Below are 72,089 nucleotides of genomic sequence, written 5' to 3' on the forward strand. Positions count from 1 at the left end.
GCCTAGTTTTTTTTTTTTTTTTTTTTTTTTTTTTAAGGTATCTATGTTCTTAGCTTCTGTCTGTATATCTTCTTTGGTTGGGGTGTCGTGTCTTATTCACACTTTGAAGAGTGGGTTGAATAGATTTCTTTTTTGTTGTTGAGTTTTAAGAATTCTTCATATGCTTTCATGTTGGTGTTTCGTGGCTGTGACAAATACCCAGAAAGAAGCAATGCAAAGGATGAAGGATTTACTGTGGATCTTCATTTCAGAGGTTTCAGTCCAAGGTCAGCTGCACCTATGGTTTTAGGCTTGATGTTGGCAGACTCTTGTAAGGTTAGGAGCATGCGGTGGGAAAGGCTACTCGCCTCGAATTTGTCAGGAAGCAGAGAGAGAGAGAGAGAGAGAGAGAGAGAGAGAGAGAGAGAGAGAGAGAGAGAGAGAGAGGAAGAAGGAGAAGGAGAAGGAGAGGAAGAGGAGGAGTAGGTAGGAAAAAAGGAAAAGGAGGAGAGGAGAGGGGAGAAGGGAGGAGGGGGACAGAGAAGAGGAAAGAAGAAAGGGGAAAGAGGATAAGGCAAGGGGAAATAGGAAAGGTGGGGAGAGATGACGGAGCCAGGGTAAGACCCAGCCCTCAAAGGCACATCCCCAGTAACCTATTTCCTCCAACCCTCCCTACCTTCTAGTTATACTATCTCCAGATAGTGCTATCAAAATATGAGTGTTTCAGTGGACTTACCCACTGATTAGGTTAGAGACCTCATGTAATAAACTGTCAAATGGATCCAAGCCATATATGATAGCATATACCTGTAATCCCAGCACTGGGGACTCTGAAGCAAGAGAATTCTGAGTTTGAGACCAGCTTAAGCTACATAGTGAGTTCCAAGCCAGCCAGGGATACTTAGTAAGAAATAACAACATTAAAAAAAAAAAAACAGATAACCAGTGGGGACCAAGGTTTCAAGGTTTTCATATCTAAACTAAAACATCTTGGATAATAAATGGTCTTCTATTTTCTTGTTGCTGGGACCAAATACCTGACAAGAAACAAGAAACTTAAGGGAAGAAGTGTTCATTTGGGCTTTCGGTTTAAAGCAATACAGTCCATCATTGTGGAAATGCATGACAGTCAGGAAGCAGGAAGCACACAGGAAGTCCAGCCAGGCTGTAAAACTTCAAGGTCTGCCCAAGACTCTACCTCCTAAAGGTTCTGTAACCTTCTCAAACAGTATCACCAGCTGGGACCAAGAGTTCAAACTCATGAGCCTATGGGGGAGTGAGGTGGGATGTCCTTTTGTACACTGCAAATACATGCTGCTTTTATTGGTTGATGAATAAAACTGCTTTGGCCTACGGCAGGGCAGAATATAGCTGGGCAGGAAATCCAAACAGAGATAGAGGGAAAAAGAAGGTGGGGTCTGGGGGACGCCATGTAGCTGCTGGAGGAGTGAGATGCCAGAGCATTACTGGTAAGACACGGCAATGAAGCTATACATAAATAAATTGAAATGGGTCAATTTAAATATAAGAGCTAGCTACTAACAGTCTGAGCCATTGGTCAAGCAATTATAGTTAATATTAAGCCTTTGAGTGATTATTTTATAAGTGGCTGTGGGACCAAGTGGGACACAAAAGGGCTTTCAGCTTCAGGGAAGGACATATTTTATGTCCAAGTCACAACACAGTTATTATATGAGAATGTTTTGCAAATATTCTCTTGCATTCTGTGTCTTGCTTTCCAACTCTCTTGATTTGTCTTCCACATTGACAGTTTTGATCCACCCATTTAGATCCGAAAGAGTCAGATGGGGAAACAAGTACAATTATTTCCCATGTAGCAACACTTCAGCCAACACGGGTGATGAAGATGAGCCCCAACATTGTATCCAACAGTGGCACAATAGCCATCTTGTTTTGATTAAGTTTACTCTATGGCGTTTTCACAATCATCAAATTGCCTAAAGACAAATTTCTTCAAATACAATTACAATGTTACGTGATAAGTGACTATACTTTAAGTTTTGAAGGAGAGATATCTTGGTCTGGAGGGTACTTTAGTAGTTAAGAAAAATTTGTTGTTCTTGCAAATGACCTGAATTTAATTCCCAGCACCCACATGGTGGTTTACAACAATCCATTGGCATACACATGGTGCACATACATACACACAGGCAAAACCCTCATACACATAAAATTAAACAAATAAGTAGTTCTAATAAAATAAACATGTTTAAAGAAAGAAATTTACCTCTTCCCTGCTGATCTAAAGTGTTTTTAAAAACTAAATCCTCATGTGCATTTGACTCAAAGTCGTTACCTGGTAGTTGCTTGAAACAAAATGAATCTCCAGACACAGTGAGTTACTCAAATTATTTCCACGCATGAGCTCACTATATCCTGGAATGTATAGTAACTGCTGTGGAACCGCATTGGACAGGAACTTTCCCAAGGGTAAAGAGCGTCCCAGAGAGCAGAGACCTGGAAGCTCTGAGCACTCCTCTTCCTTCTTAAACTGAGCATTCCTTAAGGGCAGGAAGGGTATCATATCTCTCAGAAAAAGACAGTCTTTCTCATCAGTCAAAAGGGCTTCTGTGAAGCTGGCAATCCGCTAGGGCATCACTTTCATGAATCACTGGCTACCTGCCTGAAATCTTGGCCACTCCCTCCTCTCATTGGCCCTCTCTCTACCAATTAAAACTGTTTCTGGAACTGTGGCTTTTTGTGACCATGTGTGCGATGGGCCAAGAGAGATAATGACCCCTATGTTTGGTCCAGTGCTTACATTGCTCCTGGCCAGCAGAAAACCACCTGGGGAAAGGACAGCCACACCCCACCGCCAAGCATCTCTGGAGGTTAAATATGCCTCCTGTGATGTCTCTTGCTGAGTCTGGGTGGGGAAAGTGTGTCTTTAGCTTGACTCTCCCTGCCTGCTACATTCATCTTTTTCTGGACTGCCTTGCTTTTTCCACCTTTACCAGCTGCCTTTTTCTTTCTTTCTTTCTTTCTTTCTTTCTTTCTTTCTTTCTTTCTTTCTTTCATTCTCATCATTTGTTTTCCTTCTCACAAAATGGTATAATCATAACAACAATAATAATAATTAATAATAATAGTTTGTGGCTTTAGTCAGAAGGGCAAAGGAGAGAACCAGGCAGACTCCTAGGGATATTGGGATGTTCTGGTGGAACAGAAAAGATCATGACATAGAACCCAACATGGAAAATGGAAGTTAGGGGACTCTCGATAATACATCAACCGAACCAGTGGTCGAGTGGATGATGCATCTAGCAATGAGTCAGAAAAATGACACAAATTAAGGTTACTCAAAGGGGACCTGAGCTAAGGCCTTACATGGAGCATGGTCTGGAGAGGTCAGAGGAGAACTGGGAGGAGGTGTTCCAGAGGAATGTCTGCAAGTCCAGAGGAATGAAACAGCTGTGTGGCAGTGGACACTGCCCGTAGTGCCACTGACCTGCAGGAACCTGTGTTTGCAGGAAGGGTGGGAGGGCGGGCGGAAGAGGCAGGCGGGCACTCTGTGAGAGGCTCAGTGCCAGAGTCAGTTACTTGAACTTTCTTCTCGCTCTCCCCTCATAAGTAGGGGGGAAAGTGCAACTCACATTGATAAAAATTAACTAAATGAATTGGTTACATACCTGTGTACACGAGCTTTGTCTCAGTCTTTGTTCCAAATGGATTCTGTAGTTTCTCAACCACATGCACGGTTTGGCTAGTTTGGGACTTCTGCAGCTGCCCAACCCTTACACAAACATACCTGGTCATGTCATGCAATTGGCATGACCTGTGTGCGCACCTCAAAGGAGAGTTGTACAGACAATTTATAGGAAAAAAAATATACATCACCTCAAGCCTGGGACAATTCTATAGTTCAGCTAAAAGAACTAATTTCTAATTTTTCTTTGAGTTCAGAGAACACAGTCCGTGTGACCATGGTCCTCTTAAATCTAGTGTTTTGTAGCTGATAGGATCTGTATGGTGAATGTTCCATGTGGCACATAGTAAATGCTCTATATGTAAAGAATATGAATTCTTCTGGATATGTGAGAACACACCAGTAATCTCAGCACTTTGAAAGTGGAGGTAGAAGGAAAACAAGGCCAACCTCAGCTACAAAGGAAGTTCAAAAGCAGCCTGGCTTACAAGAGACACTGTCTTCAAAATGCTAAAAACAGAGTTGGCAAATTTGGGTTCAATTTTCAGAACTGCCCTCTCTATGCATGCCGTGGTGTGTACATTTACTCCCCGTGTCCTACACACAAATAAAATAAATGAAAAGGGATTTAAAAAATATTAACACAACAAAGAAAAAAGGTGCTAAGAGGCGGTGTATAAACGTCAGGACAAGTGATGGATAGTGTTGTTCAAATTTCATCTATGCTTACCAATTTCTGCCTACTTATTCTGTCACTTATTTGAGTAACAGCATTAATTACCTGACTATAATTTTAAATTTGTAATTTGTCTATTTCTCCTGAATAGCCTTACCCCCCCCCCTTTATTTTTCTGCTAACTGAACTGTACCACAATGAAAGGACTTTCTTTCAAGAATAACTTGCTGATATTCTTTGCTATGAAGTCTATTTTATTTCATTTTAACCTATCCAAGACAGGTTTAACTGCTGTTAATACGGCATATGTGGTGGTTTGAATGAAAATGGCCCCATAGGCTCATAGGGAGTGGAGTGGCATTATTAGGAGATGTGGCCTTGTTGGAAGAAGTGTGTCACTAGGGATGGGCTTAGAGGCTTCAAATACTCAAGCCAGACCCAGTGCCTCTCTTCCTGCTTCCTGCTGACCCAGATGTGGAACTCTCAGCTACTCTCCAGCACCATGTCTGCCTGAGTGCTGCCATTCTCCCCATCATGATGATAATGAACGAAACCTCTGAGCTGTGAGCAAGCCCCAGTTAAATGGTTTTCTTCATAAGAGTTGCCATGGTCATGGCATGTCTTTACAACAATAGCATGTTGACTAAGACAGAAACTGGTAACAGGAGTGGGGTATTGCTGTGATAGGCCTGACTATACTTCTTAATAAAATGTGAACTTTCAGACTTTGAATAAGAAAAATAGTTGAACACTTTAAGTGAGACTTAATGAGCCTTACTAGGAGGAGCAGGGAAGACAGTGGTGCTGAGAACAATGTACCTTACGGTAGCCCAACTCAAGAGGTTTCAGATGAAAATATTATTAGTAAATAGCCTAGAGATCATTCGTGCCATATTTTGTGGAGGAATACAGCTGCTTTCTGCCCTTGTTCAAAAATCTGCCTGAGGCTAAACTGAAGAGTTTTTGGGTTAATGCCAAAACAGCCTAGAATCGACTGTGTTGCATGGTTGTTAGTGAAGAAATAACGTTCTAGGAACTCCACTCTATTTTCCCTGATTTGCGACATTTTCCATTTTACCCGAGGTGAAAAGGCATTAGTGTTTTATCTTAACCCCAAGGACAATATAATTCTCTATCACCGACCTATTTGCCCAGCTATTAAGCCTGCTAAGAGATGATGGCCTGAGGTGGAGGCTTAAGAAGAGGAAAAGTTGCAGAACCCGTTTTTCTAAAACCCAGCCCTAGAAGGAAGCAACCTCCTGAAAAATGCAGCTGCCCTCACACTCTCCACCAAGCATTGTTTACCAAGAATGTGCCCCTGTGGCTTCTCACAGCCACCGCTGCCAAACTAGAAGCCGAGCCTCTTAAGCAATGACCCTTGACTGCGGCTGCTGACTCAGAGCTGACATTGTGCCAGGGATTGTAGGAGAAAGGAAATACTAAACATAATTTTGGTTGGGGAGCTGAAAGACAAGCTGGCACTGAGAAGCTACCGCAGACAGTCCAAGGGCGTTCCCAGCCTTTCACTTTCTCACCAGGAAAGTTCACTGGGGACCCAGCTAGAGAGTAAAGAGAACTCACCAGTGTTATTCTTTCGGTCCCTGCCCTAGCCACGCCCACTCCCATAACCTCTGACCTGCCCGTCGCCAACTTGGGACCCTTCCTCTTTCTGCTTCCTTGGCGTGCGCACGTGTTTTCACTGTCTCTCTCTTCTTTTATCTCTCCTCTCTCCTTTTATCTCTTCTTTCTTTCTTTCTTTCTCTCTTTCTTTCTTTCTTTCTTTCTTTCTTTCTTTCTTTCTCCCTCTTCCTTAATAAATACTTATGGCTATTTCCTGTGTTTACATGTCTGTAACCTATAAGGGGAGAGCAGATTCACTTCCAATTTGCCTGACACTACAAGGGGAAATGCCGAATGGATGTTTACCAGTCAGTTATCGGACCTTTTTAGCTGACGCTCCTGACCCTGCAGAACCTGATAAGAGATGGATGTGGGAGATACAGATACAGACTTTAGGTTTTGCTAAGTATAATGAAACTTTTCAAAAGGATATAAATATGCCCATCTCCTCTTGTATTCACAAATATGGGCATAAAGATCGATTTTGGGATTCCTCATTAACTAGATCTCCTATGTAGTTAACTTGTGGCTTTCCTAATGCTGCCACCAAATACAATCCAAAAGGAACCTCCTTAGAAGTTTGGGATTATTCAGCCTCTTCTGGGGATGGAAAATATAAGAAATATATTAAAAGCCATAGTAACAGATTTCATGGATATGAACCAAAAAATCTTTTAGGAGAAAAGATCAGGCGTTGGTTTTCTCCTGATTTTGTAGAACCAATTTGGGTAGCAAAAGCTCCGGATAGTAATGTCATTGTGATTCATAATGATTTGTTTAGACTTGTTGTTGCCGCCAATATGTTTTTAGAAAAGAGATCCGGCACCTCTAAAGTTCTTATGAAATTAGGGCTTATATATCATATCCTAATGCTTTGCTTTTAGGGCAGCAAATTCCTGTTAAGATCTCTCAAGTGGGTAAATCTTATCATGTAAACTGTTATTCTTGTAAACTGACTAATTGTGTTACCTCTGCTGAACCTAAGGATTTGAACGTTATGCTTATTGTTAGAAGACCTCCTTTTGCAATGTTACCTGTAGATTTGGGAGATGAACCATGGTACGATAACTCTGCATTAAGAGTATTAACTTCTTTGAATGATCTGATTCGACCAAGGAGATTTGCTGCTGCTCTCATCTTAGGAATTACAGCTTTGATTTCTATTTTAACTACCTTTGCAGTAGCTACTACTGCATTAATTCAGGAAATTCATACTGTTCATTATGTAAATGCTTTAAATAAAAATATTACTTTTGCTTTAATGGAACAAGCAAATATAAACACAAAATTAGAAGCAAAAATTAATCTGTTAAAAGAAATAATGCTGGCTTTGGGACAAGATGTAGCTAATCTTAAGACTTTACAGGAAACTAGATGCCATAGTGGATTTCAGTCAATTTGTGTTACTCCATTACCTTACAATACTTCTTTACCTTGGGATAAAATAAAGGCTCATCTTCAGGGGGTATGGAAAGATAGTGACATTACTCATGATTTGGGTGCCTTGCAGAAAGATATCTCAGCTATGAGTCAGGCTCATTTACAGATAGGAACTCTCAAATCATTGGCTAAAGAATTAGAATCTAACATGAGAGCCTTAAATCCTTTGGATTGGATCCAATATATTATTCTCATGACTGTCCTTGGTCTTTTAATAATTCTTGTCATTATCTTATTTCCTTGTCTTTTAAAATGTCTTTTCAGATCTGTTTCTACCATCAGGCAGGAAGTGTTCGAGTTTCATTTAAAAAATAAAAAACAGGGAACTGCCACATCCACGGCTGTCTCGCCTGTGTGACAAAATGCCTCTCAGGTGGTGGCCGTCTCAAAATGAGGGGCTCGTGCTTCTTGGAGCTTGGCACCCGGCGGTTCCCTGGCCTGGCAGTCTGCTCGAGTTGAGGTGCCTGATGGTTCCCTGGCAGTCTGCTCGAGTTGAGGTGCCTCATTAGCCTCAACGACCTCGTTCACTTTGTTCCTGGCGATGGTTTCTTGCATTGACTCCGCTATCCTTTCTTCTGTTCTATTTTTCTCTTGACAAAAACTTAATCTGTTCAGGGAACCAGGAAACATTCCTAACGGCTCCTTGAATACGGAGGAACTGATGCGTCAGTTCCCTCCCTTGATTCAGGCCATTAATGTTATGATTAAGACTCTGGCTCGCTCTCTGGGGGAATTTACAGATACCCTAAAACAGAAAGAGCTCATGATAGGAGATTTGGTAGAAGATGGGCAAATTATGAAGGAAAATGTATGGAATGGCATGAGTTACTGTTATTCTTAAAAAACGATTAGAGAGAGGCTACAAACGGTCCCCGGGTGGGCTGGCGGAGCCCGCCATGGGAAAGCGGCTACAGGAGGGCACGCTTCCTTGGCCCACGGTGGCGGCAGGTAACAGACACGTAAACACAGGAAAATAGCCATAAGTATTTATTAAGGAAGGGGGAGAAAGAAAGACAGAGAAAAGAGATAAAAGGAGAGAGGAGCGATAAAAGAAGAGAGAGACAGAGAAAACGTGTGCGCATGCTAAGGAAGCAGAAAGAGAGAGAGAGTCCCAAGATGGCGATGGGCGGGTCAGAGGTTATGGGAGTGGGCGTGGCTAGGGCAGGGACCCAAGAATAATATTCCCATATCTTGCTTTTGATAAAAAGCAAATTAGACACTTCAGTTTTGTTGCGGGAGGTCCTNGGGTCAGAGGTTATGGGAGTGGGCGTGGCTAGGGCAGGGACCCAAGAATAATAGTTACCATTTATGGAGAGGCTAGCCAGAATGAGAAACCCCTGGTGCATTTTAGATAGGAAAGAAAGGCAAGATATTCCTGATAACATGAAGTCAGACATTCAATATTGAAACAAACCCTGAGGGTGGAATCCTAAAGAATGATGTTTGGGTTACCTTGAGGGCAGATATGATTTAGGGCCATGAGGAACCACAGTTAAAGAATGGTGTTTGGGTTACCTTGGTTACCTTGAGGGAAGGTATGATTTAGGGCCATGAGAAAGCACAGTTAGTTAATGATATGAGACAAATTTCTAAGAAAAGCTCTGCCCACCTAGCCCTGACCACAAGACTTGTTAAAAATAATTAATTATCTGTGATCATTTTCTATGGAAACTTTTATGTCTGCCAACTTCCTTCTGTAATCTCTTAAAAGTGATGCTTGAATCTAATAAAGTGGCAGCAGATTCAAATCTCATTAGAGTTGTGTCTGTCTGTCATTCGCTGAATCCTGGGTTCTCCTGAGCCTTCACCCCTGTTCTCCCTGGTCTTCTATCTCCAAGAGTAGTCAGTCTGCGGCAAACAACTACCTGATTCTCGGCCTTTGCATCTGGAGACTAGGGGTCCACAGCCTCTACATCACTCTAATAAATCTACCTTTAATATTAGTCAGGGTCCTCTAGAGTCACAGAAATTATAGGATGAATCTCTTTCTCTTCTCCTCTCTTTTTCTTACAGGCTGAGTTGCTTGGTCCCAGGATGCTGGGTGCCATCTGGTCTTCTGTACGTGTTGGAATCCCCAAGACTCCAAGGCCAGTGAAGGGATGGACGTGCTAACAAGTCAAGGGCAAGCAGGCAAAGAAAGAACACATTCCCTTCCTTCTTCCCTTGTCCTTCTGTAGGCTTCCAGCAGAAGGTGTGGCCCCCGATTAAAGGTGTGCCTTCCAGCCTCAACGTCTGGACCCAGCCTCATGATCCATATCAAAGGATCAAAGGACTGTTGTCTTCTTACCTCGAGGTCTGGATCACAGTTGTGCCCTCTACTTCTAGACTACAGTTCATTCCAGATAAAGTCAGGCTGACAACCAAGAATAGCCCCCACAAATATATAGAGATCCATTCTATCAATTCTGTCCTTGAGAACCCTGGCTAATACAGATAGTTGCACCAGGAGTAGTTCTAGAGAAATACTTGTGGGGGAGAGAAAAGAAATGATCAAAATAGACTGTGTAAAAAAGTTCTTTTGTTTGTTTGTTTGTTTTTTGTTTTTAGAGACAGGGTTTCTCTGTGGCTTTGGAGCCTGTCTAGCTCTGTAGACCAGGCTGATCTCGAACTCACAGAGATCCGTCTGCCTCTGCCTCCAGAGTGCTGGGATTAAAGGCGTGCGCCACCATCGTCCGGCCAAAAAGTTCTTAAATAAAAAAAATGTTTGAGGTTTTCCAGGAGCTCTTGGGCATGCTTTTAGGCCCTGAGACAGAGTATTCCCCACAAGGGAAAAGTCGATTCACCATAGGAAAACTCAATCTTTGCAAGTAAAGTATTTTATCTATCTCTGCTACTCCCTCTAAATGCTTATCACCAGGGTTCAAGGCTAAGTCATTAAATGTCATTCAGTATAAGCGACACAGAGTGGCTGATGGGAAGTACCTGCTGGGAGATTAAACTGCATGAGGAAGCTTCTGCGCTGGGATTTTCCATTTGGAACTCAGATATAGGTACACACTTCTTCTACAGAACCTTCTGGGGAACCAATTCTGATGTCTCTTTCCAAAGATGTTCACGTTTTTGTAGGAACTTCAGGGTTTATTCTCAATGAGGGAGGACTATTGAGCTATCAGTGCGGACTAAGGGACGAGAGAACAGACTTTAGAGCCTGACTCCTTCAGTTTCCAGCCCAGCTCATCACTTGCAAGTTGAGTCAGTTCAATAAATCCCATAATCTCTTTGCATCTCAATTTCCTGTCTGTAAAATGGGACTTCCCTGCCTGTCACATGAGAGGAATAAAAGTATATGTCTATACAAATGCATGAACGTGAATTTATTTGTAATACCTGAATACTGCATACAGCTTAAACGGTTGCCACAAGACCAGAAATGAGCTACTGCATGAAGTAGTCTAAGAGTAATTATGAAAAGAAGCCAACACACATATGTATATGTGGTAATGTATGTATATGTGTTTGCATTCTGTGGTTTTATTTAGATGAAACTAGACAAATGTAAGTGAATATACAGTGGTTGCCTACAAGGGTTAAAAAGACTGGAAAAACTACAATGGGCAGGAGATTTGGGGATGGGGTGGAAGGGCATTGATGGATATACCACTTACTTTTATTACAGCGGTGCTTCTAATGTATACATGTAACAACTCATTAAATTATATTACTTTATGTGTGTGGTTTACTACATGTCAATTGTAAGTCGAGAAATCTTAAGACAAAGCAATCAAGGGCTAGTCATAGAAAGTGCTGTATAAATATAAAGTGCTTCAAAGAAGTGTCCCCATGGCACAGAGTGTCCAAAGGGATAATCACCCAACTATGGACAATAGTTTCCACTGAAAAGTATGATTTGGGAAAGGATACTGACAAGAAGATTTTAACTTTCTCTTCAAACCCTTCTGCATTTGAACTCACTGCTGAAAGTAAAATGAGGACTTGGGGATGTGGCTCTGTTGGCAGAGTCGTGCCTAGCATGCTTGAAGCCCTGGGGACAACAGCAGCACATAAAAACCAGGCCCGGAGTCACAGACCTGTGACCCCAGCACTTCAGAGGAGGAATCAGGGTCAGAAGTTCAAGGTCATCTTCAGATAAGTTTGAGGCCAGCCGGGAAGTCTGAAACCCCACGTCAAAAAACAAAAAGAAAGAGAGAGAGAGAGACAGAGAGAGAGAGAGAGAGAGAGAGACAGAGACAGAGACAGAGACAGAGAGAGAGAGACAGAGAGAGAGAGAGAGGAGGGAGGAGGAGGGAGGGAGGGAGGAAAGAAAGAAAGAAGAAAAGAAAGGAAGAAAGAAAAGACAAAAATGCCACATTTGGCATAAAAAAAGAAAATCTACTTTGCCTTTTGAGATGGTCTGAATGACAATGCCATAGTTTCAGGTGTCTGGATACTTGGTCCTCAGGTGGTGGCACTATGGTGAAGCCTTACTGGGGAAATACATCCTTGGGAGCAGGCTTTGACATAAAAGACATGCTCCAGTTGGCTGTCTCTGCTTCCAAGGTTCCCATTGAGGATATGAGTTCCCAGCTTCCTGTTCTGGCATTGTGCCTACAGCTGGCTGCTAGGCTTCCCCACCATGATGCACTTAGGTTTCTGGAAACCTAAACTAAAATAAACTCCTTCTTCTTTAAGTTGTTTTTGGTCATGGTGTTTTACCATAACAACAGCCTTACACAACAAAAACCCACCAGACATTTAAAACTGACGTTGCCAGCCTGCGGCTTGAAGCTTATAAGAATTCCTAAACCTACAAGAAACAAAGATAACAGGAAAAAAAAAAATAAGAAAAACAAGAGATTAGCAACATGGCATCAGTCCAACTGTGCTTCTATTGCGCCCTGCCCCAACAGTTACTAAGAACTTCCAACTATTTAGCAATTACAGTTAAAAACCAGTATTTGTCAGGAAGTTGAGGCCCTTGTTTTGAGGTACTCACCTGATTGTGAACCTTCCAGAAGCCCTTTGTGTAGAAATTGGGAAAAAACGGTAAACAGGTTCCATTCACCCAATCCTAAAGCCGACCTTCAGGAAAGCGCATAGCTTGTAGAAAGGGGCAAAGGGAGCTGTGGAAGGAAGCTGCTTAGGAGGTGTTCTAGTCACGAGAGATAAGGAAGGTTATGACAGTGGCGGCAGGCTTGGTTACCTCAGGCCTGAGTCCTCATGGACTTAGCTGTAGCGCCCCAGTGGGCAGCGCCCAATTTTAGCCAGATTGTGCCGGGTCAGAGTCTGCTTCCACAGTGGCCTCTAAGAAAGACAGAAAAGGAAACGGCAACACCGGACTTGTCACTGACCTAGGAATAGCTGTTACTGTCCAGAAATATGTCCACGGTGGAACTCGTCCGCAGCTGCAGCATTGGGAATAGCTGAATAGCTTCAGCGTGGAAATGACCCAATCGGCCATTCACTGAATATAGTTCATATATTCCCCTGCCATCAGGGTCCATGCTCAGAGCAGCTGCAGGCTACTCAGAGCAGAGGAAAAGAAGCCAAACAAGGAAACAGGCATGAAGGGGAAAGAAACAAAGTACAGTCATGCAGCATGCTGCAATTCACCTAGGCCACACATCGTATTATTTACTTAGATGGAATGTGGAATGTGCAGCCTCGGCAAAAGCAGAGGGACAGAGACTCTAGAGGAGTGGTTTGAGGGAGTAAGAGCAGAGAATGCGAGTGATTGCTAACAAATCCGTGGTGACATCGGGGTGAGGAAGCGCTCTGGAATCAGGTAGGGGAGGGTTGAACACACCAAAAACCACCAACCCACACATTTTAACAGCCACTGTTACGGGAATTGTGTCTCAACAAAATTGCTGTCGGATGGATGGAAAGAAATTGACATTGGATGCCATGCCAGACATTTTGGCATTTGCCCAGGGTTGTTACTCTTTCAGTCTGCTCTTCTCGCTTTGCCCAGTATTTTTACTTTCTGATCTAATAGATGACTATTATTTTAACAACTAAAGTTCTAAAGTCAGACTCTCCTGGATCCAAACCCAAACTCTTCCAGGAGGAACCTTGGGCAAAGCACTTTGACTGCACCTGCCCCTCCCCCAACAGCAATACTAATCAAAATAAGAAGGAAGACAATATCATTGGCACTGTTGAGATTCTTTAAATATTTTTACCCACTCAGTCCTCTGTTGTGGCACGAACACTTGCTAAGGCAATCAGATTTGTCAAGGAAGTGGTGTCACCAGGAAAGTGGCTCTGGAGAATTCCATGTGGGCTGGAACAGGTGATGGGGGGCCCGCAAATGGACAGGCAATCATGAGAAGAAAAAATAAAATTTGTTCCTTGTTGGGGACTGAGGACCACCAGACCCCGAATTTCTTGTAAACACTTCTTTTTCTCTGCTCTGAGCAGGCCCGCAGTTGCTCTGAGCACAAGACCCTGATGGCAGGGGAGTGGGTTCTGATGAGTCCTGGGAGCTGGGGCGTGGCTAGAGCCCTCTGTAAGCTGCCCCTGAGCACAATAAAGGGGCATGGTTGGCATTCTTGTCCAAAGGATGTTCCAATGGCCCCGTTTGTCTGTCTCTGTCTGTCTGTCCCTGTCTCTGTGTGTGTATGTTTTTAAATTTTCATCCTACTTCCCATAGCGCGTAGAGAGTCGAAACGGTGTAGTTTTACGGTTCCTTCTGTGTGATTAGCATATTGGTGTCTATTATATTATTTTGCCTGTTCATTTGTGCCTCGGAAATAATTACCAGTTAATAGGAATTAAAAATAACAACCATTTTCTAGAGATAAAAAACCCACTTTCCTTAGTCTTATGTATACATATAAGAAACATGTGTTGGTCAATAAAATAATTATCTTATTCCTATAGTAAACCTTCAGATTAATCTCCCTGCCCTTCACTTAAGAAACCTGGAAGTTTTTTCCCTCACGTGACTCTACCTTATTCCTCCGGTCAGGAATTCTCTGTCAGCATTCTACCACAGGAATGTTCCACAGAGCCTGGAAGGCCTTTAACCCCACCACTTAGGAGGTTTAAGGCATGCAGATGTCTGTGAGTTGGAGCCCAGCCTGAACTTTATAGGAACCCAGACCCATCAGGGTTCGTTTCACCGTGAGGCCTTGCACCCCTCCCCTGACAAAAAGTTTCGTGATGTATCTCGTTTCTCCCCTACAGATCCCAATTTAACACTAATGCTGAATGATCAGGTTTAATACTGTGCTGTTGGTGAGCATGCACGCGGGTATCTGTGCACAAGCGGTTCCAAGCATTCAGCGATTTCCGAGGCGCACACAGAAAGCCGACTGGCTAAGTCCTGAATTCACGCATTTGCAGAGTAGATCAGCAGTGACCTCGGACCGCTGGGCTCTTGGTCGCAACCGGGCTGCGCAGATAAGTCTGTCGCTGGGCCGCCTCCCGGGTTAGCGGAGCAGGTGCACCGGCGAGTCAACCCACTTCAGTCCCGCACGCGTTCCCGTCCTGCCCCGCGGCCCTTCATTGAGGAGTCCCGTGCCCCCCCACCCCCGCCCGCGATCACGTGAAAGAGGCGTGCGGGTCTCGTGACGTCACGCGGTCTCACCCAATAGAAGCTTCTGTTTATGTAAGGACGTCGGACTCCTCGGGACTCGGGCTGCGCAGTCGGGTGGAGGTCGCCGAATCGCGGACGGCGCCGGGAGGGTTCGCCGGTGGCCCTTCCGCAGCTGCGGCTCCGCCCGCTCGCCCGGCGTCCCTCTCGGCCCACGCCTCTGCCCGTGGCGGGCCGCCGGCTCCGCGTCCCGCCTCTGCGCCCGGAGGACATGCTGAAGAGAGGATGAGCCAGAGGGACACGCTGGTGCATCTGTTTGCCGGGGGGTAGGTCGGTGGGGCGCGCGGGGTGCAGGCTGCGGGCGGGACCGCGCGGGCCCACGGAGGCCACGCCGGGCCTGGGCGTGAGTCGCGGCCTAGCTTGGCGGTTGTGCGCGGGCGGCAGCTGAGGCTCACGGACCCCGGCCTCGCCTAGGAGGCTCGGCCTGGAGACAAAATGGGAGCCGCCTCGGCCGGCCTCCTCGCCCCGCGCTCCTGGGCCTCACGTCGCCCACGTTCGCGGGCGACCTTGTTTCCGGCTGCCCTGCGCGCTTGCTGCTGCTGCTGCTGCTGGTGGCGTCGCAGCCGTCGGGGAAGGCGTTGTTGTGCTCTCACCCGCGGTACCTGGAGGTTGTTTCCAGCTCTGGGAAATTTTTTTTTCCTCTAGCTTGTCCCGGTTGCGGGAGATGGTGCAAAGCGGCAGTGACTTTGAAGACCTTTCTCTTGTTATTTTTATTTATTTTGCGGGAAATCAGCCCCCCAGCACTGGCCGCTTTGGAGAAGGGCTGAGTTGAGAGAAGTCATGCACTTAGATGAATATTTAACTATATATGTGCACAGGATTAGGATGGAGCCTGAAGTCTGGTTTGCTGATCCACAGCCATTCTGCTGAGCCAACTTTCTTCCTCCATTCGAGATGTTCTTTCCCTATTATTTAGATAAATAGAACAACGTTAAGATTTTTATCAGTACGATTATAACCTTGTCATAAAAATAACTATGGTGGATTAACTTTCTAATCTACTCAGCAGAATAAAATAGTCACAAACCCCAAGGGTTTGATTTTGGATCAGTCACTTTAAGAATATCAAAGGAATACATATGCATTCTCTTCGTGGTTGTGTGCTTTGACTTAATATATGGGGATACTATTGCTGATAATGACAGTACTTTTCTTAGCACACATTTAATTCAGCAGTTATTATTCTCCCGTTTTGAACCGTTCTCTACTCTGGCGTTAAAGCAACTGCTAATTTTGGGAGAACCCGTTTGCTTTTCCTGTTTCTGAAATGTTTACTACCAGTAAGTCTCTGCTGTACCTGAACTTTGCACATGCTAAGCAAGCTCTTCCACCACAGGGCTCTATCCCTGGCCTTTAAGACATTTTAGTAAACTCTGTGTATTGAAGGGGAGGAGGTAAGGGGAAGTAAAGATGTATTCTCCTGAAGTTATTGGATTTCCACTTGTAATTAGATCTTGTAGCTACACCTGGTGCAAGGTAGAAGCCCCATAGATGTAGTTCAGGCTGGCCCTTTGAATTTGAATTAAGAATAGACAAAACTCTTTCATCTTGACCACTTCACCTATAAGGCAAAGTTGATGTCTTCTCTAAGGCAGGACCTTCTGTGGCTCCTGTGTTTAGGTTTCGTGTTTTGCAAGTTTTGTTAAAGCTAGAGCACACGTGTATATGAAATAAATGTTAGCACAAATGCATTAGTTTTTCAGCTTGTACTGGGATCATCACCTTGTGTTTGTTAATACTTAGGAATTTAGACCATTTAGGGGTCTTTTTGGTTTTGGGGGTTTTTGTTGTTGTTGTTGAGAACTGGAATGGAGGATTTTTATGGGATCCAAAAATATCAGTTTGTTCCCTCCTTCCCGAAGAAGTCTAGTATGTGCACAGTAGAATGTTAAGTGGGACAAGATACAGTGTTTTTGCTTGTAAATTCTCTCCTTTTGCATCTCATTTCGACTTCATATTTATATAGAGTGAATGTCTAAGTGATTTAGCATACTCCTCACAGAAATAGTGGAGTGATAGGTGAGACAGCAAAGGTCCTTTTGATCAAAATAGAGAAAAATATGCTAATGTAAAAAAATTCTCTTCCCTATGGTCAAACATTTTCATACAAGTAAATGAGGAATAAATAATTATAAAAGTCTTGATGATTCAATAATACATAAATTCTGTTGTGCATCATATTCTGGCAGTGTTGTGTGTGATAAACATAGAGATACGAGGCAGGCTATGTTGGAAATGTTCTTAATTAAAAATGTCCAATTTGTGTACCAAGTTTGCATGTTTTTGATAATGATTTGGTGTGTTCTTTGTAAGTGCTAAGTTTATCATTACAGGATTCTGTCCACACTAGGAGCTGTAAGATTTATTTTACCGCACAGAAGAGGTGTGTCTTTGTAGCCTATGTCTTGGCTTCCTCGCATGGTGTTCCTCGGAATGCGCTCAGCATACCTTAAAAGAACCAAGAAGAACCTTTCATGGTGACATTTATTCTTAGGCAAGGGTTTCTTCACCCAGGGGCCTGTTAGCGCCTGTCCTGGTGACTTAAAATGGTGTATGTTGTGCACTTCAGGATCCCAGAAGATTTTTACTAGGGGCTGTGCTGTTAATAGGAACATTTGAAACAGCCTGGACCTTGGTTCTGAATGACATTCTCACCTGCTTAACCCATGCTTTCTTTAAGGCACCCTTTGATCTCATTACTCGTTTTCTAGAGTTAATATTCAGGATTTGTAAGGGCATTTGTTGGGTTAATTGAGTTACAGAGACGGATCCTGGTAGCTGTGAAGAAGAGAATGTTAAGGTTTAGTTTCTACTCTACCTCAGATGCTGTGTGTCTGTTCATAGACATAAGTACTATAAAGACAACTTTCTCAAGTTACTTATTTGTTGAGTAATATTGTGATTTTTTTTTTGGTTGCGAAATTATTTCACCTGGCTCCTTGTACCTGGCTCCTTGTAAGAACAGGTCAGAAGTAGAAGTTTAATGAGGTTTATTTGTATTATACTATGCCCATAATTTTTTTACTGTTCTCATTTTCTTCCATCTTTTCTATTTTTCTGTGGAGTTTTCGGGGTTTTTTTGTGATTTTTTTTTTTTTTTTTGGTTTTTCGAGACAGGGTTTCTCTGTAGCTTTGGAGCCTGTCCTGGAACTCCCTTTGTAGACCAGGCTGGCCTCGAACTCACAGAGATCCGCCTGCCTCTGCCTCCCGAGTGCTGGGATTAAAGGCGTGCGCCACCACTGCCCGGCCTGTGATTTATTTTTGTGTGGCTGGAAAAATAGCTCAGTGGTTAAGAACACTTCTTGTTCTTGGAAAGGACCCAGATTTTGATTCTCAGCACCCATACGGGTAGCTCACAACCATCTGAAACCCTAGTTCCAGGGGATCTTACAGACACAGTACAAAACACTCACATACATGAATAAAACTTAAAATTATATACACACACACACACACACGCATGTATGTGCACCACATGTGTGCTGGAACCCATGCAGGCCAATCAAAAGAGGGCATCAGAGTACTCTAGTGATGGTGCGCACCTTTAATCCCAGCACTCTGGGGGCAGAGGCAGGCAGATCTCTGTGAGTTCAAGGCCAGCCTGGTCTACAGAGGGAGTTCCAGACAGCCAAAGCTACACAGAGAAATCCTGTCTTGACAAAAGAGAAAAAGAATAAGATGAAGAAGACAGCTTCAGATATCCTGGAACTGGAGGAACACACAGTTGTGGGTCGCTATTTAGGTGCTGGAACTGAACCCAAGTCCTCTGCAAGAGCAGCAAATGCTCTTAACCACTGAGCCATGTCCCCAGTTCCATCCTGTGTCTACTTAGACCTTTTGGGCTGCGATAACAAAATACCATAAATCAGGTGGCATCTAGAAAGTTAATATTTATTTGCTCCAGGTCTAGAGCCTTGAGAGTCCAGGTGAGCAGATTGCATGCCTGCCTAGAGAGGACCTACTTCCTCCGACTTCATTCTCAGTCTCAAATGGTGAAAGGGGCAGCACTCCTTTATGTCATAAAGCTCTGTTTCAGTACCTAGTCACTTCCCCCAAACCCAGCCCTTCTTCTCAGTGCTGTCACCTCTTAGGGGGTTGGATTTGAACCTATGAATGGGGAGGCAGATGTCTTAAACATTGAGATATACTCTCCTGTGAGAAATTCACTCTAATGGATTGGAAAACTAAGGGAAGTTACTTATTCTGTTTTGTTAGCTGTTTCCCTGTAGAGAGTTAGCTTGGCACAGCAAGGGGTAGTGTTGGAGCTGGGGCAGTAGCAACTCCTTTGAATTCCCAAGAACTCTTCTGGTGGTCCGGCCATTCTAAGTGGAGTTCACAAAAATAGTATGATGTTGTTTGCTTTCACAGATGTGTTGGCATTTGTGCTGCTAGTCTGTGTAAAGGTAGTCTGTTCATTTAGGAACAGAGTCTTTTAGGTTCGTACAGGGGCTAGGGAGTGCCTACTGTCCAAGCATGGAGACTTAAGTTCAGATCTCCAAAGTAGACGAGCCAGATGAGCCTGGTGGCGCATGCTCTTGGTCCCAGCACTCAGGAGACAGAGGCAAGCAGATCTCCGAGTTTGAGGTCAGCTGGTCTATATAATTAATGAGATCCTGTCTCAAAGAAGAAAAGAAACTAGAAGAACCAAAAAATAGGTTCTGAAACCAAGTGCAGCAAGAAAGACATACAGATTAAGCTAAAGAGCTCTTAGTCACTGGATCTGATCTGATTGGAGAATTTAGTGATTTTGATTAGTTGTTAAAAATGTGAAGGGAAGCAAATAGACTTGGTTTGTTCATTTGTTTGTTTGTTTTTCAAGACAGGGTTTCTCTGTAGCTTTGGAGCCTGTCCTGAAACTCGCTCTATTAGACCAGGCTGGCCTCGAACTCACAGCATGCTTCTGCCTCCTGAGTGCTGGGATTAAAGGCATATGCCACCACCACCTACCTGAAAATTTACTTTTTCAAAATAATCATGTTTCCTCGTGCATATTTTGTCTCCATAGTGGACTTTTTTAGTCCTTAGTCTGGTACTATATAACTTTATCTTGATCTGTGTGTTAGTGTCCAGCCACACATCTATGTTTACCTAACCAGCTGGTCAGCATTTTTCTGATTCGGGTATTATTATTATTCTTTATTTTGCTGTAGCCTTCAAAGTAAGAATAGTCTTTTTAATTTTTTCCTGAACCAGAAATATCACAAATACCCCTTTCACTTCAACAATTTATTTAGTTTTTCATGGTAATCTATCACTGTATAGGATAATCTATCACTTGATAGCCATTTTGAAAAGGTGTGTTTCTTGCCTTAAATACTAAAGATTTGATGATAATGCTCAGTCTGTAGTATTGGTTAACAAATTAAACTATAAAAGAAAAAGTTGGGGTTAAAATTCCTTAATGAAGTTTATAGGATTTTAGAGGTGACCCACATGTTTTATTATTGTTTGTTTGTTTGGTCCTTCCCCCCACCCCCAGACAGTTTCTTTGTGTAGCTTTGGATCCTGTCCTGGAACTCACTCTGTAGACCAGGCTGGTCTCAAACTCACAGAGACCTAGGATTAAAGGCATGTGCCACCACCACCCCGCTGACCCACATGTTTTAAAATACAAAAAAACCTTAAGATAAATTAACATTTTCATGAACTGTTTTTTAGTGTTGTTTCTCATGAAATGGTGTGTTACTTGGAAACAGAAAAATGGGTCAACTTGTTCATTCTGCTTTTACAAAGATAAACTGCATAAACTGCATTTGTTTGAGGAAATAGGTTTCTGTAAAGATTAAGAAAGATGAATTTCCAAGCATCTGTTAAAATGTGTACTCCAGCCAGATTTGTGGACCTACTTAGGAAATACTTTGCACACTTCCTTGCCTGTCCAACAGGTGTTGTGGCTCAGGCATGCTCGGAACCTCAGACTGAAGGCAACCTATGTCTGACAGTCAAAGTCTTGGAATCTGTTCTGTTCCATGGTCCTCCCTTTCCTTCAGCAGAATCTTGAAAGTTCTTAGGTTCCTATGTGTGCCCCCCCCACATACGCCTCAATTTGGTTAGTAAAAGTTCTTTATAGACTGTGAAACTGGTCCTAGTGATTCAGCTGTTTGAGACTATAGGACTGTATTTGAAACTGTATACGTGGCAGGTTCAAGATTCTTAGCAGCATGGTTGAAATGGATCTGCTTGCTACTTCACTGCTGTTTAGTGAAAACTTCCCCTTTGCCTCCCCCACCCCCTCACCCTCAGCTTACAGTCCTTTGTGCCCTGTGGTAAAGTTGCAAGGGAGAACACTTTGAAGCTGTCAGTCTCACAAGATGTTTGCAGTTTTTGAGTTCTGTGCTTTTTAAACAGTCTCTTGGTGCCTAGCTTACTCAGCTGTGCCAACTTACTCAAGAGGTTGGTTAAAAAAAAAAGTACTAAAGTAGTTGACCACTGGCATGCCTGAATTTTTCTTATGTACATAAGCAAATAGAAGCAACTTGTCATAGTTGGGTAAGCTTACCACACAGACAAACATAAAAGTAGAAGAGTTTTATTTGTCTTATAAAGTAGTCGAATTTAACAATGTTGAATAGTCTGTAGATCGATGCATAGAACACGACTGTCTTATTTCTCTAAGTAATCTTGGTTGTTTACCCTTTTAGTTCCTTTTCCTTCCTGGTTCATTCTTCCTTTCCTTTCTCCTACCTTTCTTCCCTCTCTCCCTCCCACTTTCTGGGTGGCAGTGTTTTGTTATGCGGGTCTGCAGTTCTTGGTCCCTTTGTCTTGGCCACAACTGTGCTAAATTATAGGTGTGGACCACTCCATTAATTGCCTATAAACTTTATTGTTTTATGTGCCTAGTGTTTTGCCTGCACTGTGTACATGTTGAGTACTGTTAGATCCTCTAGAACTGGTATTACATATTCTTGTGAACCTCCATGTGGATGCTGGGCATTGAACTCCTGTTCTCTGGAAGAATGACCAGTGCTCATAACCCCTAAGCCATTGCTCTAGCCCCTGCCTATAAACTTTTAAGATGCACATTGGTCCAGGTAGTTTGACTAAGAAGAAAAAAAATTGAGGTTACTTTGGATATATCGAACATACAATATCATATTACACATCAATACAGAAAGATGTGTAATGTAGAGATTTTTGAGGCTATAATGAATTTTTAATGTTCCTTGGTCTCAAACTGGGCTATTCTCTCCCTTCAATTGCCAGTGAAGAAAACACAGCAAATGAGTGATTGTTTTACAGAAATAACTTTAAATTGTAACTTTTAAGTAGTAAAATATTCACATTAGCAGATGAATTGGCTGCCATACTACATGGCTCTAACTTCTGGCCTGGTCACTGGGTCAGAGGAAAATAGCACCTGTAGAAGGCAGGCAACCCTAAGGGCTTGTTTCAATGCACTTGGAGTAGGTGTTGAGTAGCATGTGCACACAGCCAGAGAGTTGAAGGTAATTGATTTTTCTTTTTCATTTGTTACTTTGTGTCTTTTGTGTGTTTCCTTTGCTTTTTGAGACAAAATCTGCTATGAGCCCATGACTGGCCTGGAATTTGCTCTGTAGGCCAGACTACCTCAGAGATCCACCTGGCTCTGTTTCCAAGACCTGGGACTAAAAGTATGCACCACCATGCCTGAGTGGTGTCTTTTACCATTTCTTGTGTTTTCTGATAGTTGAGTGTCAGAAAACCTTGAATCCTTTTTATCTTTCTGGTGATTTTTAACTTCTAGAACTTTCTGCATGGGTATAGGCCTTTTAGCTTGTTTTGGTTTGAGGTACTTCATCTTAATTCTATATTCTCATGCTATTCTGCAAAGTAAACCTAGAGCCTCTGCTCCAACCTCTTTTTTAAAAATATTTATTTATTATGTATACAATATTCTGTCTGCATGTATGCCTGCAGGCCAGAAGAGGGAACCAGATCTCATTACAGATGGTTGTGAGCCATCATGTGGTTGCTGGGAATTGAACTCAGGACCTTTGGAAGACCAGGCAATGCTCTTAACCACTGAGCCATCTCTCCAGCCCTCCAACCTCTTTTTAATCTTAAGACGGGATCTCACTAAGTTGGCCTGGCTCATCTTGGAGTACGCTAGGCAGGCCTTGAGCTTATGGTCTTGCTTCTTGACTTCTTGCTATTTTTAAAAAATGTGATTATATTGGTTATGCAAATTGGTGTTTCTGAAAGGTTTAATTTACTGTCTTAACGAAAATTTAGTTTATTGATGTGAAACTGAAGGAGTGGAATAAGGCTCAAATAATATTACATAGTATTTGATTTTTGAGATAGTTCATGTAGCCTTGCTTGAGTTCACTGTGTAACTAAGGATAACCTTGAACTTCTGATTATTCTTCTGCCTCCACCTTGCTGAAACTCTAAGCCTGCATCATGGCTCTCAGACCCTTTCCTTTAATTAACTACTTGCTTAACTTATAATAATTGTACATTCACATCTTAGATGCATGTGAGCTATATACTGTATATTTAATATAGTTTGGTTGTGCTCACGCTCATTTAGACATAAAACTAAATGCATTATAGCACAGTGCTTTAATCTTGTGCACAAAGTTGATGATGCCATAAAAATGAAATCCCTTTCATGTAAGTTAAATAAGTACAGTGTTGCTGAGGACTCAGGAGGTAGAGGTAGGCCTGATCTGACTTCCAGGCCAGCTAGGGCTTTATAGAGAGACCCTGTCTCAATAAGCAATATTTTGAAAATAAATGCGCATGATAAGAACCAAACGAAGCTGCTGAACGATAATAGAACCCTACCCCTGCGATGTCTGTGTCCAACTCTAGATTTTTCTTTGTAATTTTAATTGATTTTTAAAATTTCTATATGGTATTTTGATAGTGATAATTTAGTGTACCACTTTCCATTCCTCCCTCATTTCTTTTCACTATGGTTACTTATCATCCAGTTTTTAATAAAATTAAGTCAGAGCTTATCCTTTTTCTTTTTGTTTGGCTCAATATTTACCTCTTGCTAAGTTGTTTATGCTTATGTTTCTTACATGTAGTATGAGCGGTGGGGTGCATCCCGCCACCTGGCTAGCTTTACCCGAAATAATTACACGGAAACTGTATTCTTTTAAACACTGCCTGGCCCATTAGTTATAACCTCTTATTGACTAGCTCTTACATATTGATCTAACCCATTTCTAATATCTGTATTGCCACTTGAGTGTGGCTTACCAAGACGAGTCTAATGGGCATCCATATCAGAGAGGAGAGTCATGGCGACTGCCTGGAGAGGAGAGGCATGGAGTCTGACTCACTGCCTTCTTCCTCCCAGCATTTTGTTCTGTTTACTCCGCCTACCTAATTTTCTGTCCTATTAAAGGGCCAAGGCAGTCTCTTTATTTAACCAATGAAATTAACACAAAACAGAAGACTCTCCCCCATCACTTACAGCTTTGAACTTCTGATCCTGCCTTGGCTTCCCAAGTGCTGGGGTTGTAGATGTGAGCCTCTACAATGTGAGCCTCCACACCTGGCTACTGTTCTCTGTGGTCAAATACATTAGTTTTATTAGTTCCCTTCTAGAGATTTTTGTCCTTCTTAGCTCTCATAAACCATCTGGATCGACTATTTTCTAAGTTTGGCACTTACCATTTTAATGACAAAAGATAAAATTGCGTGGGGGAAGGTATTTTGTTCCTGCATTTGGTTTCTACTGTTTTTATTTACTTCCTTTAATACTGGAGTGTTTTGTTGTTGTTGTTTTGGTTTTTTATGTGCTTGTTTTGGTTTTTTGAGACTGTAGCTTTAGAGCCTATCCTAGAACTAGCTCTTGTAGACCAGGCTGCCTTTCAACTCATAGAGATCCACCTGCCTCTGCCTCCATGAGTACTGGACTTAAGGCCTGAGCCACCACTGCCCAGAGGTAGTTTAGTTTGGTTTTGTTTAGGTTTCTGGAGGTAAATTTGTGATTATTGAGAAGTCTGACGTTGTGATGTTTTCTTTTTGTGTTATCTTTTGTTCTCGCTGGGCATGAAGTCTTTCTTGTCTGCAGTTGGAAAAATTGCAGTAATGTACCTGCATCTAGTGCCGTTTGTTAAACTTGAATGGAGATTGTTTAACTTACCCAGAAATGTAAGAATGTAGTCTGTCTGTCTGCCTCCCTCCCTCCCCCACCTCCTCCCTTTCCCTCTCCCTCTCTCTGTGTATGTGGTGGGAGCCTGTGAGCACAGGCATGCTTGTGTTCATTCTATCACTGAGTCTGAATCTGTTTTTTCAGGTAAGCTGGTTAGCCAGCAAACTCCCAGAATGTACTGATGTTCTCCACCCCACTTCTAGGACTACAGGCATGCACTCAGTATATGGCCATGTCTGGTTTTACAAGGGTGCTAGGGATTCCAACCGGGGTCCTCATACTTGTACAGCAAGTGCTTTACCCACTGAGTTATCCCCCTCCTTAACCTTCTCTCAACTTCTTGAGAGCTGGGATTACAGATGTAGACCATTGTGTCCTGCTCTTTAAAAAGAATTATTGCTTAGGTTATTACTTAAATTTTGTGAGTTTTTTTCTAACCAGTTTAAACAAAATATTTTATTAAAAGTTTTTATTTTGTTACTCTGATGATCAGTCTTTATATAAAAAGGGTTTTGTTATTGTTTTTTTTTTCACTAATTCTGCCTGTTTTACACATGTGGACATAAGAGATAGTGACTGAAACTGTTTTTTAGCAAAGTCCTTTTAAGTGTTGGGAGTACTTAAAATTAGAAATACATATGACTATCCATAAGTAATTGATCTCTGTCCTACTGCTCAGAATGATTTCTGGGGTCCTAAAGGGTTAGAAATGTGAAAAATGGGCCGGGCGGTGGTGGCACATGCCTTTAATCCCAGCACTCGGGAGGCAGAGGCAGGCAGATCTCTGTGAGCTCGAGACCAGCCTGGTCTACAAGAGCTAGTTCCAGGACAGGCTCCAAAGCTACAGAGAAACCCTGTCTCGAAAAAAAGAAAAGAAAAGAAAGAAATGTGAAAAATGGAATACATTTCAAGCACTGGTATGGATTTCATCAGCGCTATAAATCATACCTTGGCAAGAAGCACTGATCAGCTCTTTTGCCAATCATTTTAGGAACGGCCCTCGCTGGAGCTCTTCCTTTACCTAATTGTATGTAAAGTACTAAGCTAAGTGTTTGTTTCAAATTTTATTCTGATATTTGGAAACAGGGGCTACCAGTTGCAACATGCTGGGTACTTTCCATAGTTCCCTCAGTACTTTTTAGTGACTGAAAGTGTTTATTTATAGTCAAGTAAGTGAAACTTTCAAAAAAACTTAGTCTTCAGATTTTTTAATTTTAGTAAGGTTACAAAACACCTTTGGATTAGAGCACTGAGTAAAAATGTATATTCTCATTGGCTGTTAGACACCTAAATTCTGATCTTTTCATCTTTTTGTAGATGTGGTGGCACAGTGGGAGCTATTCTGACATGTCCACTGGAAGTTGTCAAGACACGGTTACAGTCATCCTCTGTGACACTCTACGTCTCTGAAGTTCAGCTGAACACCATGACCGGAGCCAGTGTCAACCGAGTAGTGTCCCCTGGGCCTCTGCACTGTCTAAAGTGAGAGCAAAGCACTCGTGCATCTTGTTGCTGCCGCTGCTTGTCTTAGTGGTTCCCACATGCCTAATTTTTTCTTACACATTTTAAAAGGATTTTTAGAAAAGCTAATGACAGAAGTTAGCATGCATCATACTTATTAGTTGTAGCAGACTATAATGGAGTAGAACAGCTATAAAGATTATATTAAATGGAGTATTTCCAAATTGTATATATTTAAACTATTTTTTCTAAATTTATCCATTGGGTTTCTTTTCTAAAGTTATTGTAGGTATTTTGCACTGAATTGATTAATTTTTGTATCATTTGTTTTCAGGCAAGGTCTCACTATATAGCCCTGACTGGTCTGGAATTCAGTATCCAGAACAGGCCTACCTCTATGCCACCATACCCAGATGGCTGTTGTTTTTAGTTTTAAAATGAAGGTAGTGTTGGTGCTGCTATTGTGTGTTTAATGTTCACATATATGCACTAGTACCTGCATCTAGTTGCTGACAATTTTCTTTTATAAAATATATAATATATATAATTTATACAGCTTCAGCTTGAAACAGTTATACCAGTTTTAAAAATCTCCGTATGTTGACATTTTCTGATGATTAGAAAAAGATTGGCCAGTTTATATTAATTAAGTTGCTTTCAAACTTATTTAACACTGGCTGTGGTGGCACACACCTTTAATCCCAGCACTTGGGAGGCAGAGGCTGGTGGATCTCTTGAGTTTGAGGCCAGTCTAGTTTACAGAGCAAGTTCCAGGACAGCAATGGCTACATAGAGAAACCCTGTCTTGAAAAGCAACACAAAACTTATTCAGATCGTTTTCTGTGTCGTTAGATTTGTATTAGCGCTCAATGCTTGTGTGTCTGGCTTATCAGTTCACTTGACTTAAATCTGTTTGAACTGAGTTCAGTACTATTTATTTTGTAGTAGCAAATGAACTCATCCAGTGTATTTACATTTGTACTAAGAGATTGCATCACGCTTTTTTCACCTTGGTTACCTAAGTACATGAATCTGTCAGCAGTTTTGAATTAAAATGTCAATTACAGAAAAGTACTGATTGGTGTGGGAAATGTATCTTTTTAAAAAGATTTATTTGCATATTTTATGTGTATATGGGTATTTTGTCCGCATATATATGCACAATAGAAGAAGACATCAGATCCCGTGGGACTCTAGTTATAGATGGTTGTGAGCTACCATGTGGGTGCTGGGAATTGAACTCAGGATCTCTATAGAAGAGCAGCTAGTGCTCATAACCAGTGAGCTATTTCTCCAGCTCCAGGAAGTGAATCTTAATTCATTTCTAAATGAATAATTTTGACATTTCCATTGATCAGATCTTTTTTAAAATTCTGCTTTAGACCCCTGAGATATACTTTGATTTGGTTTTCAGTAATTGTGGTTTTCCGTCATCATGAGAACTTTCAATTTTTTTTTATTAATTTAGATTTCTCAGGGGTTTTTGTTTGAAACAAAGCTTCAACACTTTTAGGTAACACTGGCTGACCTTGAACTCTATGTAGATTGGACAGACTTCAAACTCACAAAGATTAACCTGCTTTTGCTTCCCTGGTAATGGGATTAAGGGCGTGCACCACCACCATCACCGCCATTTCCTCAAGTTTTTTCATGCCCACCTTAACTCTTTGTAAATCATTTAATCACTGAAGCACCCAATAAGTGAATACTGTGTTGTTTTCTACCTTTGGACTTCATAGAAAAAAATCTTGCCTTCAACTTATACCTTTAATTAACTATTACATTCACCTGCCTTTTAAGAGATCTTTCTTGCGTGGGCAGTGGTCGCAGATGCCTTTAATCCCAGCACAGGAGGAAGTAATAGATACTCTGAGAGAAGCACTTGATCTACCTGTTTCTTAGTGCTAAAGTTTCCTTTGCTTTATTTTTTTTACTTTTGTTTTTGTTCCTAGTCAATTCTAATTAGACTGCCTGAACGTCTTTAGCCTCGTCCTCCCAGATGTGGGACCACAGGCACATGCCACCACACCTGGTTTCTCCATTAAAATAGTCTGCATCTCACCTCTACAGCTTCATGAAACCACTTAATCTCAGAAAGCCTCTTATGCTTTAGGCTCTCTATCTCTTTTTCTGCTGGGGATAAATGTCTTGTACAATATTTGCTTATTGTGACCTATTAAATTATTTGCATTAATATGCTTTTTTTATCAACTGTTCAGTAGAATTTTCAGTGTGAGGGCGTATATCTTTTTTTTTTTTTATCTAGTCATGAGCTCTTTATACACTAAGTTCTCCAAATACTAATTGGAAGGGAAATTTACCAAGCGTTCTAGTAACCCATGGGATGTTAGGGTGATAGACTTGCCATAGCATCTCACTGAAACTGTTGATTAACATCGTACTTCAGAACTTGAGGTAGTTTCCAGGATTGGGTAAAAACTAAAAGGATTGGGCTGCAGCTTATGGTGGAGGATTTGCCTTCTGTGTGTGAAGCTGAATCTGATCCCCAGTCCCAGGAAGAAGCTACACTTCTGCTTGTGGGATCGAATTTGCCGATTAAATGAAAAGGAGAGAGAAAGCAAGTCAGTGTCACAGTCTAGATTCTTCCTCTCCTCTGGTATTCTGAGACTTTTAACTCACTCAAACTCGGGATAATCCTCATATCTCAGCCTCCCAGTGTTGGAATTACAAGCATAAGCCTACATACCTCAGTAAAACTGTTATTTTTAAACATTTTATGCATGTGTATATAGGTACATACATGGCACAGTACACATGTAGAGGAAAGAAGGCAACTGTGTGGAGTCAATTATCCTTCCAACATTAGGTCAGTCCCAGGGATCCTCAGGGATCCTCAGGCCCAGTGTCCAGTGCCTTTACCCACTGAGCCATCTTGCCAGACATTTTAGAAAAGAATATGCACAAGTTTTATTACTAGTAAATCACTTTGATTTTTCAGTACTTTGCCTGTTCCCCCCCTCAAAGTTTTTATAGCAATGAAATTGGACTGGAAAGATATATTATAAATAGGAGAAATTGGTTTTGTTCTAGGATATTAGTAAAGGACGATAGAAGAGCATTTCTTTCTAATATTTCTTTTTCTTTTTAGAGTTATCCTGGAAAAAGAGGGTCCTCGCTCATTGTTTAGAGGATTAGGCCCCAACTTAGTGGGGGTGGCACCCTCCAGGTAAAAAAAAAAGGCTAAGTAAAATTATAGCAGTCTTTGTTTCAAGGCATCTGGATATAATCATTTGTAGACACAGTTAAATTTATATATATGACTTTTCAGTATTTGTGGGAAGGTATTTGAGAGTTTCTGGTGCTAATCAGAAGGAATCTACAAAGAAAAGCTTGATTCTGGGACTAACATTCATTGTTAGGAAATGTTTCTTGTCAGGGAAAAGGTGTAATGTTTGCTTTAAACTGTTAAAACTCACACTTGGAAAATGAATGTGGAATAAAGTAACTCTGAGTTCAAAAGTATTTGTAGACAGTTTCATATTTTAAATGGTTATGAATGGAACTGAGATTTGAGGGGAAAATACTATATTTGAAACTATAAATTAAAATAACATCTTTAAATTGGATTGACTAAGACCTAGTATATTAGTAATGCTTTTGAAATAAATCTTAATTTTCTCATAACTAATGACTTGCCTATTATGATACTATCTGAGAAAATGCTTATATTCTCTTTTGACCTTAGGAATTAGGAGAATTTTATACTTAATGGGAAGGGCCGAATATAAACTGATGTGGGATGGGTTCTTTTTTTGTGGGGGTGGGGGTCTGATCTATAAACTAGGTTGGCCTTGAAATCACAGAGATCCACCTGCCTCTACTTCCCAGAGTGTAGGGATCAAGGCTAAACTAAAGTGCTGGAAGTTATGCTTTAAATTTAACTGTAGTAACTTAAATTTTCCTAAAAATAAATAAATGTTTTTTAAAGGATTTGGTGTATGTGTGTGAGGGAGTGTTCCTGTATTTTTGTTTTGAGACAGTCTCACTTGGTAGCCCTCCTAGCCTCATTACCTGCCTCCTGCCTAAGACACCTGAGTACTAGAATTATAGAGGTTAACCTGGCTTTACGTAGGTATTTTTTTAAAATGTTTATTACGCATGAATATTCTTCCTGCATGCATGTATGTACACCATGTGTCAGAAGAAAGAATCAGATCCCCCACAACTGGATTCTTCCGTGGTAGAATGCTGTCCAGAAAAGTTCCTATTTAGAATGTATATGGACACCTAGTTCTGTACTTTAAACCACATACCTCATCCACACCTTGTTACTTACTGGGATTTCACTTCTTTCATCTTAAGAAATTTTTCAGAGCTGAGCTTGGTTGCCTACATAGTAGTTATGAGGCTGCGCAGCCTTATCTTGCATTCAAAACCAGGGCAGCCACATACTTAGGCATGCTGGCTACTGTCCATCTTTTTAATACTTACTAAATGTACTAAGTTTTATTTTGACATTTTGTCATGTTTAATTTTTTGTGTAGTTACACCCTCTTTATTATAATTTGATGTTTTATTTTTTATTTATATTTTCTGGATGTCTATTACATAACCTGTTTTTTTCATTAAGATGTCTTCTGTGATTCTTTCTTAGGAATGAGTTTATTTTCCTCCTGTTTTGGAATTATGTATCCTAAGATTGTAGGTTTGTTTGTTTGTTTTCTTTGTTATTTTCCTTATAAATGGAACATTTTTTTTTTGTATTATTAAATAGCCCCCTCTTTTTTGAAGCAGGCTTTTACTTTGTAGTTCAGATTACTCTTGAACTTAAGATCCTCTTGTCTTCCCTGCTGACTGCTAAGATTTGCAGGTGAAAGCCACGTGCCTGGCCCCTTTTTTTCTTAAACATGTGTTTTAAAAGTACAGTAGTGGAAGCTAGAGAGATGATGATTTAGTGGTTAAGAGCATTTGCTGCTCTTGCATTCTTAAGAACTGAACCTGAATTCAGTTCTCAGTACTCTCATGGAGTCTCAAAATCATCTATAACTCCGGTCCAGAGAATCTGACACCCTCTTCTGGTCTCCATGGGCTCTGCATGCACCTGGAACACTTACCTGCAGGCAGAATACTTAGACAATCAGGAAGAAAAGATGGGGTAATGAAACTCTCTCCATTACCAATTATTGGTCTACTTTGTTACTGTAAGTCAGCTTTGTTGAGAAATAATGCAATATTGATTCAGCAAGGCAATAATTCAGTACTTCAAAGGCTGAAAGAGCTCCAAGTCTAATGGAGTATTTTATACACATTGCAAAATCTAAGCTGGCCCAATGGGCCTGATCCCATTTGTTAAAATTATTTTGTCTTAAGAATACTGTGGGGCAATGCCAGGTGGTGGTGGCACATGACTTGGGAGGCAGAGGCAGGCGGATCTCTGTAAATTTGAGGCCAGCCTGGGCTATAAAAGCTAGCTCCAGGACAGGTCCAAAGCTACAGAGAAATGCTGTCTTGAAGAAAAAAAAAAAAAAAAACCAAAAAAATAAAAATACTGTGGACAAGAGGTATAAAAGGAATAAAGACTTGGATCTCCAGCATCAAAAAGTAGAATGTGTAAACCTACTCTGTATGTGTTTGTAGGGTAAAATATACTACAGATTCTCAAAACTGTCCAGCATCAGATCAATTAGATCAACTCTACCTCTAAAGTTACGACCACCTAACTCAGGTTAAGTACACTAACTCAGAAATGCAAATAGCATAGCCTCACTGGTGCACAGGACGTGATTCGCGTTGTCAGTGTTGAGCACAGCTTAGGAGCTGTGAGAGTGGGTGCTGGGAACTACACATTGGAGTTTAGCCTTTGTAAAGTATAAAACATGCTCAGTGGAAACATAGGTAAACTGATGTTATAGTGAATATGACTGAGACTTTATTAGAATTCTCTATTCTAGAATTTTAAAGATTTATGCTTTATTAATTATTTTTAGAGCAATATACTTTGCTGCTTATTCAAACTGCAAGGAAAAGTTGAATGGTGTTTTTGATCCTGATTCTACCCAAGTACACATGATTTCAGCTGCAATGGCAGGTATGAATATTTAATAGTAAAACGTCTCAAACCTGGAAATGTTAATATTATATGATGATTTTATCAAAATAAGATAGTGTGTTTTTAATAATTAAAATCTATAAAGATGATTTTGTTCGTTTGAATAAAACATTTGCTATACATAAAACCTGATATCAGTTACATCTCTGTAATTAAAGAGTTTAAGTGGCAGACAGTAGATAGTATATTTATTTTGCTGTGTATTGCCTAATATTTAATGCATTCATGCTTTAAGAGTCCAGCCATAATCCCACTGGAACTAGAGCTGCCATTTGCTCTCTTCAGTTTCCGTTAGTGCTTCCTGCTGCATGTTTTGGCTTCTGTCTGAAATGTGCCGCCAGTACTTGGTAAAGTATTCGTTGTGTCCTGTGCTTGGATGCTACAATTTTTGTGATCTTTATTATGGTCCAGTTACTATAATTTGTTATGTTTGAGAAGATGTTTATCATTCCTCATAATCTAGACTATATACTGACCTTAACTTTAGACACTGGCTTGTGTAGAAATGTTTCCAGGAACTTCTGGATCAGCACAACCCTCATAGGTCTTTCTAAGAGTAAGTGGTAGAGATTGGTTTGTCACTGGTTCTGGAGTCATTTGCTGCCATGCATGTTAAACGATGCCTTGAATTTAGTTCTTAATAGGAAATTCTTTCAATTTTCTGGGAATTATTTAATCCACCCATTTCCAAATTGTTCTATAACTTTGTAAGGAAAACTATAGTTGCTTTTATCAGCTGTTGATCAATAAATTGACTTCCCATTGTGCACTTAGTGATAAGTGCCTTAAACTGCTAATGATTTTCTCTTTAGAATAGTTTAATTTGAACCACATTTTAACCAGTTTAGCCAAGTGTAACCTGAAATACTGATTTATGAAAAGACTGATAGCCTCTGCTATATAATAAATCTAGCATATAGCTTACAAATTCTTTTCAAGACTTTTTATATTTGCAGTGATGACTAATTGACGTTTTGAAGCTGGAAGGGACAGTGCTTAAAGTCAAGATAGTGTATACTCTGATTTGCCAGTCTGGAGATCTTGATTCCTGGGAGTTTGGGGGACCTTATCCATGGAATAACTGGATTGATCTGGATAGACTGGGTTTTGAAAATTAGTTCTTAGTATAATGGTATTTGCCTAGTTACAGAATAGAATTTTTTAATTGTACTATTTATAGATGTTGGTTAAAGATATTTTTCTTTCACAGATTTGTCTGGGTATAGGTGAAAGTTGGTAAACCCAGCAACCATTACACCAGGTTAAAAATCTCTTTCTAGATTGTCGATGTTTGTTTGTGGGGCCTATTTGTCTCTAACTCCAGAAAATTAAAAAGAAATGTTTATACTTAAAAAAAAAATTTGAAATCAAGAAACTATATAAGCTGGGCAGTGGTGGCGCATGCCTTTAATCCCAGCACTTGGGAGGCAGAGGCAGGTGGATCTCTGAGTTTGAGGCCAGCCTGTTCTACAGAGCAAGTGAGTTCCAGGATAGTCAGGAATACAGAGAAACCCTGTCTCAAGAAGAAAGAAAGAAAAAAGAAAAAGAGATTAGTCACTTTAAAGTTGACAGTGTTTATTATGGATTCAATATTACACATTTAGAAGTCCAGGGTATCTAAATTCTTACAGAAACATTTTATTATATTAGAATATCTCACCAAAAATTATTATTGTTTTCATATCACATTGCAAATTAATTCAGTAAAACGTATTAAAAATTCTTTTCTTAAATGTATAATATCTTCATTAGTACTGTTTCTCAACTTGAATTCCTTCAGTCTTGGTAAATTGATAAGCATGCGTATTCAGACTTTATTACCCTTTGCATTTACCATGTAATTTGAAAGTATTTTTTCATTTGTTTGCAGTTACATTTCCTGAAAATTACGCCTTCAGCATTTCCTTGTACTATTTGTTAGCATTAACATCTAGCTTTGCAGGTTGTTATGTGTAGCTACATGGCTGGTGAAAGAGAATGGTCCAGTACAGATTGATTAAGGTAGCTTTTTGCCCCCTTTATTCTTGAAATAATCAACAGCAGATTGCTCTGGGTTTTCTTCAGGGTCATATTTTTGGACATCAAAGAATGATTTAAGAGGTACAAAATACTTAAAGATAATTATGTGAAAAAGATTTTAACTGATTGTTTAAAAAAAATGCTAACCTTGTCACCTTAGTAGCAAAACTGCATTAAAAGAGGCTGTTAGCCCCATTACCTGGAGATTTGACCACACCAGTCAACATACACAGCCTCAGGGCCTGTCTTTAGTTTCATTTTGCATGTTACCCAGATCGACTAACACATATAATTTAAATATTAGACTTAGTCAAAACTGCAGTCATAGAGAGTCTTTTTTGGCAGTGTTGTAAGTGGCCACAGCTAAAATGTAGTTTGTTTTTGTTTACTGAAACATTTTCTAGTTACAAAGATATTTAATCCAAGTAATCCTGGTTGTTTTTACCTTTACCCCTTACACATGACTGTTGTTACACTGTTTACTGTGGCTATTGGGGTATCAGCTTTGTGTCTGTCTTGTTGAAATAATCTTGAGTAGCCTTCTGATATACCGTGGCACCCGTTGGTATGCCTAAATGTATTGTTTCTTCTTTCTTTACAGTAATTCTTAATTTTTAAAAGTTTACCTGACAAGCACATATTTTTTATATGTGACATAAGTATAAAGGAAATAAATTTCTGTTTCTATTTTTATCTGTAACCATGTATTTGGTGTGAAATTCCTAATGTGTCAATAATAATCATTTTGTGTCATCAATATATCGAGTGAGTAATATATGCTTACAGAATGCATAATTATTATTTGGGATTTTTGTTTGTTTTTAAGAGCACATTTTTTTCAAGGCATCTTTTTTTTTCTGTGATTTTTTTTTTTTTTACTTCATTAATTAAATGTAACGTTAGGTGTTTTTTACTCCTTAAATATAAAGTTTACCTTACAGTAGTCAGCCAGGTGCGTGGTTGGACAGCTGCTTTGTATGCTTATTTGTGAACATTTTTCCTGTTTTCTGTTTTGTAGAACACAAGAATTAATACAAAATAATCCAAAATATTCCATAAGTATGGATGTGCAGTATTACTGTTAGAGTCAAAAGGTGACAGGTACTTTTGTTAGCACTGTGATCTTAATTAGTTACACAAAGTTCCAGACTTTAATATTCTGTTGGGCCTCAGAGTATTTCTGTTTGCTTGGTTGGTTTTTAAATCACTAGATAATCTGATTATTAAAGAACAGATAAAAGTGTCTGCAGCTCTTTTCATGGTAGATAACAGTGGTAGGAAACGGAACATAGCATCCCTTCTAAACTTTCATTAGCGTCTCCCTTGACAAGGTTAGCATTTTTTCTTTTAAGAAAAAATTGATCATCCTTTTAGGTAAGTATTTGGACTCTGAATCTGCTGAAGATGGCGGGTTGTCAGTACTCTGTGCACTTCTGTAATAAAGCACAAGGCCCTTTCTGATAGTCTTCTTACTTAAAATTTTTCAAAAAAAAAAAAGATCTCACAGTAAATATTTCTTAAATCCTTCCAGTGGGATTCAGTTTGTACACGTGTATCTGATGAGGTCACTGCTTGTTGTTATGATACAGAAAAGCCTGTGTCTATTTTAGGCATTTACTGTACATTTCTCCCGAGAAAAGAGTGAGATCGTGTCATCTCATGCTCCCCATCCGCAGGTCACTTCCTGTAGAAATATGGACTAACTTAACCTCGTGAGTACTGATCTGAGCATCTCTTGCAGCCTCTAGTATAAGAAACACACCCTGGGATTTTATAATAGCTATGGAATGAGTAGAAGGTGGGACATGGATTTGTGTGCATTATTGAGTATTTCATAAAGATTTAACTCTGGTCCCTTTGTTATCCTTCTAGAAGGAAGCATGGGGTACTCTCCAGTTACCATGTAAACATGGGGTCTTCAGCTTAGCTGTAATATAGCCTTGGCCTCCAGAATGACAACGCTATATTAATATATTAGAGAGAGCTGAAGTTGATAGTATGCTGTCTGTCCGACAACTGTTAAATAGTGATAGCTGTCTTGTCTTAGCTAACGTTTAAAATCCTAATATAGTGCTTTTCACTCTAGTCTCTTGGTATTTGAATGACCTGATTACTGCTATTTTGAAAAGACTGGTGTCTCTACTTTCTAAGAAGTACAGGCTATAGTGAATGAAGTCTTAGATGTTTTAGTGTAGTTTTAATTTTAAAAGTTTTGATATTTTTATCTTAGGTTGTATATGTTTTGCATTTTCAGATTTAATTGAAACAAGTACTAAAATGCAATACTGCAGATATCACTTAAACATTTTCAGCAAGTTTCTATGGGTGGGATTTGTTTATATTTTTAATTGGCTTATTATCAAGTGGAGTTTTATTTGGTGCATAACTTAAATTTATATATAGTTTTCTCAAAAAACATGGACACTATTAACTAAATGTATTGGCACTTTGCCTTAGTTGTTTCTGGAGCAGTACAAAGTCTTAATTATAAGTGGACTTTGTTATACTCTTCAGCTGATTTTAATGTTTTATTTGGGTGTTCTGAATACATTAACCTTTTATCAAAATGTAGCAAAACTAAAATGCAAAATAAAAAGTGATAGGCAATTTTTAAACTTTATATCGCCATGCCCAATATCTGCATGCTTGTTGTAAATGTAGGAAGAAGACATGTTTAGTGGGGATAACCACAAACTGCCTTACCACATAAATTTCGTCTTACTCCATTTGTTTCATTTCTTGTGTTAATAGGTTATACTTTTCCAGATTTAATTAGTCTAAAAATGTCTACTTGCTACTTAAACTATTTTTTGGTTAAGAGAAAGTAATACTGTGAAACTCAAAAATCAGCATTTAAAAAAATATGTATGTATATATATTTTAAAATATATATGTACATATATATGTGTGTGTGTGTATATATATATATATATACACAAAATTTTAAAGAACCAACAGCTAAAACCCTAAAGCTAATGCCTGGCTTTTTTATCCAAGCCAGCAGTAGTTTGCTGATTGGCTGGTTGTCTGTACTGAGCACAGGCACCAATTCCTCCAAGAGTTAAGTCAGAACAGCCACAGCAAGCATAGCTTCAGCAATACCAACTTCAAGATAGCGTTCTCTCACTTACCTAAATCTTAGTCATGGCCTGGTGCATACTGTGTCTGAAAGTAAATTTTAGTTGAGTGAGAAATACCTGTTTGCTTTCTGACATTGTTTATTTACAGAGTAGTTTTAAAGTTACCATTTGAGTCTTCAATTTTTATATGTATTGTTCAGATCTTAAAGTAAGGGATTTTGTGACTTGGAAAGAGATTTAGGACAGAAACTTTAACTAGAAGTTTTATTTTAAATTTAAAATTGGTGGTAATCTTTTTTTAAAAGTTAAATGAAAATTTTTAATTGAATAGTTTTATTTTTAGTTTAAAGGATTTCTACTATATTCCTCTTAAATTAAGTTTTTAAAGAAGGCACGTTGTTTTTTCTAGAAATTGAAATTATTGTGAATAATGAATAATTGTAGATTTATACTGCTCCCTGTCTTTTTACTTAAAAACTCTTAATCCTGCTGCATAGACATGTAACTACTAAAAATACTTACGAGATACAATCTTGTTTAAGAATCGTGGTCAGGGCTCCGACTTTGTAGTTAGATCACTTGCCTACCAGTGGTGAGGCCTTGATTTCAGTCTCCAGCAAGGAGTTACGTGGTGTTTTGACCTGTATTGATGCCTGATAATACATAATTTTTAAATGTTGAGTTTAACTTTCTCATTTAGAAAAATAGGAAGAATTTTCAAAGGAAGAAAATAACCGTGTAAGTTCATTCTGAGATTAAAGATGTAAGACAAACATTTAAACTAGTCAGATGGTCACATTTATTCTTTCACCGAGAATGTACTCATGAGAAGAACCCCTATTAAAAAAGATGTTCCTTAGCAATCTGTTCCACATTTATTATGTTATTACCAGCTAATGCTGCCATAGTTACTGGTCTCTTTTCTCTTTATGATGTAATATTAAAAGCACTTAAGAAAAGCAGAAACTATGTACTAGTCACAAAATTATGAAAGTTATAAGCCAAGACTTCATATATCTTGCTAAATAGGTTTAATTGGGGGACCCCCCCCTTGTGTGTCATGTGGCTACTTCAACAGTGTTAAAACATGGCATAAAACAAATAAAATTTGAGTGAGTTAATTATCTGGTATTGCAGAAGGGGAAAGAGCATTCATTATGAAACCTAGTTTGGCTTTGTAAACAATTCGGTAAAATTATTTCCCTTACGTAGCAGCTCTAAAAGCCAAGGAAAGTTTGATTGAGTCTAACTGCTCTTAAAGTAGTATTAAACATATCACAATATTTTTGTTCATATTTAAATGCGATGAATATAGTATATCTTTTTAAAAACAATCTGCTTGACTTGATAGTATTTGATAGAAGGTATTAAATAGCTAAGTTTCTTATTTCTCTTCGTGAGTTTTCAGTGAATTTAAAGGCCAGTTGAGTAAATGTAATTCTCTGAAGTTTGTATTACTGATCTTAAATGTGAAAGCAAAAGGAATACCCTGTTTTGTATAGGTGAAACATCTTTATAAATTCCTGTCATTAAGACTGCATTTTCTCTGTTGTTCTTCTAAAAGTAGGAAGACACCAAGTAAAAGATAGTGCATGGTCCAGAAAACTCACTGCCCAGAGATCCTAATTTACTGTCTTGAGCCTGAGCCACCATGGGGACTGCTCTCTACAGTAGTTACTGGATGACCTTTGAATGTTAGTGAGAGAGAGTGCCTTCTACCCCACTGACTTTCTTCACTATCTGTACCAGTGACTTTAGAGTTTTATTTAATTGGATGACAAGTAGATCCCACCTATTAACCCTAACAGAAACCTTACCTCTGTGCTAATACTTCCTTTAAAAACCAAAAACAAAAAAACACGAACTAAAAAACGGGGCCCAACAAATCTTTCCTATATTAGTGAGTGGGGCCATTTGTGTAGAAGCCCATGTGAGTGGAGTGTGCAGGTGAGGTGCCTGCCCTAGGCAGCTATTGCAGAATGCACAGAGCTGCTGTTTGTGAGCTCGGCTCACCGAGTAGAGAGCACCCTGTTGCACGTGAGTTAGAGCGACACTTGAGGGCAGATAAGATTCTTCTAGGAAGGCCAGAATGGAGAATTTATGTGGATGAACAGGTGTTCAAAGTGTAAAGCTTTACTTCAGTTAATAGTTTAAGCCTTTGTAGCCATTGTCGTTACTGTAGATTCATACAGTGTAATGATCCTTAGTGTGAATAGTGGTTCCTGTCTACTGACATTCATTTTAAATATATTTGTTTAGGTTTTACTGCAATCACTGCAACAAACCCCATTTGGCTTATAAAGACCCGGTTACAGCTTGATGCAAGGTATGTGCTTGTTTGGTTTGGTTTGGTTTGGTTTGGTTTGGTTTGGTTTGGTTTGGTTTGGTTTGGTTTGGGGATAGGGTCTTCATGTAGCCCAGGAGGAACAGAGGCTGCCCTCTTCTGGCCTCAGACTCCCAAGTGTTGTGCTTACAGGTGAGTCACCACACCCAGCTTAAGGCATATTTATTCTTGAAAGTAAAATAAGCTAACATAGATTTAAGTGTTTTTTTTTTAATATAAATTTGTATCAGTAATGCCTCAGGGCCAGGTTACCTTACCTCATTTTATCCTGTTTATACACAAACATGGAATGGCATTATGACATCTCCATACATGCCCATGATGGCATTTCTATCATTCACCCCGTTACTCTCTCCTGCCCCGTTCTCTGTGATCCTGTTCTTCTAACTAGCTCCAGTTCTGCTTTTGTCTGTTTTGAGTATGCAGCTGTGAATTTATTTAGGGTTATTTATAGGAGCCATGGGTAACAGTTTATTTACAATAAGGTAGGCTCCTTAAGATAGCTATACCACTGAAGAAATTCTCCCCTCATCAACCTTTAACTAAAACATCCAGATCTTCAGGAAAAAGTGGCATTCCATGAACCCCTTCCCCTCCCCCGACAGTCTTGACCAGCCCAGTTTTGTGGAGATCCTATGCAGGTCATCCCAGCTGCCACACTGCAGTCACTCTATGACTGGGCAGTGTTCCACACCTATTTTTATTCCTCTGGCTCTTACTTCCTTCCAGCCCTTCTTCCAGTAGTGTTTGCTGGTCCTCGGAGGGGCTTGTGTCCCATCATAGCTGAGCATTCACCAGTCGTTTGTTCTTGGCGCACTGACCAGTCTGCAGTCATGGCTCACCACTACAGAAGGAAGCTGGCATCAGCATTCTTCTGTGGACATGAGCATAGTATTTGGAAGGCGATATGACAGGGGTATTCTGCTCATTGAGGAAAACACAAGTAGCTTGCCCACTTAGCCATAGGGTTTTGACAGTTTTCAGAACCAAATATGAATCTTTGCCATGGAGCAAGCCTCACGTTCAGTCAGAAAGCAGATTGAGTATCCCCTGAAATAGACTTGCTAGTATTGTACCAGTAGGTTCATCTTGCCTAGCCAGTCAAATATTGTTGCATACAGGGTCCACAGCTGAGTAAAATCTAGTTGAAATCTTCCCAGCATCCTGAATAGCACTTTCTGGTGCTGTGAGGGCTACTGCTGAGTATTTATTGTTGCTTTAGTTTCATTTTGAAATGTGGATCTCCCCTCGGATGCAAAAAAGTTACATTAGTTGATAATGAAATAGTAAATAAGAAAACTGCCTGTATGTTAAAGAGTTTCATGTGCTTTTTATTGGGAAACAATAGGTTAACCAAGCCAGAAAGTGATATTCTACCCACCTGTATGAATTGCTTGTAAGGGCCTCCCAATAGCTAAACAAGTTACATGGTAGCTAGTCTAAAATGAAGCCCATTGCTCAAATCCAGTGACCTATGTATAAAAACCCTGAGCTAGGAGGTAGTATTTCTATGATGTATTAATAGTGTTTTTACAAGTGAATCTGTACCTTTAAGTGGTACTAAAGATTATCTTGGGAAAGATACTGAGTAAGCACCTTGTAACTATAGAGACAGAATCCACAGAATCGTTTACCAAGCTACTCACAAGGACACCACATAGGCATTACATTTGTCTGGTACGTTTTCAGGTGGACCTGGGTGAAATGGAAGAAAGTCAACCCTTGCTTTGTGATACAGTGTTCCTCAGTTGTAGTTGTGTTTTTGTTTTTTGTTTTTTTTTTTTTTTAATTTTATTGGGGACTGTTTGAGAGTTTTTTTTTTTTTTTTTTTTTTTTTTTTTTTTTTATGGTTAAGCCAAATGTACAGATGTGGACCCAAGCACCTAAGTGACTTGTGGGGTAAGGTTTGTGACGTCTGTCCTTGGAATTCAAGTCGTGGCAGACTATAATAACTGTGCACTGTATTCTGGAATTTTCTTTAACCTTGAGAAGATATAGGGACTCTTAGGTTCATTGTGTGCCCAGACAGTGCTCTACAGTGGGGGTGAGGGGATGGTGGGGTGGTGGTGGTGACATGAATCATTTGGGTCCCTAGCTGGCTCTCTCCACAGGGTCTGGGTCTGTTAGATGCAGCTGTGCTCTGGGCATGTAATGGCTTATCAGACGAATTAGAGAATGTTCACCTTCCAGACTTGTGACTATAGAACTGGCGTGCTGTAGGGCACTTCTGAGAGTTTACCCAAGTGTGTTCATTGATTCACAGATGAGGAGATGATCTATTCCCAGGCTGAGCAGCTAGAATAGAGCCGGAACAGCTAGAATAGAGCCGGAACAGCGCCGAGCCCAGGGCACTTGTCTCTATTGCTTACTGCTCNATCTCTCCAGCCCCTGTTTTTTCGCTTTTCGAGACAGGGTTTCTCTGTGGCTTTGGGGCTCTTGTAGACCAGGCTTGCCTCGAGCTCACATATATTTTGAAATTCTTAATGAGTTGACAAAGACCATTATTTAGTAGAGTGTCATATTAAAATATATATTTATATATATATATTTTTTAACTGATTAAAAAAAAACTTCCAGTAATTAATGTCAGTTGTTTTCTCTTCTTTTCCTTTCAGGAATCGTGGGGAAAAGCGAATGGGTGCATTTGAATGTGTTCGTAAAGTATATCAAACAGATGGACTGAAAGGATTTTATAGAGGCATGTCTGCCTCCTATGCTGGCATATCAGAGACAGTTATCCATTTTGTTATTTATGAAAGTATAAAGCAAAAACTGCTGGAGTGTAAGATGATGGAAAGTGATGAAGAGTCTGTGAAAGAAGCATCGGATTTTGTGAGAATGATGCTAGCTGCTGCCACCTCAAAAACCTGTGCCACAACCATAGCGTATCCACACGGTAAGAGAGTGCCTGAGCTTCTCTGTGGTCCTGGTTGTCCTGGAACTCACAGAGATCCACCTGCCTCTGCCTCCCAAGTGCTGGCATTAAAAATGTGTGCCACCACCACCTGACTCAAAATGTTGTTCTTAATAATGTTAGGTATGCCATCATTTTCAAATTGGAGACAAGAAGAAATGTAAAAATTCAGTAATTGCCCAAGGGTACATCAGAAATGGATCTCAAATTTAAAGTCTTTAAACTGCAAGGGCCCAAGCACTTTTGTTATGTTATTTTGTGTTACGTTTGTACATTAAGCATGCCTGCCAAAAATAATTCCCTATATTCATAGCTTAATTCCTATGTTCATTTCTAATTCTTATATCCATATATCTGTGGGTATTATTTATTTATCATGCTGCATATACACCCTTTTTTCTGTTTCTGCAACAGATATGTTAACTAGTGTATATGATCTGGGCTATATTAGTTTGCTGTTATGTAGTCTGACTGGTTCGGTAAGCAATGCATTGAACCACTATCCTGCATTTATAGAGTAATAGTAGGTGTATGTTCTGTATGATGAGAGTGGAAGTATAAGAGTAATGTTTCAGTAAATTGATTTTTCTTTTTTTCGTAAACAGAAGTTGTAAGAACACGACTACGAGAAGAAGGAACAAAATACAGATCTTTTTTTCAGACACTGTCTTTGATTGTTCAAGAAGAAGGTTATGGGTCTCTTTACCGTGGCCTAACAACTCATCTGGTGAGACAAATTCCAAACACAGCCATTATGATGGCCACCTATGAATTGGTGGTGTATCTACTTAATGGATAGCAGCGTGGGCTGTCATGCGACAGAGCAGGAAGACCAAAAGATCACAGTGGACCATGGAATCTTGAAGCCAGCATGATGGACAGAAGGCAGTAGTCTGGAAGCATATAACTACTATGGCTGAGTGGAAGTTTGGCTGTAGGAAGTAAAGTACCACACGACATTAGTCTTTCAGTGAACAGGCCCTGGGCCACCTCTAAGAGAATGCTTCGAAAAGCATTCGTTTCTTAAAATTGCCATTTTCTCTACCATTGTTCACAACTATGGGGTTTTTTTTAATTGATTTATGACATTCAGAGTATGGTATTAATTGTGTTCTTTCAGTCTTCTAAACAGTCATCTCTAAGTAATTATCCAAAGACAGTGGTGACAATTGCAAATGTCTAACTTGACATCTTTTGTAATACTGTAAAATAATGATAGATAGATCCTTAAGATGATTTTCCTGAGAGGGCCCTGCCTGGTACAGTGTTCTAAAATCATTTGGCATCAGTAGTCACTGTATTTGACAACCAGTGAAATGGTATCTAAATACCTTATCAGCATTAGAATGTTTTGGTTACAACTAATATATTTATTACAATGTGGACTTTTATCATATCAGATGTGCATGGTTAATGTGGGGGCTATAAAATAAGCTAGTGGATGCCAACTCAGTGACTTTATGACAAGTGCTGCGTCACATCTTCTCCAATTACATATGCATGAATAGAGCCAGATGTGATTATCACATTCTCATACCCACGTGTTATTTACACAAGGAGAGAAGTTAGTGACTTTTGAGTCTGTTCTTCTTACTTTTACAGTAAGAATTTTAACCTCTAAATTATTTCCACATCTGTATAGATTATTCTTCGTTGATAGAGAAAATGGTAATTTTTTACTTTTGCCCTTGAAGTGATGCTAATGTTTAGGACAAGATAAATATTACAAAAAGAGGTCTTCAGCTATGTGACAGCAACCGTAGTCGACCAGGAGTTTGTCCGTCAGTGTGCTGCACTGGACAGATGTTATCTGTCCTAGTTTCCCGGAATGTTCTATCATAAAGTCAGGCGAATTTCAGTTCAATGTGTTAATAAGATATAGTTTTTAAATTTTGCTATTGAGTCAGTGACACCTTTTAACAATTTAAATGTATTAAATAAGGCCATTATAAAGGTGTTTGCTGTAGTACTATAGATTTTCCAATGGATGTTGCTATACTGGTATATAAATAAAACTTCTAAATTAAACTCCACTGTGGTACTCATCGGTGTACCCTAACCTTACATTTTGTGCAATGGCTTTCTCTTCAGAATGACTATGTGAATGCACTTTGTGGCCTTTTAAGGGGGTAAGAATTCGTGTTAATTTTTTAAAATATCATTAGGTATTAGGCAGAAGCAGTGTTCATAATATTTTTTTTTGGATTTTTAGACATGTTTTGGAGATATTTTGGAGATCTTCCAGTGTTCTAAGTGTGCCGTGTACTGTGTAATGCCACACTATGGGAAAAGCCGCGTGCCATTGAAAGCTTTCGCTGCTGCCACCAATGAAGTTTAACGCCCTCCTAAATTTCTCACCTTGACTTCCTTGTAACCAATAACTGGATGTTCTTGAGGTGCTCATTTGGAATTAAAAATATTCCAGTCTATTTGGAGACCAAAGGCAAGTTCAGATAGTTACCTTTGGAATTCTTGCAGCTTTGACATTTGTTACATGGACCATACCAAAAATAAATCCTCACCTGGGGTTTAACTTAAATCTGTAGAGAAGGTCTCAGGCTATAGTGTTTGCCTCTTCAGGTGCCATTGATACTGCCTGATACAGTGCCATTTGCTCTGTGAAGATCCAGAACTCTTAGTTGTGTTGAATGTAGGACATGTTCTCCTGTGTTTAAGATGATGAAGAATGACAAGAAAACCAGCAGCTAAGGAACAGCCTGTGTAGTTGTAGCAGATCCATAATAAGTGTCCTTCGAGGATGAACATGTGCTCTGTGTTTCGTAAGAAAAACTTTCCATTAGCCTCTAGTGAGCTGTACTCAGTGTTTAAAGAGTTGTGGTGTGTGTTCTGCAAGAAAGTCTTAGTATTTACTTTGAAAGCAGTCATTGGAAAGGAGCAATGAGGTCTGTTTTGTTTTTCCCCTGAGTACTGTCTGCCATAGTTTACTTTATGACAGAGATAATTAAAAAACATATATGTGTATTATATATAGTTTGTCTCTTTAAAGATTTTCTTAAGTCCATTGTAATGTTAAAAAGCTGTGCATACTCAGAGCATTGGGTTTTTAAAAATTGTCTTCAATCAGATAATCTTGTTAAAAATGTCTTAGAGAGCTAGAGTAGACCTTGTTGTATACTTTTGTTGTGGTCCTCTCAGAAAATTGAACTTATTCAGACTAGAGCTAGGCTAGAGCAGCAGCCACTGGAAGCAAACCCTCACCCATCAGGGACTCTGCTGCTGTGGCTCAAAGGCTTGAAATTTGGGTATTCCAGTTGGTGAACCGCGGAGCTCTAGTGGGATACCATATAGTGCTTTAAATTTCCAGGGAATGCTCTACTACCAAACTATGCTTTTTGTTTTATGATAGGGTCTCTTATTATCCAAGATAACCTTGAACTCCGAATTCTTCTGCCTCTGCCTACTAAGTGCTGGTATTACAGACCCTGCCCACCATGCCCACCAGATCTGTCCCAGTTCTTATATGACTGTAGAACCAGCCTGACTCACTAGAGGGAGCTCAACTGGCTTAGAATTCTGAAACTATGACAACATCCTTAGGTCATTGAGCCCAGCCATGTCTCCTAACCCTGGATGTCTGCTGTGTGTTAGCCTTGTGAGGATGAGTGCAGTTTGGGTGTTCAAAAGAAAAAAAATGTATTTAAAGCGGCTTTTTAAAATCACCATGAAATAGCGATTTCAATTTGAAGAAGTTAAGTGGCAGGAATTAATCTCCCCTTTCTCTAAGGACCTGCTTTGAATCTCTGTTTACATGCTCTTCTGGAAACTGCTCGTGTTATAGGGACCCCTGTAGGGCTGAGACAGCTCATTTGTCCTCACTGATCATGACTTAACATTCCTAAGAAGATGGGTGTCTGCTAACAGGACCGCATTTTACCCTATGAAATCAAGTGCTTTCTGCCCCTCACATACCTTTTCTAACATTGTTTCTCCTTAACTCTACCTTGGTTTTTATGCTGCCCATTTTAGAAACTAAAAAGTCTAGTTCTGTTCAGTTATGTTAAACTTTTTTGACTGTACCCCAGTGGATGTGAATTAAATTATACCAATCACTCATAGTTCAGCCAGCTTTAAAAGAGCTGATGAGTTTTGCCCATTTATATGAGTGTTGCTATTGTTGCATTTTTGTACATGGCTGCAAATTATGTGCATTTATTCTGTATTTATGTTAACTAGCTGACTTGTACTTGAATTAAAATTCAGAAAATTAAAATGCTTTTGAAAATGTGGTTTTTAAAATATATATATTAATATTTTGTTATGGTGAAGATTTAATTGTATTGTATGTGGAACAGACTGCATTACCTTCTGAGTTAGGCATTAGGCTCCTTTGTTCATACAGCAAACAAACTTTCTACCTATTAGACCTGATAGTTGTCTGGGTATCAAAAAGTCTGGTAGTATAACTCTTTCATAGCTTGGTTTAAAAAAAAAAAAAACTATTCTTTGTGGTCTTTGTTGCTCTTTGAGTCCAGTGCTTTTCATAAAACAAAACAAATCTGATTTATAGAACATTGCACAATTAATTAGAGTATTAAATTGATGCATTCTGTCTAGGTTGTAACTTTTTTTTTTTTTTTTTTTTTTTTTTTTTTTTGGTTTTTCAAGACAGGGTTTCTCTGTAGCTTTGGAGCCTGTCCTGGAACTAGCTCTGTAGACCAGGCTGGTCTCGAACTCACAGAGATCCGCCTGCCTCTGCCTCCCGAGTGCTGGGATTAAAGGCGTGCACCACCATCGCCCGGCCTAGGTTGTAACATTTTTACATTAACTTTTTTTTGTTCTAATTGTAGATATCAGGAAAGTCAATATTTTTGGAAACCAAAGGGCTTGTAGGATAACCAGGTGAATCCATACATATTAGGTGATGTGGATAAAATAGATGCTAGTAGGCAGGCAAGATGGCTAAGCAGGTGGGTTAGATATGACCTGGATAGGTCCTTCAGCTTCACATGGTGGGGGGAAGCAAAAACCTGCAAGTTGTCCTCGCCTTGCCCATGCACACTGTGGCACTCTTGCTCCCACATACACACTAGGTGATGGTTGCTGCTTTTTAACTGAATTATGCTCCTGGTGCCTACCCACTTTACGTTTGTAATTTTCGCTGAGTCCCCATCAACAACAAGCATGACATGTTTTTACAGACATGAAAGCCAGGTCAAACTGGTGCTGTTCTGTGGCTTGTGCCTGTTGTAAAGTTGAACGGTTTGTGCTGGTAGTGGCGGTCTTCACACAAGATACACCAACAGAAGAACAGTCGAGACCGATAGGACTTAGTTCATGACCCAGTCGGGTTCTTCACACAAGATACACTGACAGGACTTAGTTCAGGGCTCATGTTAAGGGGTCGGGGTGTGGCAGGGAAAAGAATTTGGATTTATGCTTTCTCAGCCTTAGTGTCCCATTTGCACAACTTGTGAAACTCAAGGCATTTTCATTATGCAGATCTTTCCTGTCCTTTGTTAATTTTTTTTTCCAAAGTATCTCTTTAGGCTGTTGTGAATGGAATTTTTTTCTTTATTGCCCCCTCGAGTATGTTTTACTGGTATGTAAGAAGGCTGCTGGGTTTTATGTTCATTTTGTATCGCGCCATTTTGCTGAGAGTGTTCATCAGTTCTTAAAAGTTTTCTGGTGGTGTCTTATCCTCTTGTAGAATCAACCGTCCACCCGTGGAGGTGCTCGCTACTGGACCTCTTCCCTTCCTGCTGGTTTTCTTTTCGTTTGTTCTGTTGGTCTTGTGGCTTTAGTTTAAGACTACTACAATTGAATAGGAGAACAGAAAATGGACACCTTTGAATTATATTAACAAAATACAAGTTTGTCGTGTAGCCTTCATGATGGAGAGATGATACTCCTTCCATCCTGAGTGTCTTTAGGACTGTGAACATGAAGAGGATAGCATGTATTGATATATGTCTATTGAGCCATCTCTGCATGTCTGGACCCAGCTTGCTAATCGTGAATCATCTTTTTCTTGAATTCATTTGCAGATGGTTTGTTGAGAGTGTTTGTTCTATGTTCATCAGGGAGATTGATCTGAAATTTTCTTTTGTTACATTTTTGTGTGGTTTTGGTATCAGGTTAGTAGCATCAGAGAAGAGTGTGGTAATGGTCCTGCCTTTCCTGTCTTATGGAGTATTTGGAGCAGTGCTGGTTTCAGTCCTTGGAAGGTCTGATAAAATTCACCAGTGGATCCATCTGGACCTTAAATTGCTACTACATAATTGCTCATCTTCATGTTATTTTTGTAAGTCATATGTATCTATAAATCCATCATTCCTGGGGCTGGAGAGATGACTCAGTGGTGAAGAGCACTGCTTGCGCTTCCTGAGGTCCTGAGTTCAATTCCCAGCAACCACATGGTGACTCACAACCATCTGTAGTAAGATCTGGCACCCTCTCCTGACCTGTAGGCGCACATGCAGACAGAACACTGTATACATGGTAAGTCTTTTTAAAAAAATTTATTCGTTTCTAACAGCATTTCCAAATCAGTGAAATGTAAGTTTTTAAGTTAAGACTTAATGATGTTACAAATTTCATCAGTATCTCTTGTAATGTCTCTCTTTTCATCTGTTTTGTAATTCTTTTCTTGGTCCGGCTAAGGGTTTAATAACTCCATTTAGCTGTTCAAATAACCAACTTTTTGTTTCATTCTTTCTGCTATTGTTTCTATTTCATTAATTTCTTTCCTGATGTCATTTTTTCCATGTACTGATTTGAAGTTTGGCTTATTTTTGTTTTTCCAAGGCCCCAAGCTGTATCATTAAGTAATTCATTTGCAGTGTCTATAATTTCTTTGGGAACCAGTAGCTGTAAACTGTCCTCTTAGGATGTTATTTTCCATGAGTTTGGGGATGTTGTGTTTTCATATTCATTTTTTTCTAGGAATTTTTTAAAACATTTCTTGACTTCAGTTATTCATTCATCATCCAGTGTGGTGGTGTTTAGTTGCCCTAAGTTGGTGCATATCCAATAGTTTCTCTTTTTAAAAAATTACATTTTTTTGAGTGCACAACAACCAAGGAGGAAGGAAGAGAGCGGATAAGTAAAAACAACTGGACAATAGCCCCATTCCTGTCTGCAGTCATTTGTTTGCTCTTGCAATAGTTAAGAGTTTTCCAGAGTGACACCTGTGTGGACTTCTTCAATTCAGATGATTAATACTGATTTGCAGGCCAAGGTGTAGAGCCTTGTCCAATGGGTCCCACACTCCCCTTGTAGCCAAATATGAATTGTCTTGTGCCATAGAACTCAATCTAGGTGATGTGAATTGAGATGTGACCTCTGGTGGACATCAAGATATCTCTGTAAATAGGCTCTTAAGAAGGGGGTGGTGGTGCACACCTTTAATCCCAGCAGCCGGGAGGCAGAGACTGGCAGTTCAAGGCCAGCCTTGTTTACAAAGCAAGTTGCAGGGTAGGCCCTAAAGCTACAGAGAAACCTTCCCTTGGGAAAAAAAAAATAGAAATATCAGTCTGGAGAGATGGCTCAGCAGTTAAAAGCACTGACTGCCCTTGTATAGAGGGCCTGGCTTCAATTTTCCGTGCCTCTGTGGTGTCTTAGAACAGTCCAGTACCCCCTTGCCTCCACAGCAGACACATGTAGTACCTACATAAATGCAAGCCAACATGCATACACAAAACAGCTAAAAGGAATAAAAGCATATAAATGTTAAAGCTTGTTTAAATCAACACTGTCTTAGTAGAACAAAACGTGAGTAACATGAATGTTATAAGCATCGCTCAGCCAACTTGATCTAGTCAGCATTTATAGAGTGCTCTAGACGATGACAAACATCTTTTCATTGAATATGGTTGTACTTGTTTTACTCTTGACTTTTTGAGGGGTTGGTTCGCCACCCAGCTCCCAAATAAATCACACACAGGCTATTCTTAGTTATAAATGCCCGGCCTTAGCTTGTTTCTTGCCAGCTTTCCTTAAATTACCCTGTCTACCTTTTTCCTCTGGGCTTTTTCCTTTGCTTCTGTACATCTTTCACTTTTATTCGGTGGGTGACTGGCTGCTGACATCCTCCCCTGTCCCTCTCAGTTGCTCCCTTTTCTCTCCTCCCAGATGTCTTGTTTATCCTCTCTGCCTGCCAGCCCCGCCTACCCTTTCTCCTACCTTACTGTTGGCCGTTAAGCTCTCTATCAGACCACCAGGTGTCTATGTCTTCACAGAGTTAAACAGTGCCGCATAAACAAAAGCAACACATCTTTACAACATTAAACAAATGTTCTGCAACATAAACAAAAGTAATACCTTAAAATAGTATTCCCAACATATAATGTATTCACCAAGGTGAACCGTGTGTTGGGTCATAGGAAGTTTCAGTAAGTTTTTTAAGAAAATCACTTTAGAAAGGGTTATGGAAATATACCTGGAATAGCCGCCCCAGTGCTTGAAATTAAATAGCATAGTTCTCAGTAACATGTGTTGGAGAAGAAATCTGTGAGGAAACAATTTTGAAGTAAACAATAGTAAAAAACTTCAGTTTTCAGAAAATATCCCAAGGGTAGAGAATAACTTAAACTGTTAGATTAAGCGAGAGACACAGAATTAATGGTGTAAGCTGCTATCTTAAACTAGAAAAGGATCAAATTCCTAGATAGAAGAAAGGAAATAAAAGTGGTAGTAAAGCCATCGATTAAATAGAAAATGAGAAACATCTGTAACATTTTCTTAGTACCAGTGAAATAGATAAGGAGAGTAAGAGTCCAGCTGGGGAGCACTTAGGAGGCAGAGGCAGGCAGATCTTTGTGAGTTCATGAGTTCCAGGACAGCCAGGGCTACACAGAGAAAAGCTGTCTCGACAAACAAATAAAAAAATAAGTATCCAATTAGTGTGACCAGAAGCAGATAAATAGTTCAGATGCCTGAAGGGCAGTAAAAACTATAACTTAGGGAAAATTGAGGATTCTTTGGAGTGGGTCAGAGCAGTACATCTTTCTGCCCATCGGGCTCTGTTCACATCTGCTTTCCTGTGTATTTCAGAAGCAGTTCCAGACGCCAGTGTGGCTCTTCTGCAGAGAAATGAAGCTTCTGGGATGAATCCCAGCCCCCAACACTGGATGCTCACAGAGCCCCCCAACACTGGATGCTCACAGAGCCCCCCAACACTGGCTGCATTTCACTTTCTGCTGCACAGTCTAGGTTCCCCTCACTCTCGGCCCTTGGAAAGGGTTTGGTATCTGGTATAGATTCCACTCAGAACATGGGTCTCCTTTACCTGTCCAGTTATCAGCAAAATTGATCAAGAGGAAAAGTGGGTCTTTGAGACACTGTCATATCCCTACCTGTTCTTAGGAAGCAAACTCCTGACTTTCTGTGAATGATAGTCAACTCCGTTGACAAAAACTGACTCATCTTGCCTACTAGTCTCTAGACATAAAGAGCCAAATGAAGCTTATAACTTGAATCGTTCCTGTGTGTGTTTGCAGACATGCCCCTGTCTTTGGAGACCTGGGCCTCGAAAGTTGCAGACCCCGAAAAGTTGCATGTCCCTGAGAGTGGTGCATGGTCTCAGTCCCATAGACCGTGTGTACTGTCTCCAGACATGAGAACCATGTAACCTTTCATATTTGGTACATAGGTACCACTTTGGTGTCTTGTAGTTGAGTGTTACTTGTGGACTAAAGTTTCAGATGTACCTTTGTTAGACCACTGCAGTGACCTTTAAGACCAGAAGCTTAAGTGGTACATTGCATGATACAAAGTTCTGTGATCACGGGCAGGCCTAGCCCCCAACACTTCTGTAAAGCGGCCCCGGTTGACATGCTGGCCACATTCTTAGTTCTCAGATGGTGGTTCTGGTGAGGCAAGAACAAAAGTCAAACACATGCAATTCAAGTCTAATTCTGTTAGGACATGTTCCTGAACCTTCTCAAATGCAAGACGCTGTATATAGGCAAAGTCCCACTGTATGGTGTCGTGGCACTTAGCTTCAGCCTTCATTAAAGGAAAACGGCCACTAGGTGGCAGCAATAGCTACATCAGTCCCGATAGGCCATACTGTGGGACCCCTCCATATCTGTGGGGGAGATTACTTTGCTACAGTACCTGTTTTGAGCACTAGGCTAGGAATTTAAGTTTTTCAGAGAAATCGCTCCCAGATTACGCTATGTAGGAACCTTTTCCCTTCTAATCACAGCTCTGGCGTGGACATAGCAGACCTATCTTAGTTAGGCATTTAGTCTTTGAAGCCAAATCTTTTCATGTTGCTAACTCCTCTCTGGTTTCCATCCTTGATTTTCAGCCACCTGCTAATCACTGCAGCCTTGGCTAGAGCAGTCAGAAAGCTTAGTCACAGCCAGCCAAGTCCATGTATTTGTGCCTTTGGGGTGTATGTTGTGTACCCGCTGAGTGGGCTTGTCTCCATAGTTTTGACAATAAAAAAAACGTGGCGGGGATGGGGAGATGGCTCAGCAGCTAGAAGCACTGACTGCTTTTTCTAGAGGATCCGTGTTCAGTTCCCAGCACCCACATGGCAGCTCACACCTGTTTGTAACTCCAGTTCCAGAGTTTCTGGCACACTCGTACATGCAGACAAAACACCAGTGAACATAAAAATGTTATCTTTAAAAATGTATCTATCTCAACAATGCCCACATCTTGTTCCCTTCTTTATTTCATTTTGCCTGCAATGAAACTGTCATGCCTGAAGCCAACCTGAAGTCAGTGACAAGGCAGTCATAAGCAGACACTGTGGGGCTGAGGTGCCAGATGGCACAGTGAAGGTACCCTAACACTGGACAACCTACCTCTGATAGTCAAGAAAAATACAACCTGCCTAAGTCACCAGATTTTGGATTTCTGTTATAAAAACAAAACAGCAAAATGCAGCTCATCTTAATTGTGAGATCATGGAAATGTTAATAAAACTGCAAATTATAAGGATCACCAAAACTAGCAATACCTGCACATACAAGCATCCTTGGCGGTTTTAGTCATGTTTTAACCAGCCACACAAGGACCAGATCATCCCAAGTATACCCATTTTACCAGAGGCTAGGAACAAGGCCGTCCTCCACATGCTCATCTTTTGGGTTAGTATATAGTGATAGGAAAAGCTGCAGGGGGGTCTCACTCATGGACCTGGAGCAAACTGAAGTTCTTCCCGACTTACTTAAAGGTCTGGTTTCTTTTGAAACAGGACTCTGTGACTCAGTCTGGCCTGGTATTTATGTAGACCTGGCTGGTCTCAAACTTAACAGCCACTGAATGGTAGAATTGTAAGTCTGATCTACTATGCCCAGCATTCATTTTTTAAAAAGTATTATTTATGTGTGTCTATGTATGCCTGAATATACCTGCAGAAGTCAGAGGAGGGTGTCAGGTCCTCTGGAGCTTGAGTTACAGGTACCCGGTTGTGAGCTGTTTGACTTAGGTGCTGAGAACAAATTTTGGACCTCTGCACAGAGCAGCAGCACCCTCGAGCACTGAGCCGTCTTGCCAGCTCTGTCTGTGGCATTTTGTAAAAAGAGTAAGTCTTGACAAAATTGGGTTAATTTTCAAGAATTTGAGGTTCATTTATTGTTAAATTTACCACATCTGACCAGGCAGTGGTGGTAAAACGCCTTTAATCCTAACACTCGGGAGGCAGAGGCAGGCGGATTTTTGTGAGTTCAAGACCAACCTGGTCTATAGAGTGAGTTCCAAGAAAGCCAAGGCTACACAACGAAACCCTGCCTCCCCCCCCCAAAAAAAAAGAAAGAAAAATTAGCACATTTGAAGTTTAGTGAAGAAAAAACTTAGGACCCTCATGGAAAAGCATTCAACAAGCCTAGTATTCACTCAAATTGCTTAGCAAACTCAAGATAGAAGGAGTTGATTTCCCGTCATTTAAAGATGTTTTCCCATCGTTAGGGAGACGAATCTCTGAGCCTCACTGGCTAGCCAGCCTAGCCTAGTCACTAAGACCCAGCAAGAGATCCTGTCTCAAATGGCAGGTTCCTTGAAGGATACCCGAGGTTGACCTCTGACCTCCACATGCACTCAGGCATATGAGCATACACACGCATGAACACATAAAAATTCAAAATGACCTGTAGAACGAGAGGCCTAACGAGCCTGGATGCTTGACAAGTGAGGAGAGGTAGGTGACCCTGCAGTTACAAAGTCTGGGATAATTAAAGACCGTGGGGCTTGAAAACGGATATAGAGAAGACAGTGGGGCTGAGGGCCTAGCCAAGAACAGACACATAAGCTTAAAGTAGAATCTTGACTGGAAGACGGGTGTGGCGGTGAGCCTGCAGTCCCAGCCCTTGGAAGCCTTGGGCAGGAGATTGAGGGTGAAGCCAGCCTGAACTACATAACAAAACACTTCAGAGAAGGGAAAAGAAACTTATTTGGGTCATAAATAGCGTGACAGAAACTAGATGGACCAGCCAACAAAATGGTATTGGTTCAATGGTCATCTGTGTGAAAAGATATTCATCTCCAGTTGGCACACGCGCATGCCCTAGACCCCTTTCCAGGTGGATTAGACCTAAGTCTGGCAGGCTAACCTTTTACAGCGGTGAGAAACCGTAGGGGAGAAGTCCTCACAGACAGTGGGAGAGAAGGCTTTTCTGAGCGCAGGATTTAAGTGCACAGCAGACAGGAATGACTGGTAACTTAGTCTCCATTAAACTTTAGAACTCCTTCTCTCAAAGTAATTCACAAAAGGGAAAATCTAATCCAAAGGCTGGAAATATTTGCAATGCATATTGCTGTCAAGGGATAGAATCAGAATTCATAAAAACTTCTGTGAATCAGTCAGCTAAAGGCAACCAATAAAACTGGACAAAAGTCCTAAGCAGGCATTTTACAAGAGAATCAAGCCATAATAAATGTAAGGGGAAAGTTCATCTTAGTGGCAGTTACAAAGCAGCAAGTTAAATTGCAATGAAATGCGATTTTTAAATCTTTAAAGAATGCACAAATTAATAAATCAGACAGTATCGAATGGATGTGGGATAAAGACATTCGTAGGTGCTGCAACTGCCCAACGTGAGACTGTATTAACACTGGAAAAAATGTGTGTTGTACAGTTGATGCTAATAGCGTCTAAGCTGGCCGGCCGGTTTGCTCCAGGACACAGACCCCAGAGAAAATAGCTCAGATGTTCCAGGAGTCACACAAGAATGCTCACAGCAGCCTGGTTGCCATAGCAAAGCAGGGAAAACACACTCCGTGTCCAAGACTAGGAGAATGGAGAAATTCACAGGAGGGAAAACGAATGAACTCCAAGACCAGGCTGACTCAGTCCAGGGACCTGATTTGGAATACGGAAAGTAAATCATAACGGTAAACAGAAAAGTAAGCCACAACCGAAAGATCAAACCTGCAAAATGCAATAATGTATTTAGGCAAGTGAGGTACCTGTCAGTACGGTACCGAAAGCCAAGAGAATGATAAACAAAAAATTCTTGAGATAGTCATCTTAGGCAGGGGAAATTATTTTTCTTTTCTGTCACCACATAACTACCCCAGACTTCACTTAGAGATAGTAGATACTAAGATACTCACTTACCATCACTTGGTTTCTAGGGACCAGGAGCCTGGGTTCTCCATCTCAAGGACTCCTAAGCGGCGCGGTACCCGCTGGGGCCGGAGGCAGTTGCGGATCTGCTCCCACTCCCTCCTGTAAGAACTGCCAGGCCTCGTCCCGCCATTGCTGGGCTAAGGGTTCTGGATCTGTAGTAGTTTAGTCTCGATTCCTGAGCTCAAGGAAGCTCTTAACTGCTAAACACTTTCCCATGGGAGGAACAATCTGATGTTGCACTTTCGGGAGCCACCCTCTCTAGCGCCTCATCTTTCCCCACCGGCTGGTCACACCCTACCCATCTCCTGGACAGGGTGGTTCACCCAGCAAGTAGCAGCCAGGGCTTTTTCCCTATTTACATCCACGCACCTGACTGGGGGCCCAGCACATGAGCAGGTAACACAGCATGGACCAAGCGGAAGGATGCAGGCAGTAGTGGTGAAACGCGGTTGTCATGGAAAAGGAGTAAAGGACTGTAAAGTTCCCAGTGAGGCGGGGTTATAAAGAATGGGTGGGGTGTGTTGTGTGTGTGTGTGTGGGGGGGGTCATTTTTAAAAGCTTTTGAATTTCAGATAACAGGTTGTGTATTTGTGGTTGTTTAAAATATCCATCATTATTGGGAGGCGTTTCCTTCTTCCAAATGAGATTTTTCATCTTGAAAAAAAGTTAAAGCCTGGTGATAGTGGTGCACGCCTTTAATCCCAGCATTTGGGAGGCAGAGGTAGAGGCAGGTGGATCTCTGTGAGTTCGAGGCCAGCGTGGTCTACAGAGCGAGTTCCAGAACAAGCTCCAAAGCTACACAGAAGAAACCTGTCTCAGAAAACCAAAAAAAAAAAAAAAAACCTACTAAAGTTGCTTAATATATGTCCTTCATTTATTAACTCATTTGTTAACATTCTGATACATTTACTCAGTGTGTGTGCACACGCACACTTGTGTGTTAGGCAAATGGAGTACATGAATGCGTCCACATCCTAATCTCAGCACATGTTTGTTGTGTATATGGCAAGGAGGGATTAAGGCTCCTAATCAGCAGACCTTAAACCGAGAGGCTTTCCTGGGCTATTAAGGCAAGCCTCGTTCAATCACAAGTGCTTTTGTAATTGGGAAGAATGAGGGAAAAGAGAGGGTAGAAATTATCAGCTCTTAAAAAAACAGGTTTTTAAGATGAGGGAGGCCTTGCGCCAAAGAATTCAGGCAAATTCTGGAACCTGAAAAAGACAAAAAAAAAAAAAAAAAAAAAAATTCTGCTGCAGTTTCCAGAATGGAATGCAGCCTAGCAGGACCCATCTCCGACCTCTGACTTTCATGACTGAGAGACAGTACGTCTGAGTTCCTTAGAGCCACTAGATTGGTGTGTTAGCTTTCCTTTGAAGAGACACGGTTGTTGTAGTCTTGTTCATTTCCTGACCTCCCAGACTCCTAAAATAATCACACAGAAACTATATTATGTAAAGCACTGCTTGGCCTATTAACTTTAGCTTCTTATTGGCTATCCCTTACATAGTAATTTAACCCATCTATTAATCTGTGTATCACCACATGGCTGTGATTTACCGGGCAAAATTCTGTCCAGCATCTGTCTCTGGCGGGGCTACATGACTTTTCTCTTTGCCTTCTATCTCTAGCAGAAGTTTTCCCTTAGTTTTCCCTGCCTACCTCTATTCCCTGTGCAGGCCCAAGACAGTTTCTTTATTCATTAATCAATAAAAGCAACACATAAACAGAAGGACCTCCCACACCACATGGTACCTGAGAAAATCACTTTATATGGAGCAAGGTTTATTTTGGCTCATGGGTTTGGAGGCTTCAGTCAGTGGTCAGTTGATTCCATGGCTTTTGGGCCAATGGCACAACAGAATATCTGGGCAAGTGTACACGGGTAAGAAAGCTGCTCAATTCAGGGCAGCTGGAATCACAGGAGGAGCCGGGATCCCAGCATCCCCCCACAAGGACTCCCTGTGGTGGCTAATCTTGACATACATAAAGGGAACCTCTATTGAGGAACTGTCTCCATTAGATTGGCCTGTGGGCATCTCTGTGGGGGCATTTTCTTGATTGCTAATTTATGGAGGAGAACTCAGGTCACTATGGGTAGCCCCACCCCTGTTGTGGAATGTTATTTTAAAATGTGTGGCTTTTGTTTATACTATGGGACATGTTTTAATGATACAGAGATGTGTTGCATTCTTTTATGCTCCATTTGTTTAACTCTGTGAAGCTGTATTACTTTGTCTAAAACACCTAATTGGTCTAATAAAGAGCTGAAAGGCCAAAAGCAAGGTAGGAGAAAGGATAGGCAAGGCTGGCAGGCAGAGAGGATAAATAGAAGGAGAAAGAGAAAGGAGATCAACAAATGAGAAAAGGAGAAGAGGAGGATGCCAGCCACACAGTCAGACACAGAATAAGAAGAAAAGAAAAGATATACAAAAATAGAGAAAGGTAAAAGCCCAGATGTGAAAGGTAGATGGGATAATTTTAAAAAAAAACTGTCTAGAAACAAGCCAAGCTAAGGCTGGGCATTTATAAGTAATAATAAGCCTCCATGTGTAATTTATTTGGCAGCTGGGTGGCAGACCTCCAAAAGAGCAAAGATCCAAAAGAGAAAAAGAGGAAAAAAACAAACAACAACATCACACCCCTGAGCAGGTAGTCCTGAATTATGTAAACAAGCTAAGTGAGCAAGCCAGGGGAAGTGAGCCAGTGAGCGGTGTGTTAGGTTTCAAACTCGGAACAAATGGCTCATGTGCCTATTTACCATATCAAAGCTGCTGCTGGACAGGGAGGTTCTCCCTGCAAAGCTCAAGCCCTGCTTGCTACTAGGCCCTCCTGGCTGGCATACCCTGCTCCCTACCCTAAACTTCTCCAGCTCAGGGGCTGGGCTGCCCTTCCCCCAGCCACTCTTCCCTATGTAATTCAACCATTTTGGTTACCAGGCCTTTTCTTCTACTCTTTGGGTGTCTTGACTGCTTGACTTGGTTCCCCTCTTTACCCCCTTCCCTCCCTCTTCTCCTCACATGACGCACAGTCCTTGACGTGTCCGTTCTGGACTCCCCCAGATGTCCCCGCCTCTAGCTGTGCTCACCCTAGTCCCTGGCATCCATATGCCCAAAGACTGGAATGTTCTGGTGGAAGTTCCACTCCAAGCCCCCTCCCCCAGCTCTCTCCAAATCCTGCCACATTTCAGAAAGCCCCCCAAATGATTACCTCCTCCCCCAGAGATGCTCAAGACCACTCCCACAGGGTATTTAAACTGCCCTCCAGAAAACAAACGTGGTTTTCCAGTCTCTTTCCCATCACTTTGGGGGTGGGTCTGGAAAATCACCCATTAAACCTGGGCTTTTTCTAGTTCGGTTTGATTTGGTCTGATTTGGATTGTTGCATCAGTGGAGAGGCTTATGGAGGTGCAGAAACTTTTCAACATCTTTAATAAACTTCTCCTCCACCATACCTAGGAGCAGCCATGTCCTTTCTTTCCTTCCAGTGTTCCTCCCTACAGTCTGCTTCAGTTCCTGCTCTGGCTTCCCTTCGGGATGGGCTATGTGCTGTAAAAGCCAAGTAAGCCCTTTCCTCCCCAAGTTGCCCTAGGTCAGAGTGGTTTATTACAGCAACAGCAAAGCAACCAGGACTACCCCAGTGAATTCCTCCCAGTAGCCCTAAGGCTGGGAACCCAAACCCTTAACATGGGAGTCTTTGGGAGGCACTCAGAATCTAAACTGCCGCATTGGTCCAAACAACTACACAGTGTGCTGATCATTTATGAGTTTTTTTTTTTTTTTTTTTTTTTTTTTCCAGAGACAGGGTTTCTCTGTGGCTTTGGAGCCTGTCCTGGAACTAGCTCTGTAGAACAGGCTGGTCTCGAACTCACAGAGATCCGCCTGCCTCTGCCTCCCGAGTGCTGGGATTAAAGGTGTGCGCCACCACCGCCTGGCTCATTTATGAGTTTTTATGCAGAATTTCCCTTCTACGTTTCTTGTTTTCACTTTGATCATTTAACAGGAATCAGCACATTATTTCATACAATAAAAGTTGATAAGTTGTACTCATTGAAACACAAAGGAAATAAGAAATTGTTTTATAGCTTTATGTACAGTGGTCCAGTTGAGGAAAACTGGTATCTGGCAGTATAGATGCTAGCGATGTTCATTCAGCACATGCTCAGTTGTGCCTGTCCAGTTCACACATAGTTATCACATCTTTTGAGACACTTATATTTTCTAAACAGGCTAATTCTCGTGTAGAATGACCCACACTTAAAGTCTGTCTGATTTGTCCTTATGTTTACGTTGACATTGTACGGGAGGGAAGGGATACCACAGGAACAGTATCGTGTTGTTACAGGGCATTTTTCATTTTAAATTGTATTTACTATTATCATGTGTGTATCTGCACGCATGTGAAGCATTCCACAGGATGCATCTGTGAAGGTCCAATGACAGCCTTCAGTTCTCTCTTTCCACTGTGGGTCCCAAGCATGAAGCTCAGGTTGGCAGGTTTGCAAGGGGTTTTGTCCTTAAAGCCATCTCCGTGGCCCTCTCGTAAGGTATTTAAAGAGCTGGTAATTCCTGACGCAATTAAAAAATAATTCCCAGTGCAGCTCAGTTTCCGAACTGGGTGAAGGAGGATTTAGAGGAAGCCCATCCAGCCCAGTGTCTCACCACGTTCCTTGCTGAAAGGGCTTTAAGAACATTAAGTAGGCACCACCCACCCTCAGTCTCCAGGGGGCGCCAGCGCCTGCTGTGGGGTATGGAGCCACTGTCTGTTCTCCAGGAGATTCTTCCTGCCCTTAGAGGCACGGGCACCAGGAGCCTGCAGAACCTGCCCAGAGGAGTGTCCCTAGAAGTATAAAAAAACGCTCCAGATGCCAGCAGTCTGATAAGTTGTACTCATTGAAACACACAGGAAATAAGAAATTATTTTATAGCCTTATGTAATAAAGGCCAATTAAATGTAGTTTGAATAAAATATATTTACCGTTAGGCATTTACCCAGTAATAGCATTGTATTTAAGCTGGGGGTAGTGGCTCATGGCCCCAGCCCTCACCCTTGTGAAGGATCACCGTAAGTTTGAGGGCAGCCGGAGGGACACAGGGAGTTTCAGGTTGGCCTGCCCTGCAGTGTGAGACCCTGGGTCTTAACACAAACCAGTGAGCAAAACCCCACCCTATTAGTGCTGTTGAACAGATCCAGATTCGTGTGGGATATTAATTAGTTTATGATTGAACGTTGTAATTTAGGTAGAATGAGATTGCAATGCTGGAAATAGCAGCCAAGTATTCCCAGAGTTCCCATCTCCCAGAAAAAGGGGCTACAAAATATTGACACTGTATCTTTAAAAGCAATTTAATTCTTATCTAATTGCAACTCAGAAAGTACCCTCTTCATCTCCCTCTAAGCCCCTTCCTCTTTCCTGGGATGGCGTTTTACACTGACTTGAGCGGCACACACTGCCACGCCACTAAGGAAACCAAGGATTTAAAGTAATATTGTGTTTATTGGTGCAATTTCCTCTTCGTTCCCTGGGGGTTTCGGTTTAAAGTAGGTGGGACACAGAAGAACCCAGGCCTTCAGTAGCCACCCCGGCCCCTCCCTTATCTATCACTCATTGAGACTATTCATGGCCTGGGGAAGTATGGGATACCATCATCAACTTTCTTATTTATTCCTCTATATCCAGCAGGTGTCTGCTGAGTTAGACAAGTCCTGGAAGAGCTGGCCGATGTTTGGAACTTCTTCCTTAGCTCTGCTGTGCACATGGTGAAAGACCTATGCTCCTATTAAACCCCCCGAAAGAGCTGTTCTATACCCCGGAGAGTACTCCAAAAAGAGCCACCCTATACCCCTGGAGAGAGCTGTCCTATACCCCAGAGACAGCCACACTATACCCTAGGAGAGAGCCACCCTATACCCTGGAGACAGCTGCACTGTACCCAGGAGACAACTGCACTGTACCCCAGAGAGAGCCGCACTAGACCCTGGGGAGAGCCTCCCTATACCCCGGAGAGAGCCGCCTATATCCAGGAAAGAGCCACACTATACCCCAGGGAGAGCTGGCTCTGGCCAGCGAGCTAGTCTAGAAAGGCCTTGAGGAAGAGTCCAGATTTACATTGTGCTCCTGGAGTTCCATATTTGGGAAATGAGACAGATACCGAGAACAGGAAGTCCGGCCCACGGCACCCACAAACTACAATATTCAATAAGGCAGTGCACTCCTGTGCCCTACATGAAACGAGGAGGGGGACAAAGTCATTCAAACAACCAGTGACCTACCAGTAGGTCATCCGAGAGGATCACATGATTTTCCAATCCCAACAGGCCTTCAAACCAAGAGTCTGTCGCCCACTCTGGAGACTTGAGTAAGTTATTTTCTTTTTTCCCAACAACTATAAAACTAGATGATGGAACATAACACACAGGGCTGTTCGGAGTATAAAACTTGATAAGCAAAGGCCTGATGCACAGAGGAAAGACTGTCAAGTACTGCGCCCTTCATGGTGCCAGGTGAAGGAAAGAGCTGGAGGCAGCTTCCTCCAAACACCAAACCATCTTGACGTGCTTAGAGAACCTTCTGGCCTGTCTTTGTTGTTTCGAGAAACAAGACAAAACTGGCTTCGGAAAGGAGAGAGAATTGGGTAAAGAAAGCATTTTTCTTGATTGGAAAATGAAAAATATATATGAAAACAATGAGAAACTATTTAAGTCAGTTAATTGAATACTCATTTGGTGTCTATGGATAGGGGAGTAAAACCACAATGTATAAATTCACCTGCAGAAACTTCTGCAGGGCCAAGGCCATGCTGAAAGTGGAGGATGGATTGGGTGTGGTGGCACACGCCTTTAATCCCAGCAGGGGCAGGCCAGTCTCTGATTTTGAGGTCAGCCTGGTCTGCAGAGATCCAGGACAGCAGAGTAACACAGAGGAACCCTATTTTAAAAAGAAAGAACAGATGGAAGGAAGAAAGAAAGAAAGAAAAGAAGAGAAAAAAGAAGATAGATGAGGGTGGGCTGTCAGAGCTTTGAGAGAAACGGTACGGTTGTTGCGCTTGCTGCTTCCTCTCAAGCCTGTGCTCCTGGGGCCCTGAATTAAGAGCTGGCTGTGTGACTTCATGTGGAGCCTGTCCCCCCCATACCATGTCTCGGCTGAGCAGTTGCTGGTGCACATATGCCTAAAGTCAGGCATCTTCCCCCAGCAAAGCTCCATTAAACTGCAATTTGACAGTATCTGTGCAGTGGCTGCGTGTTTCAGGATAAAACAGACATCATGTTAATGACCATGGTCCTTACTCTGTGCTAGGTCGTTTTAGAGATCTGGGATTCAAGTTGTTAAGCATCGCAAAACACAGCTGTTTACGCACCAGCAATTTTCCAGGGTCACCATCTTTCTCATCCCATAGATGGGGATGATGAGAAGATCCTAGAGCCACTGCTGGGATCCAGGTCAAAAGGCGTCCGGAAGGAGAAGGCACACCTCTTGTTGAGCTTGTTCTGCAGGCTGCAGAGATGAGTGACTTCAGAGAGCTGCCTCCCGCCAGGGGAATTCAGCAAGCACACAGCAGCGCTGTCCTGCCTTGTGCCCAGCAGGAGTTTTTAGTGTCCCCTGAGAAACCCACCTGGATGGAACACCTGGTCTTGCCACTCTCTATAAACGCAAGATATTTCTGTGAGTTTCTAATACGTAAGGCATTTGTCTTATTAGATTGGAAGTTTCTCAAGGGACATTTGCCATTTCAGAAAGTCACAAAACCTATGGCAGTACCAGGTCTGTATCTGATTGAAAAATAGCTCACCCTTGAACTGGCAGAACCCTACACGAGGTGAGACTGCCTATGAGGATTGGTATCTGACCGCCACCCTTGGGCAGCTAGTCCAGCTGTACCCAACCACTCACATACTGAAGAACACATCAGTACAAGACACTCCTTTGTATTTCTCCTGTATGGTGGGTACAGTTATGTATTACAGATGTGCCCTGGCTTAACCAATATCACGATCTGTCTTTTTAATTGTTGTTAGTTTTGAGATAAGGTCTCACTGTGTAACACAGTTTGGTCTGAAACTTAGTATATAGTTCAAGTTGAGCTCAGACTTACTCTGCAGCCCAGACTAACCTCGAATTCACTACGTCATCCCTGATGACCTTGAACTGTGACCCTCTTGCCTCAGTCTTCTGGGTCCTAGGACGTGCACTACCACTCCTGACAAGACTTGGAGTTTTGTTTTGTTTAAGACTTATTTATTTATTATATACACAGTGTTCTGTATGTATGCCTGCCTGCCAGAAGAGGGCGCCAGATCTCATTACAGATGGTTGTGAGCCACTATGTGGTTGCTGGGGATTGAACTCAGGACCTCTGGAAGAACAGCCTGTGCTCTTAACCTCTGAGCCATCTTTCCTGCCCAAGACCTGGGGTTTTTGACACTGTTGCAAAAGCCACACCTATTCAACAGAAACAACATTGCAAATTTTGCATTTTGGTTCTTTCTGTAGCTAGACAGGAAGTGGTGTGGAGGTCTCCTGCTGTTCTGGGAGCAGCAGGGAGCCGCAGCCCACCCACCCCGAGAGTGAACTGTTTCACAGTGTGCTGGGTGCTGGGTGCCGTGATGTTCGTTACACCGGGTGTGTTAAATGCATTTTCCACCTATGGAATTTTCTGGGTATGGTGGGTTTATCAAAATGTAACCCCATTTTAAGTTGAGGGACATTTGCGTGTGGATTTGGGTATACTGTAATTTTATTTTAAGATGATAAGGAGGACCCCACAAAATCTTTTTCATGGAAGGGGGAATTTTACCAGGAAGCAAGGCAGGATGCCTGTGAGCTAAGGGATCACCAAGGGTCTAGATTCTCTCTTGTTCTTGCTTTTTTCTTTTCTCCTCCCCTTGCCCCAGACGAGACTTCACGTGTCCCCAGCTGGCCTCAAACTCTCTGCACAGTACAAGATGACCTTCAACTTGTGAACTTCCTCTCTCCTCCTCCAAAGCTCTGCTTTCTGTGGTGCTGGGGATCCAACCAGAGCTCCGCGCAGGCTAGCCAGCAGTCCGCCTGCCAAACCCTTCTGCGTCTGATGCTTATCTATAATCCTGCAGCAAAGGACCCTAATAAATGGCTCAAATGAGACAGCGGCCTGTTTCTCTTTCTCATAAATGAAATTCAGAGAAAAGCGATTGCAGCTGGCACGGCAATTCCGGCAGTCGCCAGGGACCCAGCCTCCTCCTAGGCCTCTGTTCCCTTATCTCTAATGTCAGGCTTTCATTTTCAAGGCTGGGTCCAAAATGACACGGGAGCACTGGTCTTCACAGTCACAGGCTATGCAGGAAGCTCGGAATGGCAGGAGGGCGATGGGGTACCTTGCAGCTGTCTATCCCCCTCGAAGGGCCTTATGCAGAAGCCCAATCCAACAGCTGCCCTTCATCCTTTTGCCTCATCTCCCGCACAAGAGGCTGGGAAGGCCGTCTTTTCGCTGACGTGCATTGTTCTATAGACAAAATCAGGAGTGATTCAGAAAGGAAGAAAAGACGTTGGCGTGGCATTTAGTGAACTCAGTGACTTGCTCAGAGTGGCGATAACGTAGAAATACTGCCCTCCCCAGATGTGGAGTGCTGATGGCCTTCCAAAGAACAACAAAGGCGGTGCCGCTCAAGAGACGTAATGTCCCATTGTGGCCTCTCTACCGAATTGCGTGCTGATTTGAGCCACATGACAGCGTCTGGGCTTCCGTATCTGTACTCAGAGGACAGAAATAGAACCTACCTTCTAGAGTCACCATGAACTTTAAAGAAAAAAGTGTTCACAAAGGCCCTGCCAAAGCCCCAAGTCGCCTGTCTCCTCCTCCTCTTGCCCAGTTACTCACTGAATAATAGCAGCGCTGGTCCCTGTGTAAGGAGGAAACCCCCGCGCACTGTCCCACTCCCAGCTCCGTGAGCAGAGGAAGCGGGTGTCTAGGAAAACACCCCGCCTCACACCTGTCAGCTCTTGGCCCCCGCCTCTGCGGGAAGGATTCGGAGACAGCTGGGCTTGGTTTTTCTGGGCTCTTCTCCACGATCCTTTCCGGCAGGGCCAGCCAGAGGCCAAACTGTTGAGCATAGTCGAGCCCCTTGCAGCATCTGCCTCCCTACACAAGCAAGGCTCTGACTGGTGACTGGTGTACGTTTCTTGGCCCCTTCCTGACCACAAGGGACTTCTCTTCCTCGAGCCACCAGGGGAAATAGGGCCGGGCACAGAATCTATACAAGATAAGTCTGGGATAGCTCACATCCAGAGGGCATAGAAGTTACCACAAAACCAGACCTAGGAGAAGGGACACAGAACCCAAATGAAAGGCCAACCCTTCCGATGGCCAAAGATAAGATGACTTGTACATCATAATCAATTATGATCAAAATATGTGGAAACATAGTTTTAATACATTTTATTTTTAACTCGTTTCGTGTGCAGTGTATGTATGTCATGTATATGTATGCATGGATGCGCATGTGTGCATACACATGCATATGGAGGCCAGAATTAAGCTTCAGGTGTCTTCATTGTTTTCTACCATAGTTTTTGAAGTGGGGTCTTTCATAAACCTGGGGCTCTCTGTTTCAGACTGGTTGACTGGCCACGAGCCTAGGGATCCTCCTGTTGCCTCCCCTGCACTGAGATTACAGGTGTACATGGACAAACAGGACGTTTTACGTGGGTATTGAAGGTCTGAACTTGGGTCCTCAACAAGTTCAACAAGCACTTACTGACTGGGCTGTCATCTCCTCAGACCTCCAGGTTTTATTGTTTGTTTGTTTTGTTTTGTTTTGTTTTGTTTTTCGAGACAGGGTTTCTCAGCAGCTATGGCATCCATCCTGGAACTAGCTCTGAAGACCAGGCTGGCCTCGAACTCAAAAGATCCGCCTACCTCTGCCTCCTGAGTGCAGGGATTAAAGGTGTGCGCCACCACCGCCCCACCGCCTGGCAGTTTTAATGGTTTGGATGACAGTGAACTCTTCTTATTGTGTTTTCTTGTTTAAGGTTGAAAGGTCAATGTTCTGAGAGAAGGTAAATGAAAGAATCAAGTAGAAATATTTATTCTGCCCTTATTGGGTAGACTATATATCAAAGTAATCAAATATAATTGAAGCTCATTTTACCTTTATTGAATAATCATAGCTGGTAATTGTTTGAATCAGAACTCTCTGGCTCCCCGCTTTTTGCAAGCCCTATTGGCATCAGGGACCTAAGCCACAGCCATTTATGTCCTGAAGCATTGAGGTGAAAGGTGAGGCCATCCAAAGACGGAAAAGCTTTCTGCTTTGATCAGAGCTAACACTGACGAAAGTGCACTGTCTCGTGTTCCACGCTTCTAGGTGAGTGGCCATAGAAAACACACAGCACCCCAGGGAAAACCTCCTCCAAAGAGTGTTCTAACCCGATAGAGACCCAGCTCCTTAGTCATCCTCCCCCACAGGGATGAAAGAACATACTAAGAAACAGTATGGGGATACAATCCTTCAGGGCCTAGGGAGTGAGCATCTGCAGGTGAAATGTGCCTGTTTACATAGTTTATAGATGGGCTGGGGTGAGAAGTAGAGGGGATGCTGATGGAGGTTAAGATAGTTGTGGGAGGCACTGGGGACATCTAAGCCCTATGCAAGAGGAGAATAATTAGAGTCTGGTTTGGACAAGTCAACGCCAGAAAGACAGTCAAGACAAAGGGGGAAACCTGAAGGTGGGCTGGACAGGAGATAGCCAATAGATCTCCATGATCTGGAATACAATAATGGTATTTTCTCATGTTATTAATTTTTAATATAGATGTATCCAAGTTCTATTATTTTAATCAGACCTTCACATGAGTGTTGCATCTACACCGCCCCAAGCCCCCGAAATCCTTTGTGTGCCCCTCTTCAAATTCCAAATTGATGTCTTTGTTACTGTTAAATGAACATACAACCTACTGTGTCCATTTAGTGTTCCTCATGTGCACACGTGTCCAGGACTGACCACGTGGGACTGGATAGCACCTCTGTGGGCGCTGCCCCTGGAGGAAACTGCTCTTCCGTCTCTCAGCAGGCACTAATGGCCTGCAGCTCTTTATTTAGAGGTAGGACCCTGTGGAATCTCCCGAGCACCAGAAATTGAGGGGCATAGCCTCCCGCTGGGGAGGGGGGCAGCAGCTTACACACTGTGCTCAGCCCCTCCGAGGCCTTCCTGGGCCTAATGATAAAGGGTCATTCATGACTGAGCAACGTGATTAGCCCTCCTACCTCACTTGAGGTCGCAAAGAACAGAAGGTGTTTTGGGGGAAATAGAGGAAGAAGAAAGCTGGTGGGCTTACCTAAAATTGGGTTGCTGAAAGCCCCCCCCCACTGAACTCATTGATCTCTCACCCCTACTTTGTGAGGTTCTTCATCAGGAGGCCGAACCTCTGAAGGCCAGCTATCCCTCTGTCATTTTTCTGTTTTCGGGGCTCTCCGTTCCCAGTAAGCCAGCAGCTGCTCCAGATACTCCTTTTTCCTGGCTGACTTGGGTCAGTGTGGACTCTCTGAACCTACCCCTGGGATTCGGGGATTGAATACTGTGAGGGGGTAGCTTGATCAGTCATCCACCCCCCTGAGCTAGGCAGCTTCCCTTGACCCACAGCAGGCTCTCAGTGGGGCAGGTGACATAACCTGCTAATGCTACCAAAGGGGTGGCGGGGGTAGGGAGGGGACTTGATCCTTGACAAAAAGGACAGGAGGTGCCCCTCCATCTCTTTACCACTTGTCTCCCATCCCTTGGCTGTAAGTGAAGATGCTGCTGCTTACCAGAGGTCTCAGGGGGATACGTCAAGCTCCTGTCAGTCAAGCCTTGTGACCCTGTGATGATGGGAGCTGTTATCCTTCTCTCTCTCTCTCTCTCTCTCTCTCTCTCTCTCTCTCTCTCTCTCTCTCTCTTTCTCTCTCTTGTGGGCTTGTGCCCAGTCCCTTTTGTAGATGCCAACCTTAGACTTCAGGATCCCCTGAAGCGTACACACGTGTTCATTCTACCAGTCATGGTGTCTCACCATCTTCTCTGCCACTAGTGGCAGGGAGCCCTAGAACTGGCAATTATAATTACAACAGCAAAATTAGGAGGCCGATGTATTCTACTACATGGACACCGAGTCAGCCACCATGAGGTTTTTGCAGATTTCAGCCTGTGGACCTGGCAGATCGGCTGCACTTCAATCTAAGTATTCTTGATCAAAACTCTTTAAAAAAATTTTTTTAACATCTTAAAACATATTTCTATTATGATGTTCTAGATTATGGGTCTAGGCAGCTGGCTTCATTCATGCCACTTTGAATATCACAGGGTAAGGAACTTTTAGCATTTTGCCTCTTTTTTTTTTTTCAAGACAGGGTTTGTCTGTAGCTTTAGAGCCTATCCTGGAACTAGCTCTGTAGACCAGGCTGGCCTCGAACTCACAGAGATCCACCTGCCTCTGCCTCCTGAGAGTGCTGGGATTAAAGGCGTGCGCCACCACCACTCGGAGCATTTTGCCTTTCTTTGGACCTAAATTGTTTACAAGAAGCCACAAGCTTACTATTTGCCATCTAGAAATAATCTCGTGAAGTAGATCAAACATGTGGAGTTTGGGGAGCAGACCTCCTGCTTGAAATCCTGAGCATGCTAAGCATTTTTGAGCCCCACTTTCCACATCTATAAGGAGGGGGGGCAGAATTGGACTGTGGCAATTAAATGGAGAAATTGGATTTTCCCACGAATGGCCATTTCCCCTCCCTTCTGTGTGCCATTGTTTCCGGAGTATAGTGTGCCTCGGAGGCCAGCAGGGCAGGACTCCCTGCGGGGACTGGGCTCTGTGACTTACCTCCTTTGTGTATACCTTTTGTCCGCCATCTGTCCAGCGAGCCGAGGCCAGCTGCCACATGAGCTTAGCCTGCTCCACCACTGCCAGCCTGGGTGCTGTACAGGGCCTCCTTCTAAGTAATGTCCAGGATGCCTGAGCTTTGCCTATGCTTGTGGCTCTCTCTGCCTCAGAGCCAAGCCCAGATGACCAGCATGGAAAGGGATGTGGGGGACAGAGGGTTTGCCACAGGGGCCTGGACTCTCCCTCCCTTGACCCTTGCTGTTGAGCTCAGATCTTGGCAATGCTTGCTTTCAGGGACGTTCTAACCATGTGTGGGGACTGACCAGACAGAATCCTATGTGTGTTAGGACCCACACTGCATATACAGTTCATGCTGTCTCCTTGCAGCTAGGCTGTGTCCTCCTTGCTAGGCAGCAGCTATACATTGCGATCAGGGCTATGCTTTACAGAAGTTTCTTGACTCTTGCCGTAACAGGATTCGGCTCTGCACAGGGAGAACTTGTGGGATGGGATGCCTATGTACAGGGGACAAGGAAGATGCGGGGAGGAAGGGAAATAGAAACGAGTGAGGGAAGAGAATGGTCTTAAATACTGCGAGTGGCCGTTTCCTTGTGTATTTCCCCGCATAAAGAAGACTTTGAACACTCAGGCATTAATGTTTCAACTTCAGACGAGACGCACAAAAAAAAAAATCCCTAAGCAAATTCGCCTTCGCTGGGAAAGAAATCAGATGAGTGCTTTGTGGAAGATTGAGGCAGATTTGTACATTTGATTGTCATCGACAGTTCTGTGTGGCCAGCAGCTTCTCCCACAGCAAAGAACAGGAAGTGGGAACGCAGAGACGGCGAGCGAATTTGCCACAATCACACAGGTGGCAGATGGCAGCCGCTGACTCAGGCCCAGGTTTGTCTGGCTCCCAAGCCTCTGCTCACCTCAGCAGACACCAGCCTCCTGTTAAACACGCAGCATGATGGGGTGGGGTGTAGTTGCTGATGGGTGGGCTGTGTGTCTCAGGGTAGCAGGCCCACCTGACCTCAGTCTTCTTCCCTGGAAGGTGGGTGCACCACTATCCTATCATTCAAGGTGATTTTAAGCCTTAGTGAGATGTTTAGATATAGACTATAGCCTGGTATTCTCCATGTAAATGCTTCCTTTCTTCCTCCTGTGCTGAGGTGCCTCAGGGATCTCCTCAACTCTGGTCAATAGAGCAGAGGATGGACAAGAAGAGAACAGGCCAGAGTGAGGAGGAGGAAAGGAGGTGATCACAGGCAAGAAAGAGGAATGATGAGAACCTTGGAGTTGGAGAGTAAAGGAAGCACATACACATACACAAATACACACACACAATACACACACATGCAGACATAAACACACATCACACAATATACACAAACATGTACACACACACATACACACACACACACACACACACACACACACGGTCTGATTGAACCTAGAAGCATCTCCCGTGTGGTACTGAATGGGTGCGCCAAGACCAAGCGTTCGTTGCATCTCCCATTCTCCGAAGGGAGCCTTCAGTCTTTCATCAATGCTATGGGTGAGTTTGTGGTTTCCTAGTAGGTGTCATTTATCAGATCCAGAATTTTGTTTGGGTTATTTTTTATTCTTGGTTTTCTGAGAGGTTTTCAAAAATTGCAAGTGGGAAATGAATTTTATTAATGATTTTCTTTGTGGTTTGAGATAATCAGAGTTCTGTTTTGTATGTTATCCTGAGTTACATTGGCTGATTTCTGAATGTTGACTCAATCTTGCATTTCAGGCATAAATCTTACCTGGTCATACTGTATTGCTATCTCTTAATA

At 41.8% G+C, this 72,089-nt stretch overlaps 1 protein-coding gene across 1 annotated transcript; it reads left to right on the plus strand.

Moving 5' to 3' along the window:
• Positions 1-14,854: 14,854 nt before the first annotated feature.
• On the plus strand, positions 14,855-47,161 carry Slc25a36 (solute carrier family 25 member 36). The gene is made up of 7 exons (XM_050157297.1): positions 14,855-15,185; positions 26,330-26,494; positions 29,583-29,660; positions 32,422-32,522; positions 39,902-39,968; positions 42,602-42,882; positions 43,506-47,161. The coding sequence occupies exons 1-7, from the start codon at positions 15,145-15,147 to the stop codon at positions 43,697-43,699; spliced, it is 927 nt and encodes a 308-aa protein (XP_050013254.1). The 5' UTR covers positions 14,855-15,144; the 3' UTR covers positions 43,700-47,161.
• The last annotated feature ends 24,928 nt before the right edge of the window (positions 47,162-72,089 follow it).

Source organism: Alexandromys fortis, unplaced genomic scaffold, assembly GCF_014885135.2.
Source record: "Alexandromys fortis isolate MF-2015 unplaced genomic scaffold, M_Fortis_MF-2015_v1.1 scaffold_85, whole genome shotgun sequence".
NCBI lineage: Eukaryota > Metazoa > Chordata > Mammalia > Rodentia > Cricetidae > Alexandromys > Alexandromys fortis.

Bases quoted from the DNA above. Each gene is read 5' to 3' on its own strand.
- Slc25a36 (XM_050157297.1), top strand. From the start codon at position 15,145: ATGAGCCAGAGGGACACGCTGGTGCATCTGTTTGCCGGGGG. The intron at 15,186-26,329 runs GTAGGTCGGTGG...ATCTTTTTGTAG, and splicing joins GTGCATCTGTTTGCCGGGGG to ATGTGGTGGCACAGTGGGAG. The intron at 29,661-32,421 runs GTAAAAAAAAAA...AATTATTTTTAG, and splicing joins GTGGGGGTGGCACCCTCCAG to AGCAATATACTTTGCTGCTT.